We start from the raw sequence: 52,558 nt of genomic DNA on the forward strand, positions 1-52,558 counted from the left end.
ACACACTGAACTCTATAAGAGAAGTAGTTGGTGAACCAGGCGAGGCAGTCATTTGAGAAACCAAGGCTGTTGAGTCTGCCGATAAGAATGTGGTAATTGACAGAGTCAAAAGCCTTGGCCAGGTCGATGAAGACGGCTGCACAGTACTATTAGGGCTATTTATTGCCTTACCTCTCTAATCTTACTACATCTTATTACATTTGCACACACTGTACATATATTTTTCTATTATGTTGTTGACTGTACGCTTGTTTATCCCACGTGTAACTCTGTGTTGTTTTTTTTGTCGATTGCTTTGCTTTATCTTGGCCAGGTCGCAGTTGTAAATGAGAGCTTGTTCTCAACTGGCCTACCTGGGTAAATAAAGGTGAAATAAAAATAAATAAATAAAATGTGTAGGATGCCATTTTATGGATGGGACATTAAACGGTTGTCCTGACTCTGTGGTCACTGAAGATCCCATGGCACTTACTGTAAGAGTAGAGGTGTTAACCCCGGTGTCCTGGCAAAATTCCCAATCTGGCCCTCATACCATCATGGCCACCTAATCATCCCCAGCTTCCAATTGGCTCATTCACCCCCTCCCCTCCCCCCTGTAACTATTCCCCAGGTTGTTGCTGTGAGTGAGAATGTGTTCTCAGTCAATTTACCAAGTAAAATAATGGTTAATTAAATAAAATTGTATTGAATAAAAAGTCCCATGTAAAGTAAAGTAAAGTACAGTAAAGAGAGCCATATCAATGATAACTCTTAGGCTTTCCCTGTCAATTCTGCCGCAATAATCTCCCAGAATTATTTCCTTCAAATTCATATTTTTCTTATAGACAGCCATCTAGAGTTCAGGCATGGAGAAGGCATCTAGTCTCGTTATACATTGCTTTAGGAAAGACAGACCTAACCGGAGTCACTGGCAGTGTGGTATTCCTGTCTAGACTCAAGAGGTTGTGCCATAATGCGTTTTCTGATAATCACTTTTGGATTTGAAACAAGTTGGTGAAACAAAACGTGTCCTTAATTAATACCTGTGTCTTTACATGGTTGTTGGGCTGTAATTACAGTGTAGTATAGTATGTAGGTAATGCTAGGTAATAAACAGATTAACTTTGACTCTTGTCAACTGAACAGCTATTTCTGAAAAATTTACCACATTGGGACGTACTAGTTCAATACAAATATATAGTGGAATGATTGATGAAGGAAAAGACTCAGGACTTGCACAAGATTCAAAATAAGTCACATAAGATTAGTTATTGATTTTTACTTCAACAATTATTATTTTTTTAGTTAGAACACAGGAGTAGTACCTCATAGTTGTACAAAGAAATATTGGACACCATCCAGAAATTACAAAAGAAATCCCCCTAAAAAAGCAAAGTCAACAACATCCAAGGCATTTTTTTTGCTGTAAACATGCTGTGGACCTTAAACAACAGTGCAGTTTGAATAGTTGCCATTCACATGCCATTCTCCAATATTCCTGAGATTCTGGCCTTTAAATGTAGCTACTGTGGAAGTCCCACTTTTCATCATGTGGACTCCAGATAGAAATATATTGAAAAGTGGCACCTTACAAATCATTTCTAACAAGATAGATAAAATACATATTCACACAGACACGCATGCACGCACGCACACATGCACGCACGCACACACGCACGCACGCACGCACGATAGGGCAGAGGGAGTTTAAAAGTTAAGTGCACGAATAATCAAAACATGGATTGAGGAACGAGAGGTGTTGAGAAACAAGAGGTGTATCAGAATTCAGAGTAAGTCGTTTTAAAGGCTGTGAGAGAATGTGTGCAAACTGCAAGTCAGAGCATCAATTGACGAAGCATCAGATTCCCAAGAGAAACATTGTCAATACACCAATCAATTATTATTATCTCCTTATTCCCAAAGTCAGTCTCCCAAGACAAGGAAGTGCTAAAGCTAAAGCTACATTGACATGACATGATTTAACAACAGTAAACAGCAGTCTTAACCTTCCTAACATTGTAAGTTTATCTGGAAATAAAAATGCATGATTAATAAAGTAATACATGTAATAAATGACTCAAAATGTAAGTTAAAGTATACTAATAAATTACTCCTTTTTATGCACTTTTGTCTGTCTTCATGTCGTCCTGTTACTGTTTTTACTGCCAGTAGGTTTGGGTTCATATAGCTACTCAACAAAACGTGGTCTGCAGTGCGAAACAAGAACGAACTAAGATATTCACAACATAAACATTTTGCTTTTGTTTTGTTGACAGACTGGTTTCTGTTGAATAGACCTCTCGGTGTACTCTATTGTAATTCAGGTAGGAACAAATGACTTGCAGTGTATCGAAGGCTGATCCGATTGATGGCAGACAGTCTGTTGTTTCTTAACTAAGCATGAATACATTAATAATTGTCATTGCTATACATCCTATTCACAGGGGATATGTCCCTAAGATCTGTAGGAATATTATTATCATGTTCGTTATTTGGTTGTTGAAGAATTGGAATCCATTTTTAAGGATGAAACCAAGGAAACCATTGCGTTGGCTTATATACATGTCAAATTGAGTGTCTAGAACAGATTGAATTACCAGACGTGATGTGAATCACGAGACCATAGCAGAATAAATTGATTTTGTTTCTCAATAATTTTCTCTCTCAATGAACAATGAACACAAATGACAGAAATGTCTAAAAGCAATGTGACAATTGTTTGGCCTGATTCCATGGTTCTAATGACATATTATTTTTGGCCTCACATTTATTCACCTGTAAACCATGCACAATCTGTTTACAAGAAGGCTATGAGAAAGTTGTGTAGTCAAATTAAGCAAAGTTTAAGACAAGCCCACATTAGTGAGGGAAACCTGAATTTGTATTAAACAATATAAAACCGACTTTCCCTTTCCCGCTATATTTTTCCCTGTGTTGTTCGAACAACCATTTCAGCACAGTAACACAGTTTTACCACCACCACAGAAAAGTGCACAGATCGTTTTTCAGGTCTCTTTCTTCACAAAGGTCTCTGGAAACGCAAAACTGGTGGCACTAGAAGCACATTGTTGATCTGACTGAGGGAAAACTACAGTATCACTGGTCATTGGCCATCATCAGATAGATATTCTATACATATATACCTGTCTGCCATCACGTCTACAGTTAGGAACTGTACAAAAGTCAATGTCCCAAACGTAAACCGGTCCTTGAATGCTCTGGAGTAGAAGGGGCCTTTGTCATTGAGGATTGTTTAACTATCATTTAAATATTGTGATTGAAAAGGGATAGAATCGGATAGAATGAGTCTCAGATGTCACTCATTACACTCCTTCTCAACCACTAGCTACTTCTTCTTCAGACAGGAAGTGGAGGGCCTGCCCTTCAATCAGAGGCATAGGTGGAGGTTTCATAGTTGTGTTAAGACAACACTCCTTGAAGTTAAAAATCATTCCATTGAAATCAACAATGAGAAAATAATCGTTACCGATTTTCTACCAGATTCAGACATATGGGTTCTCAAGTATGTAGCGGTACAGCGGAAAGTTCTTTAATAGATATTTGGGTGCGTACATAGGCTCTTTAGGGTCTGTGGGTGGGTACTCCCCCACCGAGCCATCAAACCATCCCCCAGTCTGGATCAAGCCCTTGATGTAGTTCAGGTCTCGTTTTTCCACGTAGTCGCCCCAGCGGGGGAAGTCTCCATTCTGGGCAGAGATTAGTTTGTGGGAGATTCCCTCTGGTCTGAAGCACCAGGAACAGTGCCAGCCTGCGTAGTGGACGGGGCTCCCAATGGACCACTGCACCAGGATGTGTCCACTCTCCCTCTGATAGTTCCGGAAACCCGGCATGGAGTAGTAATCCCTACGCCTCAGTGATATCCCGTCTCCATCGTAGACGGCAAAAAGCATGGCAACAGTGCAGGCGGAGTGGACGTCCAGGGTCCCAGGCTGCCTCCAGAAGAAACCATAAAGGGACTTTCTCATGTGGATGGACACAGGTTCCGTCCAGCCATTGTAGAGTTTGAGGAAGAGGATGCCCTCGCGGGCCGGGATCTCATCTGCGTCGTTGATAAGGAAGACATCATCCGGCCTGGCACCTTGTACTCTGGACATCCCGTCATAGCTTAAAAACGTCCGCAGGTAGTCGTCAGCGATCCACCCGTTCTGCTGGCCACCTTTAGGGAAGTGATCAAGGAAGACATAGAGGATCTTGTGGCGCATGTAGTTGTAGGTCCCGTTAAGCAGGAGGCGTAGGAAGTGCAGCTGCTTGGAATTTCCATAGGCCGTGAAGTTTGACTCACACACCAGGAAGAGGTCAACAGTGTCGGCCAGCTCATGAAAGCGGGCGTGGAGGAGGTCAAACTCGTGGTTGATGTTAATGGCGTTGATGACCCTCCGTGGAACCATTCTGGGCATCAGACTTCCCTTAGTGGGCAGGTTGGAGTGTTGCACCATGGTGGGGATGCCACAGTGAGGGCCGTGCCAGCCTTGGCGACACATACACTTCACCAGCCTTTTCCCCTGGGCGTATTTCCCATGAGCTGACTTGGGTTCCTCTTGCTGTGCATGCAGTATCTTACGCTGGCCCTCTCGTGCTGCGTGGACCGTTTGTCCTGAGTCGTCTTTGAGAAAAGCCACTTCCGTCCCTTCTCGGAAGCAATATGCTCCAGACTTGGTGCGCGCAAAGAACGGGGTGGGGTCATCGCGAAGACGGAAGCTCCGTTTGTGAAGTTCCCCCCATGGTCCATTGGGGTCTGGGAGAGTGACCGTCATTCTGTTAACATTCCCTGAGTCAGGCTGCTCCTTACCCCACGGGTCCTGAGTGGGAGAGCAACAGGAGGAAAATCAAACATATCAATGACAATGTCATATAGACCCAAAACAATGTATAGGGAAAGTCATGTCATCTGCCCCCTCACCTCACCGCCATGCCCAATCCATCTCTCCACCTCTGCATTCCCTTGGTCCCCCCGGTCATCCCCTGGCTCCCACAGGCCCGTGTCGGAGGGTCGAGACCCAGGGAGAGGCTTCATCCCTGAGTGAACATTCCCTCTCCAGAGGAAGCCCAGGGCCTCGAGGTTGACGGAGGAGGTATACAGGTCTCTCAGCATAAGCATGTGGTGGAGGGCCTTGCAGTATTGCAGCAGGGAGAGGACACACAAGGCCAATGTGCCGAAGAGAAAGACCTTGTGTCGTCGCATCTTTGTCCTGAAAAACAGATACATTAACAAAACTCTTTAGCTAAATGGAAGTTGACAAACTCCTTAGTTACTTAACAGTTAGGCCCACATAATCACTCTGGTTGTTTTGGCATTGTATGCATGCTCATCAATAACTATTTACATAAAGTAAAACAACAACTTGGCATAAAGAAACTAAAAAGCATGACCTATAGTAGATTTGAACCCTTTTATCTCATCACCCATTGTTAATAAATGACACTGGTAAAAAAAACTAAACAGGAAATCAGAAGAACCTAACCAAGGAAAAAAGAAGAAAACCACCCACTACACTATCTGGGCAACAGAGCGTTGTGTATGTGAGCCCTGAACAAAAGTAGTAGAACTACATAGAAAATGACGCTCCAGCGCTGCATTTGCATAAAGTATGTAGCACCCTTAACAGTCCAGGAATAGCATACAAAACACAAAGGGGGTTTAGTTACCAATTTCTTATTCTTTGAGATCTCGTCCTGTATTGTTAACCTGTTTGGGTTTGCAATTAAAAGCCACCACTCACTGAAAGACTAGTGCTCCAACTGCCTTTTTGCTTGTGGTTTTCCTACATGGACTGCAGGCACTCTGGCTACGTTAGCTTTAACCCAGTTTTGCATACTGGGCATGGCGGTGTAGGGTTAATCTTGGGCATAGGCAAATCAGGTGTGAAGCTGGGATGGTTATTATCTGCTTATAAACTCAGCAAAAAAAGAAACGTTCCCTCACTGTCAACTGTGTTTATTTTCAGCAAACTTAACATGTGTAAATATTTGTAAGAACATAACAAGATTCTGAGACATAAACTGAACAAGTCCGGTGTGGCCACCAGCTGCATTAAGTACTGCGGTGCATCTCCTCCTCATGGACTGCACCAGATTTGTCAGTTCTTGCTGTGAGATGTTACCCCACTTTTCCACCAAGGCACCTGCAAATTCCCTGACATTTCTGGGAGGAATGGCCCTAGCCCTCACCCTCCGATCCAACAGGTCCCAGTTGTGCTCAATGGGATTCAGATCCAGGCTCTTCGCTGGCCATGGCAGGACACTGACATTCCTGTCTTGCGGGAAATCACGCACAGAACGAGCAGTATGGCTGGTGGCATTGTCATGCTGGAGGGTCATGTCAGGATAGGCTTACAGGAAGGGTACCACATGAGGGAGCATGCCTTCCCTGTAATGCACAGCGTTGAGATTGCCTGCAACGACAACAAGCTCAGTCTGATGATGCTGTGACACACCGCCCCAGAAAATGATGGACCCTCCACCTCCAAATCAATCCCGCTCCAGAGTACAGGCCTCGGTGTAACGCTCATTCCTTCGACGATAAACGCGAATCCGACCATCACCCCTGGTGAGACAAAACCGCGACTCGTCAGTGAAGAGCACTTTCTGCCAGTCCTGTCTGGTCCAGCGACGGTGGGTTTGTGCTCATAGACAACGTTGTTGCCGGTGATGTCTGGTGAGGACCTGTCTTACAACAGGCCTACAAGCCCTCAGTCCAGCCTCTCTCAGCCTATTGTGGACAGTCTGAGCACTGATGTAGGGATTGTGCGTTCCTGGTAACTCGGGCAGTTGTTGTTGCCATCCTGTACCTGTCAGGTGTGATGTTCGGATGTATCGATCCTGTGCAGGTGTTGTTACACAGGGTCTGCCACTGCAAGGACGATCAGCTGTCCGTCCTGTCTCCCCGTAACGCTGTCTTAACGCTGTCTTAGGCGTCTCAGAGTACGGACATTGCAATTTATTGCCCTGGTCACATCTGCAGTCCTCATGCCGCCTTGCAGCATGCCTAAGGCATTTTCACGCAGATGAGCAGGGACCCGGGACATTTTTTTTCTGGTGTTTTTCAGAGTCAGTAGAAAGAACTCTTTAGTGTCCTACATTTTCATAACTGTTACCTTAATTGCCTACCTTCTGTAAGCTGTTAGTGTCTTAAAGACCAACATCCACGGGTGCATGTTCATTCATTGTTTATGATTCAGTGAACAAGCGTTGGGAAACAGTGTTAAAACCCTTTACAATGAAAATCTGTGAAGTTATTTGGATTTTTATGAATTATCTTTGAAAGACAGGGTCCTGAAAAAGGGACGTTTCTTTTTTTTGCTGAGTTTAAATACCATGATGTTATTTTTAATCCAAAAAGAAATGGTCTATCAGAATGGAGACCTCTCCATTCCATTGTGAACCAAATCTCATAACGAAATATGTTGCTGTGAGACTCCCCCTCTATCCTGAAAATCTGAAAGGATGAGTGACAGTTTTGTATGATGTATGAATATTTACTAGTAGCCTACAGTAGATGTTTTTATTGTCTACATTTCATAACATTAGACTGTAGGCGAAACCCAAAGGTGACCAATGAATCTGTTCATTGAAATGAATCATCTCACGTTTCTTTAGTACTGTTGTTATATTGTTACATCATAATGCCTTTGGTGCTGGAGTATAATGTTGTTTCATCCACCAGCTTATGCCAGCAGTGCTGCTGGTCAGTGAAAGGTGAGTATGAAGACATTGAGGTTGTTCCAAGTTGTGGGAAGTACTGTCTTTGTAAGAGCTGACACCTAATGGTTGACATGGCTCCTGACACTACTTGTGCATAATCAGAAGTTGGTTTGAAGGACAGCCATTCTAAGCTGTGTTTGTGAAAAGGACTGTACACTGTACTGATGACTTATTATTGTTTTGGCTTTATCAAAGATACAGTTGAAGTCGGATGTTTACATAACACTTAGGTTGGAGTCATTAAAACTCGTTTTTCAACCCCTCCACAAATGTCTTGTTAACAAACTATAGTTTTGTCAGTTAGGTCAGTTAGGACATCTACTTTGTGCATGCACAAGTATTTTTTCCAACAATTGTATATAGACAGATTATTTCACTTATAATTCACGGTATCACAAATCCAGTGGGTCAGAAGTTTACATACACTAAGTTGACTGTGCCTTTAAACAGGGTGTGGTGGCAGCATCATGTTGTGGGGGTGCTTTGTTGCAGGAGGGACTGGTGCAATTCACAAAATAGACGGCAACATGAGGAAGGACAAATATGCGGATATATTGAAGCAACATCTCAAGATGTCGCAAATGCGTCTTCCCCCAAGCATACTTCCGACGCTGTGGCAAAATGGCTTAAGGACAACAAAGTCAAAGTATTGGAGTGGCCATCACAAAGCCCTGACCTCAATCCTATAGAAAATTTGTGGGCAGAACTGAACAAGTGTGTGCGAGCAAAGAGGCCTGCAAACCTGGCTCAGTTATGTAAACTTCTGACACACTGGGAATGTGATGAAAGAAATACAAGCTGAAATAAATAATTCTCTCTACTATTATTCTGAAATTTCACATTCTTAAAATAAAGTGGTGATCCTAAATGACTTAAAACAGGGAATTTTTACTAGGATTAAATGTCAGGAATTGTGAAAAACTGAGTTTAAATGTAATTGGCTAAGGTGTATGTAAACTTCCGACTTCAGCTGTATACGGTAACACTTTATTTTAAGGGTCCATAATAAACCATTTAATAGGACTTTATAAGGCATTTACAAACCATTTTCTCAACATCTATTAATCATTACTCCCACATTTGTACATTTTAGTAAGGTAGTTATTCACAGATGTACAGTGCCTTGCGAAAGTATTCGGCCCCCTTGAACTTTGCAACCTTTTGCCACATTTCAGGCTTCAAACATAAAGATATAAAACTGTATTTTTTTGTGAAGAATCAACAACAATTGGGACACAATCATGAAGTGGAACGACATTTATTGGATATTTCAAACTTTTTTAACAAATCAAAAACTGAAAAATTGGGCGTGCAAAATTATTCAGCCCCTTTACTTTCAGTGCAGCAAACTCTCTCCAGAAGTTCAGTGAGGATCTCTGAATGATCCAATGTTGACCTATATGACTAATGATGATAAATACAATCCACCTGTGTGTAATCAAGTCTCCGTATAAATGCACCTGCACTGTGATAGTCTCAGAGGTCCGTTAAAAGCGCAGAGAGCATCATGAAGAACAAGGAACACACCAGGCAGGTCCGAGATACTGTTGTGAAGAAGTTTAAAGCCGGATTTGGATACAAAAAGATTTCCCAAGCTTTAAACATCCCAAGGAACACTGTGCAAGCGATAATATTGAAATGGAAGGAGTATCAGACCACTGCAAATCTACCAAGACCTGGCCGTCCCTCTAAACTTTCAGCTTATACAAGGAGAAGACTGATCAGAGATGCAGCCAAGAGGCCCATGATCACTCTGGATGAACTGCAGAGATCTACAGCTGAGGTGGGAGACTCTGTCCATAGGACAACAATCAGTTGTTGCACAAATCTGGCCTTTATGGAAGAGTGGCAAGAAGAAAGCCATTTCTTAAAGATATCCATAAAAAGTGTAGTTTAAAGTTTGCCACAAGCCACCTGGGAGACACACCAAACATGTGGAAGAAGGTGCTCTGGTCAGATGAAACCAAAATTGAACTTTTTGGCAACAATGAAAAACGTTATATTTGGCGTAAAAGCAACACAGCTCATCACACTGAACACACCACCCCCACTGTCAAACATGGTGGTGGCAGCATCATGGTTTGGGCCTGCTTTTCTTCAGCAGGGACAGGGAAGATGGTTAAAATTGATGGGAAGATGGATGGAGCCAAATACAGGACCATTCTGGAAGAAAACCTGATGGAGTCTGTAAAAGACCTGAGACTGGGATGGAGATTTGTCTTCCAACAAGACAATGATCCAAAACATAAAGCAAAATCTACAATGGAATGGTTCAAAAATAAACATATCCAGGTGTTAGAATGGCCAAGTCAAAGTCCAGACCTGAATTCAATCGAGAATCTGTGGAAAGAACTGAAAACTGCTGTTCACAAATGCTCTCCATCCAACCTCACTGAGCTCGAGCTGTTTTGCAAGGAGGAATGGGAAAAAATGTCAGTCTCTCGATGTGCAAAACTGATAGAGACATACCCCAAGCGACTTACAGCTGTAATCGCAGCAAAAGGTGGCACTACAAAGTATTAACTTAAGGGGGCTGAATAATTTTGCACGCCCAATTTTTCAGTTTTTGATTTGTTAAAAAAGTTTGAAATATCCAATAAATGTCGTTCCACTTCATGATTGTGTCCCACTTGTTGTTGATTCTTCACAAGAAAATACAGTTTTATATCTTTATGTTTGAAGCCTGAAATGTGGCAAAAGGTCGCAAAGTTCAAGGGGGCCGAATACTTTCGCAAGGCACTGTATATATATATATTTCCTTAAACATCCTGTGTTGTGTGCTTATTCTATTACCAGGTACTGCAGGAATGTCTACCAATGGCATCACCATCTTTTTGTGAGAAATTGCACTTGTAACTCAAAACATTTCTAAAGTATTTCAAAAGTGAAAATAGCATCCACTTTAGATTAGGGAAAATAAATCAAAATCAAATCAAATGTTATTTGTCACATGCTTACGTACAAGCCCTTAACCAACAATGCAGTTTTAAGAAAAAAATAAGTGTTAAGAAAGTATTTACTAAATAAACTGAAGTAAACAATAAACAAATAAAAATAAAAATGAAAAAAATAAGAATAAAGAAAAATAAAAAAATATTAAAAACTGGGGGGAGGGGTTCAATGCAAATAACCCAGGTGGCATTTTGGTTAGCTGTTCAGGAGTCTTATGGCTTAGGGGTAGAAGCTGTTAAGAAGCCTTTTGGACCTAGACATGGCGCTCTGGTAATGCTTGTTGTGCGGTAGCAGACAGAACAGTCTATGACAAGGGTGGCTGGAGTCTTTGGCAATTTTTTGGACTTCCTCTGGTACCACCTGGTTTGGAGGTCCAGGATGGCAGGAAGATTGGACCTAGTGATGTACTATGGTGGTCTGCTTGAAACATGTTGGCATTACAGACTCGGTCAGGGACAAGTTGAAAATGTCACTGAAGACACTTGCCAGTTGGCCAGTGTATGCTTGGAGTACACGTTCTGGTAATCTGTCTGGCCCTGCAGCCTTGTGAATGTTGACCTGTTTAAAGGTCTTACTCACATTGGCTACGGAGAGCGTGATCACACAGTCGTCCGGAACAGCTCGTGGTCTCATATATGCTTCAGTGTTGCTTGCCTCGAAGCGTGCATTGAAGTAATTTAGCTAATCTGGTAGGTCAGGGCTGTGCTTCCCTTTGTAGTCCATAATAGTTAGCAAGCCCTGCCACATCCGACTAGCATCGGAGCTGGTGTATTACAATTCAATCTTAGCCCTGTATTGACACTTTGTCTGTTTGATGATTTGTCGGAGGGCATAGCGGGATTTCTTATAAGCTTCCGGGTTAGAGTCCCGCTCCTTGAAAGCGGCAGCGCTAGCCTTTAGCTCAGTGCGGATGATGCCTGTAATCCATGGCTTCTGGTTGCAGTATGAACAGTCACTGTGGGGATGATGTCATCGATGCACTTATTGATGAAGCCAGTGACTGATGTGGTGTACTCCTCAATGCCATCGGAAGAATCCCAGAACATATTTCAGTATGTGCTAGCAAAACATTCCCATAGCTTAGCATTTGCGTCATCTGACCACTTCCGCATTGAGCGAGTCACTGGTACTTCCTGCTTTAGGTTTTGCTTGTAAGCAGCAGGAATCAATAGGATATAAATGCCAAATGGAGGTCGAGGGAGAGCTTTGTACCCGTCTGTGTGTGGAGTAAAGGTGGTCTAGAGTGTTTTTCTCCTCTGGTTGCACATGTAACATGCTGGTAGAAATGAGGTAAAACAGATTTAAGTTTCCCTGAATTAAAGTCCCCGGCCACTAGGAGCACCGCCTCTGGATGATCATTTTCTTGTTTGCTTATGGCCTTATACAGCTCGTTGAGTGCGGTCTTAGTGCCAGCATCGGTTTAGGGTGGTATATAGACAGCAATGAAAAATATAGATGAAAACAGTCACCAACGCTCTGGATAACATGAAAACTGCCTAACCAGCTCTGCTAGGGGGAGTAAAATTGTCAGAGTGGGGTGTTCTCTCATCATGTGTCTGGAAGTAGCTAGCCAATGTTAGCCTGTTAGCTTGGTTGCTTGACTGTCGTTGTGAGGTTCGAGCTTTTGGAACAACCCTACTTATTGGCCAGAGAGTCCTGTGTGCTCTGAACGCGAAACACTCTGAATATACAAACGGACAATCTGACAGCACAGGTGCAGTCACCAACGCTCTGGATAACGTAACAGCCTAACCAGCTCTGCTAGGGTGAGTAATGTTCAGTGAGCTGTACTCTCTCCCTTAGATGTCTGGAAGTAGCTGGCAAGTTAGTACAGAACGCTTGGATCAACCCTAAAGAGATGGGTGGGGCTAAGGCTTAAGAGGGTGTGAACAATGCTGAATGGGTATATACAAAGAAGGGCTCTCCAATAGTAGTACCAAAACATTGAAAGACAGGTTGATCAACTTTCAAAGCAAAAGTAAATTACTTTCCCATTGTTTTCTCAAATGCAGTGTATGATATACCATTTTGTACAGAAATTCAAATGTAGCTGTAATGCGGTCTACAGTTTATCATGAGATACTCTACCTCAGGCGTGCAAAACCTAGAGACTTCATTAATATTTGATTTTGAGTACCAGCTGTTATTTACAAATAGAAACAGAGCGCCACCAATTGTCTTACCGGAGGAAGCTGTTCTATCTTGCCGATGCACGGAAAACCCAGCCAGCTGTATGTTATCCCATGTCGTTGGTCAGCCCCAACTCGGTGAAACATAAGATATTACAGTTTTAATGTCCAGTTGGTAGGATAGTTTTGATCGGAGCTCATCCAGTTTATCATCCAATGATTGCACGTTGGCTAGTAGGACTGATGGTAGAGGCGGGTTACACACTCACCGTCGGATTCTTACAAGGCACCCCGACCTACAACCCCTGTATCTCTGTCTCTTCTTCATGCGAAAGACAGGGATTTGGGCCTTGTCCGGTGTCTGATTCACCTCCGACTCGTTTAAGAAAAACTCTTTGTCCAGTACGAGGTGAGTAATTGCTGTTCTGCTATGCAGAAGCATCTTTTTGGTCATAAGAGACAGAAATATTATGTACAAAATAAGTTACAAATAAAGTGAAAAAAAATACAATAGCAGAATTGGTTAGGAGCCTGTAAAACGACAGCCATCTCCTCCGGCACCAATATAACTTTACTAATGATTGGTAAATGGTTTATACATGTGAGAGTAATGATTAACAAATGATGAAAACACAACTTATACATTCCTTAGAAATGATTTATTACAGACCCTTCAAATAAAGTGTACCATATATACTGTACACATCATGTAGATAGAAAGTAATACACAAGTTTAATATACAGTATCACTCTCTCAAACCCTTCATGCGGAGCATGTTTTTACTGTCACATAAATACAGCAGGCCCAAACTGTAATGCATGTCATCCCTTCAGTCACCCACCTTATTTGATACATCCTGACATGAAATGTCCCTTTACAACTTGCTAAAACAACAATAAAAAATGGTATGACCTGTTTCCATATCTCATTCACTCACTCTTTTATATGGAGCAAGGAGGTAGAATTTGGACAATAATAATGAAATCATCAAAGTGTATTGAAATGTATGATGAAATGTTAATGTCTGACAGACAGTGTCACGACTCCCACCGAAGGTGGCTCCCCTGCCTGTTCGGGCGGCGCTCGGCGGTCGTCGTCGCCGGTCTACTAGCCGGCACTGATCCCTTTTTCCTTTTCTGTTCGTTTGGTCTTATTAGTTGCACCTGTTCCTTTTTGTGTTTCTTGATATTTGTCTATTTAAGCCTGTTAGGCCCACCTAGGTTTGTGCGGGATTGCTATGCTGTTAGTTTGTTGATGGTTGTTTGTATCTTATTTTTCCGGACAGTTTTGGGTCCTGTGTATGGGCCGGTCAGTTAATGCGCCTTGTGTTTTTGGCGTGAACGTTTTTCCGGGAATAAAAAATATCCATTTATTCGAACCCTCTGCTCCCTGCGCCTGACTCCAAACCCACTGTTCTTGAAGAACTCTGACAGACAGGTAATAATGTCAAGAGTCAGGTCCTTTTTGTACAGTTTTTCTCCGATCTGTGTGTACACAGTCTACAATTTCCTGATGTACTTCCTGCTACTATTGTGAAACCTGGAATCAGGATCTGGGCGTCTACTCAACCTCATAGTGGTGCAAAAGTACCTAAAACCATTCTGGGATTTTATTTGACCGTATAAAGGAAAAAAATAGCTGTTGCATGTGAATGCAAGTTCAACTCAATTGCACCCAGATGTTTTGAAGGCGATGGGTAACTTAGTTGGGTTGTTTTCTTTGCAAACTGCTGGGTTATTGATGCTGGTTGCTGGGTTATTGATGCTAGGAAATTGAGATACGACCCAGCGGGCTTTCAGATAATTTTGGCCACCTGTGAGTGTAAATTCCGGTGAATCTGTTCTATTGAATTGTTATCACATTTTAAGGTTGAACACTGAAACTATTGAAGCTTTGATGAGGCTTACACTAGTGTAAGAGTTCCTCGAGCCTATGCATATCTCACTGTTGGGGTATGTAAATAATAAATGTTATGAATTTTATATGAGAATATGTAACGTGCAAAAATATTCAAGGAACGTTTTTATTTGCATTGTACATGATGAACAAGTGACAAATAATTTTCGAATAGGCCGCAATTTCTTAAAATAACCGATGGTTTACATGAAAAAAGACCCAGCTGCTGTGTCAACCCAACTGATGGTTAAAAAAAACAAAAACAACTGAAGGTTAAATTAACCCGTGTTTGGTTAATCCAAACAACCCAACATTTGGGTTATTCACGCAACCCAACTGGCTGAGTCAAAATAACCCAGCGTGTGTTCTGTCCAAAATTTACCCAGTGCTGGTTTACCAAATAATCCAAATTGAGTTGTTTTTAGCCAAGAATTTTGTTTGAGCGTAACCCTGCTGCTCTAGGAGCTTACTTAGACGTATAAAGATAAAGAAGGGCATGGGATACTGGGTACAATCTTCATTGCAGCACACACCTTAGGGTTGGGCACCTATTCAGAGCATTAGTGCTGGTAAATATGACTACGTATTCCTCCTTACTGATCTCCAGTGAGTGAAATTCTGCTGATTGGTCACACATGAAATTAGTGTACTGTAGGTGAGTGACTGATCGTGAAGATATTTGAGGGTGAATGTGGTGGCACATCACATGTTAATTCCTGGGTAATGTGAATGAGACCTTGGACTGTTTACAACTCTGCAGAAAGGCAGTGGAGGACATGTGATTGCTTACATAAAAGTCATAGAAGTTACACATTAAACATTAGTCTGTGACAAGGAAGTCTCAGCTTCATCCTCTGGAGAGAGAGCCAGCCCAGTGCCCTTTTGTACAATGAAAGCTATTCTCTCCCACTCACCATGCTCAAATGTCACCCTCTTTTCTCTGTTACTCTGTGCACAGTGCACTACAATACTTTCCTTCTCCAAACCTTCCCCCTCCTCCTGCCCCCCTTCCCTTACCCACATACCCTCCAACCTGCTGCTCTGCTCATTCCTTCTGGTCCTCTAGCTTAGGGTTACACACACACACCTGATCCTCCGGTGTGCTGCTTCCTTACAAAGGTTGGGGATAGGCTACCTGGACAGTCCCACAGTGCTAGTATTGTGTCTGGGAAAAATTATCATCATTACATAACATCCCTGCCCACACACGAATGCAGAGGCTACAGTGTTGCGCATTGTAAATAAGTACATTTGCTCTGACAATGTATTTGTCTAACAGCAACCATCAACAACACAAGCTTCCGTGAAAGTCAGAATGAATAACAGACCAAACTGGAAAGTCCCGGAAAAAATGGGAAAAGGGGAACAGACAATGTGTGCTATGGGCCCTGGTCAAAATTTGTACACTATAAAGGGAATAGGGTGCTATTTGGGATGCAACCTTAGAGGAAGTTCACAGCTACATAGACCTATAGTAGTTTTGTTATTTTATTAAGATCCCCATTAGCTGTTGCTAAAGCAGCAGCTACTCTTTCTGGGGTCCACATGAAACATAAATCATGACATAATAGAGAACATCAATAGACAAGAGCAGTTCAAGGACAGAACTACATACATTTTAAAATGGCAGACATAGCCTACATATCCTGACCGGTTGCATCACTGCCTGGTACTGCAATTGCTCGGCCTCCGACGGCAAGGCACTTCAGAGGGTAGTGGGTACAGCCCAGTACATCACTGGGGCAAAGCTGCCTGCCATCAAGGACCTCTACACCAGGCGGTGTCAGAGGAAGGCCCAGTCATAGACAGCCAACCCAGTCATGGGCTGTTTGCTCTACTACCGCATGGCAAGCCGTACCGGAGTGCCAAGTCTAGGACTAAAAGGCTTCTCAACAGTTTCTACCCCCAAGCCATAAGACTCCTGAACAGGTAACCAATGGTTACCCGGACAATTTGCATTGTGTGCCCCCCCCAACCCCTCTTTTACGCTGATGCTACTCTCTGTTTATCTTATATGCTTAGTCACTTTAACTATACATTCATGTACATACTACCTAAATTGGCCAGACCAACCAGTGCTCCCGCACATTGGCTAACCGGGCTATCTGCATTGTGTCCCGCCACCCGCCAACCCCTCTTTTTACTCTTCTGCTACTCTCTGTTTATCATATATGCACAGTCACTTTAACGATACTTACATGTACATACTACCTCAATAAGCCTGACTAACAGGTGTCTGTATATAGCCTTGCTACTCTTTTTTCAAATGTCTTTCTACTGTTGTTTTATTTATTTTACTTACCAACCTACCTACACACACACACACACACACACACACACATACCTTTTTTTGGCACCATTGGTTAGAGCCTGTAAGTAAGCATTTCACTGTAAGGTTTACACCTGTTGTATTTGGCGCACGTGACAAATAAACTTTTATTTGATTTGATTTATCAATACATACACACAACATATCTAGGTCAAATAGGGGAGAGGCGTTGTGCTGTGAGGTGGTATCTGTTTTTTTTTAGCAGGTTTGCTGTTAATTTGAGCAATATGAGATGGAAGGGAGTTCCATGCAATAATAGCCCAATAAAGTACAGTACGCTTTCTTTTGTATTTTTTTTTAATTTCACCTTTATTTAACCAGGTAGGCCAGTTGAGAACAAGTTCTCATTTACAACTGCGACCTGGCCAAGATAAAGCAAAGCAGTGCGACAAAAAACAACAACACAGAGTTACACATGGGATAAACAAAAGTACAGTCAATAACACAATAGAAAAATCTATATACAGTGTGTGCAAATGAAGTAAGGAGGTAAGGCAATAAATAGGCCATAGTAGCAAAATAATTACAATTTAGCAAATTAACACTGGAGTGATAGATGTGCAGATGATGATGTGCAAGTAGAAATACTGGTGTGCAAAATAGCAAAAAAGTAAATAAAAACAATATGGGGATGAGGTAGTTGGATGGGCTATTTACAGATGGGCTACGTACAGCTGCAGCGATCGGTAAGCTGCTCAGATAGCTGATGCTTAAAGTTAGTGAGGGAGATATGAGTCTCCAACTTCAGCGATTTTTGCAATTCGTTCCAGTCATTGGCAACAGAGAACTGGAAGGAAAGATGGCCGAAGGAGGATTTGGCTTTTGGGATGACCAGTGAGATATACCTGCGGAGCGCGTGCTATGGGTGGGTGTTGTTATGGTGACATGTGAGATGAGATAAGGCGGAGCTTTAACTAGCAAAGACTTATAGACGATCTGGAGCCAGTGGGTCTGGCGACGAATATGTAGAGAGGGCCAGCCGACGAGAGCATACAAGTCGCAGTGGTGGGTAGTATATGGGGCTTGGGTGACAAAACGGATGCCATTGTGATAGACTCCATCCAGCTTCCTGAGTAGAGTGTTGGAGTCTATTTTGTAAATTACAATGCCTAGGTTGAGGATCGGTAGGATAGTCAGTTTTACAAGGGTATGTTTGGTAGCGTGAGTGAAGGAGGCTTTGTTGCGAAATAGGAAGCCGATTCTAGATTTAATTTTGGATTGGAGATGCTTAATATGAGTCTGGAAGGAGAATTTACAGTCTAGCCAGACACCTAGGTATTTGTAGTTGTCCACATATTCTAAGTCAGAACCGTTCAGAGTAGTGATGCTAGTTGGGCGGGTGGGGGAAGCGATCGGTTGAAGAGCATGCATTTAGTTTTCCTAGCATTTAAGAGCATTTGGAGGCCACGGAAGGAGTGTTGTATGGCACTGAAGCTCGTTTGGAGTTTTGTTAACACAGCTGAGATGAGAAATCAATTTCCAATGATGATGATGAAGATTATCATCCACCTTCAGAGTTGGATGTTCCAGCACAAGTGGCAGCTAAGCCTATGGACACAACTCCAGACAACCTATCAAACAAGAAATCCAAGACTTCACCAATGGGTAAGCCATGTGGTCCCAAATACAAGAGCCAATGTACTCAGAATATTTCAGAGGGTAGGCAAAAGGAAATATGGGAAAAGTATTGGGAGATGAAGTATAAGGAGAAGAGGACATCTTCCACATGGTGGCACAGCAATCTAAGAAAGATATCACTGTTGGCGCTGACAGTCGACGCAGCAGGTCGTTTCTGTACCATCTACCAAACCAGAGCGGTTCTGCACAACAGGTGTGCAAAGTGTTTTTTCTGACAACATTGGGCTACCACCCCAAAAATGACAGGCTGATTGTCACGATGATGGGCATGTCAATCGCCACCAAACTGATTCCACCAAAGGATCAGAGGGGAAAGAAAGCTTCAGCGAGCAAATTGAACATGAATCCAATTCTGCAACACATTGCGTCCTTCCATCCCCAAATCAACCAGTACAGACAAGAGCATTCCCCACATCGCCTCTACCTCCCTAGTGATGTCAATATTCGGGTTCATGCATAATGACTACAAGGAGAAGAACAAAGATGCCAGCTGTGGTTACGAAACCTATCGCAAGGCGGTAAAGGGAAGGAACATCAGCTTTGTGAAGCTTGAAGAGGAGGAGTGCGAGCTCGGTTTGGTGCAGGGTCATCATCTGTAGATGGAGCACAGGGAGAATGAGGCCATGGAAACCCAAGCCTGCCAAGACAACAGCCATCCAGCACCTGAATTCACCTTCACCAACCCCGACTGCATGCAATGTATGAAATATGAGGAACATAAGTCTGCAAGGCAGAGCAGAAGCCATTACCAGGCTGATGCACAGAAAGATTGGCCTGAGGACTGGTCTGTGAGGAGCGTTGATATACAAAAAGTCATCATGCTCCCTCGCATGCCAGGTGTGAAAACAGGCAACGATTCTTCTTGTGAACAATGCTATCACGAGACATTCGCCACCATTGAAAATAAGTCTCAAAAGATGAAGAAGAAGAACCATCTCAGTGGTATGGCATGAAGTAACAGCTGGTTGGAAGGCAGAGGAGATTACTTAATCTTATGTAACAGCACTGGAGAGGGAGAGAGATGTCAAGCATGCAGTGTATTGGGTGGATAACTGCACTTCTCAAAACAAAAACTTGTGCCTCCTAACATCACTGGTGAGTGTTGTCAATGCTGACTCAACTTTGATGGATGAGATCACCCTCAAGTTCTTCGAGCCAGAGCACACCTTCATGAGTGCAGACAGTTTCCACCATGGTGTGGAACAATAAATGAAAGAACGACCAGGAAGTGTGGTGTACGACTTCGGGGACTGCCTCCATGTGGTCGCCACTTCCAATGCAGGCAAAGTGGAGGTGGTCGAAGTGAAAAAGGAAAACATCCTGGCATGGAAAGCTGGCTATTCCATCGTCAAGCTGAAGAAGGCAGCAGCACCAAAGCTGGCGGAGATGGCTGAGATCCAGTTGAGGCATGGATCCAGGATCCTCTACTGCAAAGTTTCCCATGAAGAAAAGGACTTCACAGAGCTTGACTTTATCAAGAAGAAAGTCACTCTAGAGACAACTTCGACACTACATACACAGGATAGAGGGATAGAAGAGTCCAAGAAGATGGACATAATCACCAAGATGTGTCCTCTGATGCCTGCAAATCGAAGGCAGTTCTGGAATGCCTTGGTTGTGAACAGCATTGCTGAGGATGTGGAGTGATATGGAAAAGCACTGAAGAAGTTTTACTTAAAAATGAAATGTTACTTAAAAATTAAATGTAACTAACTATTCAGCATTTTATCAATTGTAGCTAAATGTAATTTGTGTCCTCTTATGAATATGAACATGTAAATATATTTAAAATGTATTCTTAAAGTGTAATTTGATAAATACTAATACAATGTTTTTATTAGCAATCACAGGGTCATTGTTATAATTTATATTTCCCTATGTCATACTTCTATCATATTCCATAATTTTATATTACAAGACATGCAACCATTTCATTTTCACATTTATTCTTATAACAAGACATGGGCTACTTGTCAAACACAGTATGTAATGTGACTGATGCAGAACCTACATTTCTACGTAAATGCAACTGGTATCTTAGTGGAAGACACAAAGGATGCAATGAGAAGTATAGTAAACTAACAAATGAAAATGGCAGATACTGCTCTTTGCTTTGGTATTACCCTGAAATTTATAACATATCATGCCACGGAAGAAGGCAATAACTGCCGTTTAAGGGTCAAAGGGCATGTCAGAGATCAGGGTCAACATGAATAAAAACAATTACTCATACTAAGGCAACAGATCTCCAATGATCTCCCTAGAATTAATTTGGCTGGACAATTAAAAAACTTTGAAGCCATTTTTCTCAGTTCCACGCTATGAGCAGTTACTGCCTTTTTGCTTGGGAGGGCAGTACAGAGAGGGGTATGGTAGGGTGCGGATACAGTGGAGGTAAACCTAGGCATTGAGTGACAATAAGAGAGGTTGCATCTCTGGCGGCACTAGTTATGCTAGGTGAGGTCACCCCATGTGTGGGAGGTGGGACAAAAGAGGCATGTTGAGAGGGGCTATGGGCTCCGCAGTAAAATTAATCAATTATAGGGCAGGGTAGCCTATTGGTTAGAGTGTTGGACTAGTAACCGAAAGGTTGCAAGTTCAAATCCCCGAGCTGACAAGGTCACAAATCTGTCGTTCTGCTCCTGAACAGGCAGTTAACCCACTGTTCTTAGACCGTCATTGAAAATAAGATGTTGTTCTTAACTGACTTGCCTAGTTAAATAAAAGTAAAATAAATAACTACTAACAGTATACAAGGCATATTGATATAAAGAAAGGAATAAAGCAATCACAGGTGTTGATTGGGAGAGCTAGCTAAGACAGCAACAGCTAAATCAGCTAAGACAACAACAACAGGTAAAATAGCGAAGAATGGGCAGAGAGGGTCAGTTAACTACACACAGGGCTAGATGAAACAGGGAAGCCGTTACTACACTAGCAAGTGGGAGACATGGTGTCCATAAAGTTAGCAGGACGGGGCTAGCAGAAGTGTCTTCACAAATGTCCGAAAGAGGTTGGTTGAGGGGACATCGGCAGACCAGTCATGATGGATTGGCAGGGCTCTGTTACGGAGTCTAGTTGATAGGTAATCGACTAGCCGGACTGTTCCTCAGACTCCATGTGTAGGGATTTGTACAATGCACAAACAAGGCTATTGAACCTGACATTGGTGTCTGTCTTTATTCCTTTATCCAACATATCATACTGAAACATGGTATCAGAAGTGGCTCAGAAAACACACGTTTGTTATTTTATAGGCGCAGTTACGTTCCATATGCGAACACACGCCGTTTCCTACTCACAACACTGATCAACTCGTTGTTAGCTGACTAGCTAGCATCACTACCTACTTCGATGACTGAAGGCAAAGAAATCTCATATTCCATTGCTATGGCAGCGAACATTCCGCCACCAAATCCCATGGTTCTCACAGGGGACTGGAATACTAATTGGGACAACTTCAGGGATGAATTTGAGGACTATGCGCTGGCGACCGGTCTACATGAGAAACCCAACGAGGTACAAGCTGCAACTCTGAGGAGTTTAATGGGCAGCGAATGCAGGCATATCTACCGGCACAATCTCACCCTCACAGCACGACAACAGTGTGATGCAAAGGCTATATTCGATGCAGTGGAGAATTACTTCAAACCCGCCAGAAACGTAATTTACGAGCGGTTCGTTTTCGGAAGCTGCAAACAGGAAGAGGGTGAGTCAGTACACAACTTTGTAACCCGTTTGAGAGAGAAATCCGCCACTTGTGAATACGGGGGATTGAAAGATGAATTGATTTGTGACAAAATAGTGCTGGGAATTGCAAATGAGGATACACGCCGGCGTCTACTGAGAGAGAGAGACTTAACATTAGTAACTGCCATCGAAATGTGCCGCACTGCTGAAGTCACTGACATGAGAATGAGAGCAATGGAAATCGAAACCCCACGCTCCGACGTTGATATGTTCACGCTGTTGCTAGGCAGACATTCAAACTAAACCAATCGAGGCAGAGCAATTCACCACGAACGGTGAACACAGAGAGCCCCGAACGGTGAACACAGAGAGCCCCGTAGCATGTAAATACTGTGGGAATACACACACACGTGGCAAAGAGCACTGCCCTGCCTACGGAAAACCATGCAGAGCTTGTGGAACTAATAATCATTTTGCAAAAGTGTGTTTCAAAAGCAAAAGAAGGGTGAGTGAGGGCAAGATTCACTGTGTTGATGATGTCACTCAATGTTCAGAGCTGAACAGTGAAAGTGACATTTACATGCATTAATCCATTGGGGCTGTACACTCAAGAGGGAAGAAATGGTTTATGACACTACGATTACACAACAAGCAACAACAATGTCAACTGGATTCTGGTGCTACATGCAACGTAATGAGCTACAAAGACAAAATCAATCTGGCACCTGACACACATCTATTGCCCAGTGATACTAGACTAAAGCTGTACTCAGGAGAGCTAATGAGCTCTATGGGCACCTTTGAGACCGAATGTGTTATTCGGGGACGCAAACACAAGCTGGAGTTTGAGATTGTAAAAACCAGTCAACATCCTCTCCTCTCAGGCTCTACATGCGAACGCCTGGGACTGATGCAGTTCACTGTACCAAATGACCTGCAAATCAAATCAAATCAAATTTTATTTGTCACATACACATGGTTAGCAGATGTTAATGCGAGTGTAGCGAAATGTCCAGCATGGACCTCTGTCCAAAGAACAACTACTCAGCAGATATGACGATGTATTCAACATGCCCGTTGAATCTGTGGAGGTACACTTTGAAGTGGATGAGAGCATCACTCCAGTCCAGTGTGCTCCTCGCAATGTGTCGATTGCAATGAAAGTGGCTGTGAAGGCCCAGCTGGACAAGTATGAGGCCGATGGCCACATGACATCTGTGACTGAACCAACTGACTGGATCAGCAATATGGTCATAGTGAAAAAAACAGAGAAGCTGAGGGTCTGCATCGACCCAAAGCATCTGAACCAAGCACTGAAACGATCCCAATACATCATGCCGACACTAGAGGATGTCCTCTATAAGCTTCCCAAGGCCAGGATTTTCACTTTGGTGGATGCCCGAGATGCATTCCTTCAATGCAAGCTGGATGAAGAAAGCAGCCTGATGACTACCTTCTGGACCCCCTGGGGTCAGAAATGCTGTCTCTTTCTCCCGTTTGGTGTCTCTGTGGCGCCTGAGATATACCAACGTAAGCAGCACGAGTTACTGGCTGGGCTCAAGGGCATTGAACCCATCGCCGATGATGTCCTGATCGTAGGTTGTGGTGACACAGACGAAGAAGCAGAACGCGACCACGATGTGTAGCTCCTGGCACTGATGGAGCGCTGCTGATCAGTTAAGCTTCGCCTTGGCCTGAAGAAGCTGCAGTTCAAGGTGAAAGACGTCCACTTCCATGGCCACATTCTCTCGGCAAAAGGCCTGAGCCGGACCCAGACAAGGTCAGAGCGATCCTCGACATGCCAAACCCGTCTGATGCAAAAGGAGTACAGCGTCTCATCGGATTTGCAAACTATCTTGCAAAGTTCATGCCACACCTCAGCAGTCTGTGAGCCTCTGCGCCGGTTGCTGGACAAAGACACACCATGGCACTGGCTACCCAAGCACGAGGCCGCAGTGCAGGAGATGAAATCTCTCGCTTCATCCATGTCAGTGTTGCGCTACTATGACGTTATGAAGCCTGTCACAATCCAGAGCGACTCCAGCCAAAGGGGACTTGACTTGGCTGCCTTATGCAGGAAGGCCAGCCCGTTGCGTTTGCCTCGAGAGCGCTCACCACCACTGAACAAAACTATGCACAAATTGAGAAAGAGTGCCTCAGCATCGTCTTCTCCTGCCAGCGATTCCATCACTACTTATATGGGCGAGACCTGGTCACCGCTGAAACTGACCACAAACCACTCATTGCCATATTCAGTAAACCTCTCCTCAAAGCGCCCAAGAGGCTTCAAAGCATGCTCCTGACTCTGCAAAACTACAGCCTGAAGGTAATTTACAAGCCAGGACCAGAGATGTACATCAGCGACACACTGAGCAGGGCAACAACACAATGTACAGGCAGAGGCACTGTCTATCAGCGGCAGGCCATATGTTCGCTACAGCAGGAACAACAAGATGTTCAACAGATCAATCAGGCAGGCTACTTAAACGTCACAGATCACCGCCTAGCCCAGATAAGGCAACACACTGACAAGGACGAACACCTACAGTCACTGAAGTCCATGGCTCTTGCAGGTTGGCCATACCTGAAAGAGGAGACACCTTTCACAGTGAGAGAATACTGGACCTTTCGAGATGAGAGCAGCGTGCAAAATGGCGTCTTGTTCAGAGGTCAGAAGGTCATTATTCCCAAATCACTACGTCCAGAGATGCTTACCCGCATTCACTCCAGTCACGTTGGAGGTGACGCATGCTACCGCCAGGCTCGTGAAACATTATACTGGCCAAACATGCAAGCAGAAATTAAAGATTTTGTCAGCAACTGTACCACATGTAATGAGTACGCTCATGAACAGCAAAAGGAAACCATGATGTCACACGAACTGCCCACAAGGGCCTGTCAAATCGTCAGCATGGACTTATTCAGCCACAGACAAAAAGACTATCTTCTCATCGTTGATCACTACTCTGACTTTTGGGAAATTGAACTGCTCCCTGACTTGTCTGCAGAGACAGTCATAAAGCGCTGCAAGGCGCATTTTGCAAGGCAAGGTCAGCCTGACAAGGTAATCACGGACAATGGCCCACAATTCACTGCACAGTTCAAGCGTTTTGCCTCAGAATGGGAGTTTGACCATGTGACCTCCCCTCCAAGACACTCAAAAGCAAATGGCAAGGCAGAATCAGCTGTCAAGATTGCAAAAAAACCTGTTAAGCAGGGCCTTGCGCGACAGCAACGACCCATGGAAAGTGATCTTACAGTGGAGGAACACACCCACTGAAAACATGGACAGCAGCCCAGCACAACGCCTTCTGTCCAGACGTCTGAAGACTACCATCCCCGTAGCCAACAAGCTACTTGAGCCCTGCGTCATGGTTGGCGTCACGGACAAACTGCGTCACAGAAAGCAGCTCCCTAAGTGCTTCTACGACCGGACTGCTCGAGACCTACCAGAGCTGGAGGTGGGTGAAACGATAAGGATGAAACCGCTGCCGGGAGACCACACAGGACTTTGGAGGCTGGGCACCACGTTCTTACCTGGTGGATGTTGGTGGCTCCCTCTATCGTCGCAATCGGGTGGATCTGCACGTAGCAGAGCAGACAAACCAGAACACGCCATACACTCACCTAGATGAGCTGGATCACAGTCCAGGCCTAAGGGTAAGGGGCGCAGAATTGAGACATGGGCCAACTGAAGGTGAGGCTTCTACCCCACCAAGCTCTCCAGCTCGTGCCCCTAATCCTACCCCTGTCAGAGTCAATACTTACTCACGGGTGGGTCGGCTGTGCAAGCCACCGGACAGGCTTACTCTGTAAGCAAGGGACTGTTAACTTGCCCTCGGTTATATACATTTTATATTTTTTCTTAAATAATTAAATTAAAAAAGGAAGATGACAACTGAAGTAAAAAGAAAATGTAATGCTTTTTCTATTGTTATGACCTGACTGTTAAGAACTTAATGTTATGCCTTTATGTTTGCACTTTCTATTGAAAAGGATGATGTTATGGAGTCTAGTTGATAGGTAATCGACTAGCTGGACTGTTCCCCGGACTCCAGTTGTAGGGATTTGTACAATGCACAAACAAGGCTATTGAACCTGACATTGGTGTCTGTCTTTATTCCTTTATCCAACATATCATACTGAAACAGGCTCCGTGTTGACAAAGGGTCCAGGCCAATTGGCAAAAGAGGTATTGTAGCTGTAGTAATTTATTTTGCTAGCCGGGAGATGCGCCTGGCTCGAGGTGCTAGCTTCGGGACAAGGGGCTAGCTCGTTGCGATGATCCGATGCAAAGAGCCAGAGCTTACGGCAGGAATCCGGCGATGTAGTGGCTTCTAGTAGTGGTAGTGAAGAGTCCGGGAGGCATCAGCTGTGTAGCCGAGTGATCATAGGGTCCACTGAGCAGGCCGGGAGATGGGCCTGGCTCAAAGGCTAGCTTCGGGGCTGGGCCAATCGGTAGCAGCTAGCTAGCTGCGATGATCTGGAGTAATGGTCAGGTAATGGAGTAATCTGGAGTAATGGTGGAGAAAAGCAGTCAGAAAAGCAGTCAAAGCTCAGGGTTGATATCGCGTTGTGCAGACTGGCTGGTATTATCCAGGTTAAAAGCAGCTGATGTCTGAGCTAGAGGTAAAGGCAGTGGCTAACAATGACTAAATAGCTAGTAGCTAATTAGCTGGTTAGCATCTGACAGCTCGCCTCTGATGGAGGTTCTAGCTATAACGTCTAAAAATAGCAGATCCGTAAAACATTGGGTGAGGCAGGTTGCCGGAAGGTATATTTAATTTAAAAATGGAAAAAGAGATTGAAATATATTGAAATATATACAAAAAAAATATGAAAAATACCAAATTTACATGGGACAACAACAAACACATCCGCACTGCTACTCCATCTTGGTATAGGTTGGTTCTTGAATTTGTTCTGTTCTGGATTAGGGGACTGTTAAAAGACGCCTGGTAGCATGTCTGGTGGGGTAAGTGTGTGTGTCAGAGATGTGTGTAAGTTGACTTGCAAACAACTTGGAATTTTCAACACATTAACGTTTCTTATAAAAAAGAAGAAGTGATGTGGTCAGTCTCTCCTCAGCTCTTAGCCAAGATAGACTGGCATGTAATAGTTTTTATATTAGCCCTTTGAATACAATGAAGAGCAAGCACCTGACCACGTGACTGGATAACAATCAAGATAAGACAAAACTAGAGCCTGCAGGACTTGATTATTGGAGCGTGGTGCCAAAAAAGCAAAGCATCTCTCTATTATGGAAAGACCTCTCCCCATCTTTACAACCATTTGTTTTGATCATGACAGTTTATAATTTAAGGTAACACCAAGTAATTTGTCTCCTCAACTTAGTACATAAAAACAGATCGTATATATATGAACCCCACCTCCTGGACCACAATATACTGAGAGAATGACCCACAGACCTCATGAAATATCAAATCAAATGAAATGGTATTTGTCACATAAACATGGTTAGCAGATGTTAATGCGAGTGTAGCGAAATGCTTGTGCTTCTAATTCCGACCATGCAGTAATATCTAACAAGTAATCTAACCTAACAATTTCACAACAGCTACCTTATACACAAGTGTAAAGGAATGAATAAGAATATGTACATAAAAATATATGAATGAGCGATGGCCGAATGGCCATGCAGTGGATGGTATAGAGTACAGTATATACATATGAGATGAGTAATGTAGGGTATGTAAACATTATATAAAGTGGCATTGTTTAGCTAGCTAACCACACGTAGCTAGCCAAAAATATCCCCATGACAAATCACAAATCATGGTCTCACAGCCCGTGTTAATGTGGAAATGTGACAGAGTGCCTATCAGGGCTTGACTGTAAGGCTTTCCTTAAGAAAAGGGAAGCTGAACTGAGCAGTAGGGCCAGTTCAATCACCCACAACTCAATTTCCCCATGAGTACAGCTGTCATCATAGGGAGTCTATAGACTGTGCAGGTCTGTTTGTGCACTCTAAAAAATGCTGGGCTACAAACAACCCAATTTTGTTATTTGGTAACCCAGCTCTGGGTAAATATTGGACAGAACACATGCTGGGTCATTTTGACCAAGTTAGTTGAGTTAATTTAACCGTCAGTTGTTTTTTTATTTAAATTGTCAGTTGGGTTGACACAGCAGCAGTTCGGGTTGACCGCAATGGAGTTGACATGATAGAACAAACAGATGTGGGACCAGGAAGTCTAGGCTTTACACACCAATAGAAGATTGTACAACCAGTAACAAAGATGTCTATGATGTGATAAGGGAACCTGAATGCTAGATAAAACTGTTATGTTTTACTGTGTTAACACTGAAATATGCTGTTGTAATAAAGAGTATGTTGAAATACCCTTTAGCAAATGCAGCTTAAAGCTGTTGCACATGAGCACATGAAAGTAAAATATGAGAAAGGGAGAGAAAAACAGAAGTGTGAGACAGAGGGAGAGAAAGAGCAGGAGAGAAAGAGAGAATGTCATTAAACATACAGTACCTCCCTTGCCGGTAAAGTCTAACCATGCTGGTTTGTTGGCAAGTGTTATTTCCGATTTAGAACTCCCTCTTCTCTTTTCAACATCTCCAATACTTGCACTACTCTGTTACGCTACATTGTTTGAACTATTTGGTAGAGCTTCCATACAGCGGCAGGTGGCCTCAACAATGAATGACATGACAACAACCACCAGGCTACCAAACTGAATTTACAACAATGCACACACAGAGAGAGAGAGAGAGAGAGAGAGAGAGAGAGAGAGAGAGAGAGAGAGAGAGAGAGAGAGAGAGAGAGAGAGAGAGAGAGAGAGAGAGAGAGAGAGAGAGAGAGAGAGAGAGAGAGAGAGAGAGAGAGAGAGAGAGAGAGAGAGAGAGAGAGAGAGAGAGAGAGAGAGAGAGAGAGAGAGAGAGAGAGAGAGAGAGAGAGAGAGAGAGAGAGAGAGAGAGAGAGAGAGAGAGAGAGAGAGAGAGAGAGAGAGAGAGAGAGAGAGAGAGAGAGAGAGAGAGAGAGAGAGAGAGAGAGAGAGAGAGAGAGAGAGAGAGAGAGAGAGAGAGAGAGAGAGAGATAGAGAGAGAAAGAGATAGAGAAAGAGAAAGAGAGAGAGAGAGAGAGAGAGAGAAAAGCAGGGGAGGCTCATGACACAAAACGGTTGCTTGACCCAGATTATTATTATTTGTTTTTTAGGAACTCAGTCGGGTTTTCAACTTACTGTTGAGAGTTAGTATAGCAGAATACTTATGTAAATAATTTATTTCAGTGTTTTTATTTTTAATACATTTGCTAAAAAAAATCTAAAAACCTGTTTTTGCTTTGTCATTATGGGATATTGTGTGTGGATTGATGAGGATAAACATTTTTTTTTTAAATACATTTTTGAATAAGGCTGTAATGTAACAAAATGTGGAAAAAGTGAAGGGGTCCGAATACTTTCTGAATGCAGTGTATATTTAATTATGGAATCAACGCTAGATAACACTGGCCAATTTGCTGTGGAGGCAGGCAATCACACACACATACGCACACACGCACATGCTCAACTTCTCCCTTATGCAGCACACTGAGCTTGGACCTGTAACAATGTGCGCTAAGAGTCGGGAAGCAAGTTTAGGGAGTGAGTGTTTTAATAAATAAACACAACATAATACAAAATAAGAAACACGGACAACGCAGACATGACGCAGGAATAGAAACAATGACGCATGGGGAAGGAACCAAAGGGAATGACATATGTAGGGAAGGTAATCAGGGAAGTGGTGGAGTCCAGTTGAGTCTGACGACACGCAGGTGCGTGTAACGACAGGTGTGCGCCATAATGAGCAGCCTGGTGACCTAGAGGCTGGAGACGGAGCACACGTGACAGGACCCAGCTCCACAAGGAGGCAAGGGGGCTTAGGCCCCTCAGTTGAAACTTGTGCCCCCTCAGTTTTAGTTTTACAGTGCCTTGCGAAAGTATTCGCCCCCCTTGAACTTTGCGACCTTTTGCCACATTTCAGGCTTCAAACATAAAGATATAAAACTGTATTTTTTTTGTGAAGAATCAACAACAAGTGGGACACAATCATGAAGTGGAACGACATTTATTGGATATTTCAAACTTTTTTAACAAATCAAAAACTGACAAATTGGGCGTGCAAAATTATTCAGCCCCCTTAAGTTAATACTTTGTAGCGCCACCTTTTGCTGCGATTACAGCTGTAAGTCGCTTGGGGTATGTCTCTATCAGTTTTGCACATCGAGAGACTGACATTTTTTCCCATTCCTCCTTGCAAAACAGCTCGAGCTCAGTGAGGTTGGATGGAGAGCATTTGTGAACAGCAGTTTTCAGTTCTTTCCACAGATTCTCGATTGGATTCAGGTCTGGACTTTGACTTGGCCATTCTAACACCTGGATGTTTATTTTTGAACCATTCTATTGTAGATTTTGCTTTATGTTTTGGATCATTGTCTTGTTGGAAGACAAATCTCCGTCCCAGTCTCAGGTCTTTTGCAGACTCCATCAGGTTCTCTTCCAGAATGGTCCTGTATTTGGCTCCATCCATCTTCCCATCAATTTTAACCATCTTCCCTGTCCCTGCTGAAGAAAAGCAGGCCCAAACCATGATGCTGCCACCACCATGTTTGACAGTGGGGATGGTGTGTTCAGCTGTGTTGCTTTTACGCCAAACATAACATTTTGCATTGTTGCCAAAAAGTTCAATTTTGGTTTCATCTGAACCGAGCACCTTCTTCCACATGTTTGGTGTGTCTCCCAGGTGGCTTGTGGCAAACTTTAAACAACACTTTTTATGGATATCTTTAAGAAATGGCTTTCTTCTTGCCACTCTTCCATAAAGGCCAGATTTGTGCAATATACGACTGATTGTGGAGAGTCTCCCACCTCAGCTGTAGATCTCTGCAGTTCATCCAGAGTGATCATGGGCCTCTTGGCTGCATCTCTGATCAGTCTTCTCCTTGTATGAGCTGAAAGTTTAGAGGGACGGCCAGGTCTTGGTAGATTTGCAGTGGTCTGATACTCCTTCCATTTCAATATTATCGCTTGCACAGTGCTCCTTGGGATGTTTAAAGCTTGGGAAATCTTTTTGTATCCAAATCCGGCTTTAAACTTCTTCACAACAGTATCTCGGACCTGCCTGGTGTGTTCCTTGTTCTTCATGATGCTCTCTGCGCTTTTAACGGACCTCTGAGACTATCACAGTGCAGGTGCATTTATACGGAGACTTGATTACACACAGGTGGATTGTATTTATCATCATTAGTCATTTAGGTCAACATTGGATCATTCAGAGATCCTCACTGAACTTCTGGAGAGAGTTTGCTGCACTGAAAGTAAAGGGGTTGAATAATTTTGCACACCCAAATTTTCAGTTTTTGATTTGTTAAAAAAGTTTGAAATATCCAATAAATGTCGTTCCACTTCATGATTGTGTCCCACTTGTTGTTGATTCTTCACAAAAAAATACAGTTTTATATCTTTATGTTTGAAGCCTGAAATGTGGCAAAAGGTCGCAAAGTTCAAGGGGGCCGAATACTTTCGCAAGGCACTGTATGTCCCTATATAAAAATAGGAAATGGGTTAAAATAATTGAGTGGCAGGTTTTCGCAATATCTGTATCTCCGCTGCGCTGTGTCAGCACAATGGACAGAGCGCACCGTAGTGTGTGTAGAGGGGCTATGGAAAGCCACTGTGGCGGTTAGGTATGACTCCTTGAGTTTCCATAAAAAGCGGGGAAAAACAAGCTTCACTTAGTAGTAGTTCACGCAATGTTGTCTGAGAATGTGCTGGAGGACTTTCTTAATGTCTGTGACTCACTACAAATTATTAACCAACAGTGGCTGCCGTGTACACTGCAGAAACCTTAAAAAGGCTCCTGGATCAAAGATGGACCGGACACCTGGCTACTGTATCAATGGGTGTTAAAAGTTTTGTGATGTGATGATGTCACAGAAGTTCCTCTGACATCATATCACAACACATAAGTAAGATTGGAGGCTACAGGGCTGTTGAAGGCGTTGACAGACCCTGAATTTAGGTTTACAGCCAGAATCCTCAGTCTTTTCGATCCTCCAAACAAATGACTCCAGGCAAAAGCAACAGATCTTTACACTAGAGTCAAAGTGGTCCACAGTGCGTTGGAGTGCATTGAGAAGCTGAGGTGTAACATCGAGTTCAAAGCAATTTGGGCATAGTGCAGTGCCTGTGGTACTGACGCACAAACAGCCCCAAGAAAATGACAACATTATGTAAGTATTAATATCCAGCAATACGTGGTGGACAGTACAGTAGGCCGACAGACAGAGGAGTAAAGACTGAGTGTAAAACACTGTTCTTCAGCACGTTGGATGCTGTCATTGGTGAAATGTCAGAACGATTCAATGAACGCAACAGCCAACTGGTAGAGGCCCAGAGAGCCGACTTTCTAGATGTGAAAAAGATTAAACTATTCGTCTTTTATTTACTGCATTCGTTTACTGTTAATGTAACTAGCCTAAATATAGATTGTGCCATGACTTTATCGATCTGATATTTTGTTTACCTGGCCTACTACGAGATACCACTGTTTTGTTGGTATTCGTTTGCATTTGCAGTTGTGTTGATATTGTAAGCCAAAGTGCTATTCAGTATGTTTGTTTGCATGCATGAATAACTAGGCTACTACTTTCAACATTTAGTTTGCATTATTTTGGTAAGACAGCTGTGTGCATGCCTACATTCACATAGGGTAATTCACCTATTACAAGCAGCCTATCTATCTTATAGCCTATATTCATTACCAAAATGGCCTTACGCTGTTCATTGTGCTGATACAGCACAGCGGAGATAGGCAAAGGATTTCACACCAACCTGTCACTTCAAAAGCGCTCAATGATCTCGGAGTCTCCGCATTTGAACTTTATGTTTATTGTGGTATAGCGTGATATAAGCAGAATTCAATATAATTCCAAAGCAAGAACGCAACAAAAATTGTGCCCCCTCGTCAATTTCAGCTGCCCCCTTAGTCACTCCAGGTCTGATTGTGCTCTGTTGTATTCTAACTGTGGTAGAGAAAGTAGACGAGAACCCAGATGGATATGAAAGCACACATTCTGTACATTCACATGTATCATACATGAACATCCATCAAGCTGAAATCTGTATTAAATAATCTCTCCCAAGGGTTATAATCCTATGATCATCCTATCAACAACACCAACAACAAAGCATGAATGGCACGAATGTTTGACACCTCTGAGTAGCTTAAATGACTTGCCTGACCAGTAACAATTGCTGAAATTTAGAGCACAAGCACTCATGACAATGTGTTGCCACTTGCCAGGGCAGGTGTTAGCCAATAGGGGGCCCAGGACAAATTTAAACAATTAAGGGGCCTAGCCCTTCTAAAAAATATGTACAACAGACCATGCATTAATATCAACCTTAAATGACTGGTCTATGGTTTGGTCACATTACTTGGTTAAGTCTAATGTGCTTGTGAGTGTTTGCTAGCACACTCCAACTTCATAGATGACCTTTACCCTACCTTACCCAACCTTTTATGAGCTGACTGAGCCTTGACATGCTTAGGCACAGACAAACAGACCAAAAGCACACTGTAAAACATTTGCTATAATTTTTACAGTAAATTACAGACAGTACAGTAGCCAGTAGGTATCTGCAAATGTACAGTAAAATAATGGCAGCACAGAAGCCAGTAAATGACTGTAGATTTACAGGACCTTTACTGACACACAAATGTAAGCGATATATTACTGTAACACCTGACTACACCAACATGTTGTATTTCTAGACTTGACAGTGCATTAGTGGAAGCACAGTGGTTAATACGCCGTTGTAGATTTACAGTGTAGGTAACTAGTGCCAACTACGTGCACTATTTCTGTTAAAAGCATTTGATATAGGTATTTCAATACCTACTCTGTCATTTGTATTTCACTGGCCTACCGTACAATTAATCTATTTTGTGACAGTTTTTTTTTATATATGTATTTTGTGTTTTCTAACAAATTTGCAAATAGCCCACTTAACTTTAACATTCTCAGTAATGGTAAAAAAAAAAAAAAACGTTTACTTGCTATGACTGTGATATGTTCTTGTTGATCATTTTTACATTTCAATTTTGGTCATTTAGCAGACACTCTCCAAAGTCACAGCAAGTAAAACGTTTCTGTATCCGTTACTGAGAATGTTTTTGTATTGAAGGATACATTGGTCTTCGAAGTATTTTGTATTTGTGTCAAGATACCTTTTGATGTATTTTTTGCCCATCTCTGACTAGTGCAAAGTATGACACGGTAATAGTCACAGTAATTTACCACTAACTTTCTCTAATTTACTGTAATATCATAGCAACAATACAGAACAATACTGTAAAATTAGCTTACTATACTTTAAGTAATTGCTACTGTTATTGTAGTATTGGTATTTTACTGTAATTACATGGGATTGGTGCAAGCAGGTTGGCTGCTAGGTGTTTGTATATTACAGCATATTTATGAATATTTGGTATTTTATATCACTTGCACTTCTAGGACTAACACAAAGGCTTCCAAATTGGCCGTGATTACAGGGAAAAACATACAAAAATGGCTTGGCAAAACACTTGCTGCCACTCTGATCTGTCCCCTATATACATTAACTTGACAGGGAACTACTACCACATTTCAGTTAAATTAGTGCAGCACTCTTTAAAAAAAAATTTTGTCACCTTTATTTAACCATGTAGGTCAGTTGAGAACAAATTCTCATTTACAACTGCGACCTGGCCAAGATAAAGCAAAGCAGTGCGACACAAAAATCAACACAGAGGAATGGAATAAACAAACATACAGTCAATAACATAAAAAGAAAAGTCTATATACAGTGTGTGTAAATGAGGCGAAGTAAGGCAATAAATAGGCCATAGTAGCGAAATAATTACAATTTAGCAATTAAACACTGGAGTGACAGATGTGCAGAAGATGAATGTGCAAGTAGGGATACTGGGGTGAAAAGGAGAAAAGTAAAATAACAGTATGGGGATGAGGTAGTTGGATGGGTTATTTACAGATAGGCTATGTACAGGTGCAGTGATCTGTGAGCTGCTCTGACAGCTGGTGCTTAAAGTTAGAGGGGGAGATAAGAGTCTTCAGCTTCAGTGATTTTTGCAATTCGTTCCAGTCATTGGCAGCAGGGAACTGGAGGGAAAGGCAGCCAAAGGAGGAATTGGCTTTGGGGGTGACCAGTGAAATATACCTGCTGCAGCGCGTGCTATGGGTGAGTGCTGCTATGGTGACCAGTGAGCTGAGATAAGGCGGGGCTTTACCTAGCAAAGACTTATAGATGACCTGGGGCCAGTGGGTTTGGCGACGAATATGAAGCGAGGGCCAGCCAACGAGAGCATACAGGTCGCAGTGGTGAGTAGTTTATTGGGCTTTGGTGACAAAACGGATGGCACTGTGATAGACTGCATCCAATTTGCTGAGTAGAGTGTTGGAGACTATTTTGTAAATGACATCGCCGAAGTCAAGGATCGGTAGGGTAGTCAGTTTGACGAGGGTATGTTTGACAGCATGAGTGAAGGATGTTTTGTTGCGAAATAGGAAGCCAATTCTATATTTAATTGTGGATTGGAGATGCTTAATGTGAGTCTGGAAGGAGATTTTACAATCTAACCAGAAACCTAGGTATTTGTAGTTGTCCACATATTCTAAGTCAGAATCATCCAGAGTAGTAATGTTGGACGGGCGGGCAGGTGCGGGTAGCGAACGGTTGGAGAGCATGTATTTAGTTTTACTTGCATTTAAGAGCAGTTGGAGGCCACGGAAGGAGAGTTGTATGGCATTGAAGCTCGTCTGGAGGTTAGTTAACACAGTGTCCAAAGAAGGGCCAGAAGTATACAGAATAGTGTCGTCTGCGTAGAGGTGGATCAGGGAATCACCAGCAGCAAGAGCGACATCATTGATGTATACAGAGAAAAGAGTCGGCCCGAGAATTGAACCTTGTGGCACCCACATAGAGGCCCTCCGATTTGACACACTGAACTCTATCAGAGAAGTAGTTGGTGAACCAGGCGAGGCAATCATTTGAGAAACCAAGGCTATCGAGTCTGCCGATGAGAATGTGGTGATTGACAGAGTCGAAAGCCTTGGCCAGGTCAATGAGTAAGGCTGCACAGTATTGTTTCTTATCAATGTCGGTTAAGATATCGTTCAGGACCTTGAGCGTGGCTGAGGTGCACCTATGACCAGCTCTGAAACCAGATTGCATAGCGGAGAAGGTGCGGTGGGATTCAAAATGGTCAGTAATCGGTTTGTTGACTTGGCTTTCGAAGACCTTAGAAATGCAGGGTAGGATAGATATAGGTCTGTAGCAGTTTGGGTCAAGAGTGTCCCCTGTCTTTGAAGAGGGGGATGAACCCGGGTGCTTTCCAATCTTTGGGAATCTCAGATGACACGAAAGAGAGGTTTAATAGGCTAGTAATAGGGGTTGCAACAATTTCGGCAGATCATTTTAGAAAGAGAGGGTCCAGATTGTCTAGCCCGGCTGATTTGCTGACTGGATTTGGGAGAAGGAGAAATGGAGAAGGCTTGGGCGAGTTGCTGTGGGGGGTACAGTGCAGTTGACCGGGGTAGTGGTAGCCAGGTGGAAAGCATGGCCAGTCGTAGAAAAATGCTTATTGAAATTCTCAATTATAGTGGATTTATTGGAGGTGACAACATTTCCTATCCCCAGTGCAGCGGGCAGCTGGGAGGAGGTGTTCTTATTCTCCATGGACTTTACAGTGTCCCAGAACTTTTTTGAGTTTGTGTTGCAGGAAGCAAATTTCTGTTTGAAAAAGCTAGCCTTGGCTTTTCTAACTGCCTGTGTATATTGGTTTCTCTCTTCCCTGAAAAGTTGCATATCGCAGGGGCTGTTCGATGCTAATGCAGAACGCCATAGAATGTTTTTGTGTTGGTTAAGGGCAGTCAGGACTGGAGACAACCAAGGGCTATATCTGTTCCTGGTTCTAAATTTCTTGAATGGGGCATGCTTATTTAAGATGGTGAGGAAGGCATTTAAAAAAAATACAGGCATCCTCTACTGACGGGATGAGGTCAATATCCTTCCAGAATATTCCAGCCCCGGGCAGGTCGAATAGAAGTGTTTCAAGGACCGTTTGACAGTGATGAGTGGAGGTCGCTTGACCGCTGACCCATTACGGATGCAGGCAATGAGGCAGTGATCGCTGAGATCTTGGTTGAAAACAGCAGAGTTGTATTTGGAGGGCAGGTTGGTTAGGATGATATCTATGAGGGTGCCCGTGTTTACGGATTTGGGGTTGTATCTGGTAGGTTCATTGATAATTTGTGTAAGATTGGGGGCATCTAGTTCAGACACGGCTAGGACACCAGGGTTGGCAGAGTGTGCTAAAGCAGTGAATAAAACAAACTTAGGGAGGAGGCTTCTAATGTTAACATGCATGAAACCAAGGCTTTTACGGTTGTAGAAGTCAACTGTTACAAAAGTCACTAACGTGTGAAACAAATATAGCCACTTACAAGGCACGTCTCAAAATATGTTAATGAGCCCAAAACAACAATAGCATGCACCCACTAGTGTTTAAAAGGATTTTTGCCCTCCCCCTAAAATAAATCTGGTACTGTATTCTGTGGGGTGGTACTGAATTACAGTAAATTACTAGCAGCATAGTAGCCAGTAAATTACTTTAGATTTACAGGAAAAAAAGATTTTAGACTAAAAATATATGGTATGGTACTGCATTCTATGTGGTACAGCATTCTCACTAAGGGGTGCAACAAATATAGCCACTTACAAGGCCCCCCTCAAAATATGTTAATGAGTCAGAGATTCTTTCCTCGCTCACAACATTTTCCCACAATGCACCATAATCCACAGAATTATACTACTTTACTGTAAAATGTTATTGTAAATTGGAATGCCAGTGAGCCAACATAATGCATTGCTCTTTACAGTACTGTACTGTAATATAGAATTACAGTATCTAACTGTAAAAAAATACTTTAAATGTACAGCAATTTGTTACATTGTAAGGTGTAAGATCCATACAGTCAGAAAGGAGAACAAGAGACTACAAGCTACTTTGTCAACCTTGGCTAGTTCCTTCCTAAGCAACCAGCGTGGTAACAAGGCACTGTTTCTGTAACACAATCAATGGGCAAGATAGGGTCTATGAAAACTGTATATTGATGCAAATTACAACACTACATACTTGTCATCTACAAAAAACCCTTTCTCAGGAAGAGAGATGGAAATAGTTACTTGTTCCTGTAAGGAAATGTGATACAGTATTTTAAAATGATGTCACAGGTGTTTAAAGTTCAGATGAAGCATGTTCTTGAGCTGGTGGTCAATTTTAAGTTAGTGGTAACTCAGTGGACTATGAGTTAGCCTTTGATGAAAATCATGTAGACAATCTTACACATAATCTTACAACAAATAGGCTGAGCAAAACAACAATCAAGGTATATTAAGGAATATTAAGTGTAAAGTGCACATATAATAACTGCATATTCAAGTATATTCCTGGATTGATCATTTGACCATAAACTATCATATTGACAAATGTTATATTTCCAATTTCCCTCTGACATTAGCATTATATTTAGGGATACTAAACAACTGTGGACAGAGAATAAGCTTCGAGAATAAGCTTCAATGGGTGATGGAAGGTCTAAGGTTCTGTATTTATTTTCTTAGTCAACCTTGTGTTCTGTTTCGTTGTGTGCCTTCGTGAGGTATTGTTCGTGTTGACTCTACTAAGCCTTTTCCTAGCTCGTTTGTGAGAACCAGTTATAGTTTTCAGTCCTCGTTTGGATTCACCTGCCTATTTGCCTACCTGTGTATGACGACCATTGACTGCCTGTGACCACGATTCCTGACTTCCGAGAACGCGAAATAAACACCTGCCACAATCTGTGCGTGAATCTACACCTTTTTCTCCCCGAGTATTCATTACAGAAGGACGATTTCTCTAGTGTGCAGATGTGCTCGGGTCTAATTTATAAACGTTGTTTATACACAAAATATGTCCCAAAAAATGCGAGTCTAGTTTCACGCAAAGGTTGGCATTTATAAAAACTGAACTTGATTTGAGAATGTACTTATTCCCCGAAAAACTTTAGACCATGCGTAAACTACACACAATTTCTAGTGGTCAAAGTATTGCATTGCAAGAAGGAAAAAGTAGCCTAGTAGTCTTGTGCAGGAATATAAAATAACTCTTATTCATAACAACAAAACATAGGTAGCTAAATGTAATAACAAGATGCAATCATTTGCTGTTATCCGAAGCACAGTTTAATGGTAAAAACAGACGGTTAACATGGTAAAAACAGACGGTTAACCTTTTCCATTGACGTTTTTAGGCTAGTGCATCTGAATACTGTAACGTCAAATTCTCGAGTAGACACTTTAATGTATAAACATAATGCATACACACTATCATAACCATTGCAAAATAAATTCCTCACCTTTTCTGGCCATGATGAGTTCGTATTCCCAAAGTAGACGTACAACAAATTACCATGCGCATCTTTAATTGTGCATACTAGATATTATAATGTTATGTTTTGTAACGAAAGGGAGCGCGGTTTATAGGCAAACATACAGTAGAATTTAACAGGTGAAAGGAAAGTTGATCTTTTACATTGAAGTGTGTAGGCTACAACTGTAAGTGGGCCTACTGTAGACTAGTCTTTTTTTTATCGAGTAGACAAGGTTTCAGAATTCACAGGCAGCGCAACATATTTAATATCGGGAAAAAGTAAACGCAAAACACTATTGAATTCAAACGATCTTTTTACAGGTCCCCCAAAAATGTGCGGTTGTTGTCGTTCAGAAACGGTCAGATATCGCAAGTGTCACTGCAAAATAAAACATTCTCCTCCAGAAACATTTGATCGAGTTCGCAATTGCTATTTCATTTTGGCAGGCTTACTGTCTTGGCCTAACGCCTCGATCACACCGATATGGTTATCGTTGATAGAAATGCAAAACAGAACTCAGACTCAGAATCTACACAGAGCGCTGTATTGTTGTGTATTCTGTTCTCCAAAAAAGTGGTTATTCTAAGGCAAATCGAAAAAAGTATTTATTTGAATCCATGTTTCTCTGTAGACAATGTTAAGTTAATGTTAAGTTAATGTTAAGTTAATGTTAAGTTAATGTTAAGTTATACATATCCTTAGAGGGTGGAGATGGACCTGATAGACAGATCACCTGCAGAGATGGAGCACGTTATGTACTCACCTATGGTTATAACTGGTTATAACTAGGTATGACATTGTACAAAATAAAAGTTACCTTAGATGTATACTTAGTTGAAGTCAAAACAGCTCATAAAAGTCTTGTCAGTGGAACGCATACTTGGTAGGAGTGTAATAGAGAAATAAACTACCCTCTGAATGTACACATAGAGCTGTATTGGTGTGTATTCTCCGAAAAATAGATATTCTACGGAAAATGGTATATAAATACAATAATTCCAATAATATCCCAGAATATTCTATATGTACATCTTGTTATGGTATTTTGGTTGCTATAACATTTGGTTTGAAGTGACTTTGAGGATTTGTGCATGCTTTTTGACACATCCTGCTATAGGCCCTAACACTCCCATTGTTTCACTAGCAGCTACAGTTGGCTGTGGAGTAAGTAAATAAAGACAATTAAGCCATTTTTTTGGTCATTGTCTCTCAGGATCAATGGATGAATCACTTTTTTTCAATAAAATTAAGTATATTTTAAATGATGGTGTACTGCCCCTTTAAATGGCAGTTGTTTTCACCACAAAAATATGACAAAATGTATATTTTCCTCAAACTCCTAAAAACTAAACGATACTGCAATCAAATGATAGTAAATCAGCTTTTCAGTACTAATGTGGATTGTACTGGAAAAAAAGTTGCACATTATATAAGGGAACTTTATATTTTCATTTGACAGAATATGCTAACTTACTATAGGATTAATTTTGCAAAAAGAACAGTCTTTTTGTGATCTATTTCTTTCAGCTAAAAATGATTTACATGTCAAATTATGTTTTGATAAGAATAAAGTGGATATTTTGTCAAAATACACGCAACACATTGTTTCACACAACTTAAACTTTGAGCATCGGTTAGACAGCCATATGCTAGTGTACTAATCACAATCACATGGGATAATAATAATGACTGGGCTGACAGATGGTTGATTGAGTCGCTGCAACTACACTGTAAAACAGACAACTTAACCAATTGCTTAATCAGCTCTTTTCTGTGAGTTGGGTGGACTTTAGAAGGACAATAAATGTAGCTAACGTGTACATGTGTGTTAACTCAACAAACTTTGCTAACAGTGAGCTGAATGTATAAAAACTTGAGTCAAAATACAAATTCATGTTTGCCTTCACTGTAAAATAAACAACATAAACATGGTTTAATTAGTGTTATTCTGTGAGTGGGGTGGACTTCAGAAAGACAAGACATTTAGCTATAGTATGAATGTTTGTTCACTCAACAAACTTTGCTGGAAGTGAGCTGAATTTGAAAAAGCTTGTTCAATAAAATTACAAATTCATGTTTGGCTTTGGAAGGCAACACTGTGGCCTTCTCCAAAATCTGCCTTGCCTACTATTGACTTAAACTGCATACTGCGTACTAATCGTACTATATACTATTTAGAATGTACTGTTTAGTAAACTGTTATGCACGTGAGTGAGGACCCAAAAGCGGTTTAACAAAAACAGAGTCCTTTAATGTCAAAACACAGGTAAGACATAGATCCTCTTCAAATGTATGATGGCAAAATAAACAACCCGCAGAGAGGGCGACAAATGAAACATAAAGTCCTTCTGAATATCACAGAAGAGTTCCCCTTCTAGCAGCAGAGGAGAATAGCTGGGTTAGAATCCCCTTCTAGCAGCAGAGGAGAATAGCTGGGTTGTAGAGGACAGAGGTACCTGATCACACGTAGCATCAGATGAACAGGCAGATTCCGACAGGACAGGACAAGGCTGAAGCAAACGAGACAATAGTTTGGTTCTGGCATGAGAAACTCAAACGAGAATCTGACAAAGACAGAAGCAGGAACAGAGAGAGAAATAGAGACCTAATCAGAGGGAAAAAAGGGAACAGGTGGGAAAAGGGTGAACGAGGTAGTTAGAGAAGATGAGGAGCAGCTGGGGGAAGGAGAGGAAGAGAAGGTAACCTAATACGACCAGCAGAGGGAGACGGAGTGAAGAGAAAGAACAGGAACAAGACATAATATGACAATACATGACATAAACACTTATAAAGTAAGCAACAAATATCAACATACTACTCATCCATGCTGAGAAGGCATCATCCAATGTGCAATCACGCTTGTTCCCCACTTGGAACGAAACATAAGGATTTTGGGCACTGGACAGTTGAGCTAGTAGACCACCATTCTTACTAGCCCAGCTGCCCTGGTGCAAAGTCTGTGCCCTGAGATATTAGATAAGACAAAATGTCACTAGCCAGCAGGCTAGTTAAACACATTTTCAACTAGCCCGGTCTGGAAACTAATATCCTCAGTAAAAATGTTGTCCACCCGCTAATACAAGACTACTATAAGGTCCAGTGCACTACTTTTGAGAATAAAACATTAACAAATTAAATTTAAAATAATTTTAATTTTCACAAATATTTTTTTTTGTTGATATTTTCAAGTGGTGCTGCAATACCCTCAGCCCCCCTACTTCCCACGGCTATGATTGGGTGAACTCGTGCACATTTTTATAATGGTCCTAATGGTAAAGGTGTAATTTAATGGATGAATTAGCTTTTATTATCTGATTGTCAAACAAACCACTTCAAAAAGTAGGGTGCCTGTATATTCATCCACTCCAAAATAATGCCAAAATCCGAACTTGAACTTCAAATTGGCCTACTGGTAGCCAGTAATGTAGCCTAGTGTGGTAAAATAAATAGGTGTGTAAACTCCGATTAAATGTTTTTATTTTTTTTATTATTTAACTAGGCAAGTTAGTTATGAACAAATACTTATTTACAATAATGGCCTAGGAACAGTGAACTTAGAGCATTGAACTTAAACCCAATAGGAATGCTGGATCATGGAGATCTGGATCATGGATCATGGAGAAATGCACTGTAAGTGTAACTATGCCTACTTAACATTTCATTATGTTTCGCAGCGCAGTAAATACCGTTATCTCGGCACACAAATCTGCCATTGCAAAATCGAATGCTTCTAACCGAAAGAGTCAACTATATTTAGGCCTCGGCTACTGTCATGGCTTATAGCCTACTTGTTAGATGGATTGGATGTGTATTGGTGTCTAGCTGAAGGCTAGCTGTCTAGTGATATTGTCGATCATCATCAGGTGATCCAGGAAAGAACACAATTATTGATAAAAAATAATAAAGCTAAATAAATGGTCTACTTCTTGTGGCCACGGACGACACGGAGAATATCAATGCCAGTGCACACCTGAAAAACAAAGCAATGAGCACTCTAAACAGCTGACAGACAAAAGCAACATACTGCCCATACAGTATGTTGCTTATTTTTGGTCACTGGGGAATAGCTTAAAAAATTAACTCTGCAAATAGTACTTCTGAGTGACTTGAAAAGCCATCGTCATTCATAGCTAGCCAGCTAGGTGTGTCAACACACACTATGAGTAACGCGAGTTCCTTTTCAATGTAGCTAAACACTAATTTATTAGTGTTAGCGCAGATAGAACAATCAATCAATCAATCAAATGTATTTATAAAGTCCTTCATCAGCTGATGTCACAAAGTGCTGTACAGAAACCCAGCCTAAAATTCCAAACAGCAAGCAATGTAGGTGTAGAAGCATGGTGGTAGGAAAAACTCCCTAGAAAGGCCAGAACCTAGGAAAAAACCTAGAGAGGAACCAGGCTATGAGGGGTGGCCAGTCCTCTTCTGGCTGTCCTTTCGTGGAGATTATAACAGAACATGGCCAAGTTGTTCAAATGTTCATAGATGACCAGCAGGGTCAAATAATAATAATAATCACAGTGGTTGTAGAGGGTGCAACAGGTCAGCACCTCAGGAGTAAATGTCATTTGGCTTTTCATAGCCGATCATTCAGAGTATCTCTACCACTCCTGCTGTCTCTAGAGAGTTGAAAACAGCAGGTCTGGGACAAGTAGCATGTCCGGTGAACAGGTCAGGGTTCCATAGGAACAGGCAGAACAGTTGACACTGGAACAGCAGCACAACCAGGTGGACTATGGACAGCAAGGAGTCATCAGGCCAGGTTGTCCTGAGGCATGGTCCTAGGGCTCAGATCCTCCGAGAGAGGGAAATAAAGAAATAAAGGAGAGAAAGAAAGAAAGAAAGAGAGAAAGAAAGAGAGAGAAAAAGAGAGCTAATTAGAGAGCATACTTAAATTCCCACAAGACACCGCATAAGACAGGAGAAATACTCCAGATATAACAGACTGACCCTAGCCCCCCGACACATGAACTATTGCAGCATACATACTGGAGGCTGAGACAGGAGGGGTCAGGAGACACTGTGGCCCCATTCGACGATACCCCCAGACAGGGCCAAACAGGCAGGATATAACCCCACCCACTTTGCCAAAGCACAGCCCCCACACCACAAGAGGGATATCTTCAACCACCAACTTACCATCCTGAGACAAGGCCGAGTATAGCCCACGAAGATCTCCCCCATGGCACAAACCCAAAGGGTGGCGCCAACCCGGACAGGAAGATCACGAGTGACTCAGCCCTCTTAGGGACGGCATGGAAGAGCACCAGTAAGCCACAATGGCCCAGCTGTTTCACCGGAAGTATAAATGTGAAGCATCCGGTTGGAGTTTCCTCTCCCAGACAAATATGGTGGGGATAGGAAGCTCAGTAGCTGGCAGTGGGAGATAAGGAGCGAGTTGGAACTGGACATTCTGCTGATTAAACAGTCAATCTCAATACAGTTTTCTGTTCCCAAGACTACAATATGTTACAAACAGACTCAGTGGACTAAGTTTAGTAGACTTTACACTTTGCCAAAGTTTTAAAAAATGGTGTTGTTAAGAAGGGCAAATTGAGTCATTGCCCACGCACACTACACAGAGTAGGCGTTCCCTAACATAATATGCAGGATAACACAAGAACTAGCTAGGTAGCTTGTTTGGCCTCTCTAGCTATAGGCCTAAACTATTGAACACATGATGATGATAACTAGCATAGGGTAACGTAGTGTCTAATGCTAAATTGTCATACATTCTTCTTCTCTACCGCAGATTTTCACATGGTCGCAGACTCTAGGACAAGAAAGAAACAAAGGAAGACAGAGACAGAGTTGTTGATTTCCATTGTTTCTTGTAATATAAAAAAGAGGAGAAAAAGACAATCCAATTTTTCTAAATTAGCTATCTTGCTACTCACGATTCTATAGGCTACATATTTGATTCACCACTAGAATAGTTATTTTGATGTTATATCTTGGTTTAATCTAATTAATCAAATCATTAATCTAACAATAAAAATGTAACAAACAATAACACTTTTTTTTTTCAAGAAATGTTAGGTATTTTTTACATGTTGCAATAACGTTGACTAAAGAAGAAGCTCATCTATTGTTTGTATGTATTTTCACTTGGTAATGAGGAGTAGGCCTAAGTAATTATAGAAAAGGCCATATCCTGTGTAATTCATTGTAATGACATTGTACTTATGCTGATATTACATGTACTCTGTGGTGTACTAGTGTGTTTATTTGGCAGTTGGATGGCCCTTCCAGAAAGTAAAAAAATGAGGGCCAGGTTGTCAGGACGGGTAATGTACTGTATAAGTACACATGAGTTACAAGTAAGTACCCCACAAGATACACTTTATTTTAACTAGCTAAATCCTGTGTAAAAACAAGTAATTAGTGTCTTATTCCTCATCTGGATCTGTTTTTGTAAACTCAACCAAGTTAATCCCGATGGTATGCTTTATTTTGGGGGCAAGTGCTACAAGGTTGACTGGAGATATATTTTGAACAGTGCATATTCATGGGTGGTAAGTAATTAGAGCCTATTGAACATAGGCTATAATCTCTCAGACACCCAGGGCATCCACAAAGGATCCCAACCTTTGTCACAGTTGCTAATGAATCGGAGCCATCTGAGAAGAAGTAAAACAATACATTGGTGAATTTAGTAGAAACCTGCACACTTGTAACAAGCATGGTAACAAGCATTCATTGTTACACTTCTGTAATTACAGAACACAATTACACTGTAACTATGAGGTGATACAGTTAACTACAATACTTGTTACAGTATAATTACGCATGTAATTACAATGCAACAAGGACCCCTTTAAAGGAAGTGTTACCGTAAATGTATTCAGTTGTTGTTGTTTTTTTCGTTGAAGTATGTAATTATTTAGATCAGACAGAACATGTGATATAAATCTAGTATGAGCGCCACCTGCAAATTCACTTCAAAGCTTTGCCTCCATCTAGTGGAGATAAGGGAATATTTGAGTAGTGAATCATGAGAAACTAAACTGAACGTGTTTTGACTTGATGGTAGGTGATTGATTTCCATAATGGGCTCACACCGATAAAGCTACTCACATCAATGCGAACGCACGGGACCGCCACTTGGGTTTTGACCAGTGACGTCACAAAGGCAATTGCCATAGAAATATAATTCTAGTGAAATACAATTCTAAAGTTCTAGTGACATGAACTGTATTCTAAAATAGGTTTATCGATCACTTTTCTCACATACGCAGATCTTGTTTTCTGTAGGCTGTTGTGGATTCGTATAGTTTAAGTATATTTTTAGGTCCTTGGATCAACAACTGGAGAAATTCAAGAGATCCCATGAGTAATAATTATAAATTATGAGATTAAGATGATGTTCTCTTGTTTTTAGCTTTTCTCGCAAATTACTTTTCTTTTTAAAAATCCAGTTGCCTATATGACTGATACAAACCCTCAAGTCCCAGGGATGGAGGACCAGCATAGCACTGTAAGTAGCCCACAATGTTTCATTGTTGTAACAGCAGATGCATGGTTTTGTAATCTGCCTATCTATCAGGTAATTGACAGCACTTGATCTCTCTTATCACTTTACTCAAGTACAACTGGCAGTTTTCTGACATTTTGCCCATTAATGTAAGTGTTGGGCTGCTTGACTGGAATGAGAAATGTAATTTATATACACTGAAAATAGTTTTTTCATAAGTCACACGTTTTGTCTAAAATGGCACGCTATCCACTATGTAGTACACTGCTTTTGACTAGGGCCTGACTATTTTTGAACAGGCCTAGTCAAAAGGAGTGCACTATATAGTGAATAAGGTGCCACTTGGAATGCACGCATGAATGATGATACTGTCCACCTCCAGTCTTCCTCCAGTTCCTCTGGCTGTAGGGAGACAAGTCAGGCTGTAGTGGCCTCTGGATCCAGAGTCAGTGGAGAGCAGCGTCCTCAGAAACCAAGCAAACAGCGCTCCCAACAGGGCTTCAGTGTACTACAGAAACTGTCTGCGGAGTAAGTTCAGTTACAGTGTATGTAAACTGATGTTTTTTTATATGTGTCGTTTTTTATTGTGTATAACCACTCCACAAAAGAAGTTCCCTAAAAAAAAATAACATTTGTTTTATTTTAATTAAATGTAATATAATAAGAAGCCTAATGTGAAATATGTTACAAATGAACGAAGTGCAGGTAATTATAACTACATAATCTCCCTGTTGACAATCTCAGAGAACAGAGGATCGCGAATGAATGTCTACATGGTGTGGTGAGTCTAACCATTATGTAGAGTTAAAGGGGCAATCAGTCGGTGCGATATCGATTTTTGAACTTATAAATTAATTATATATTCTTCAAGAATCAATGGGTACATAAGTTATAAATGCCTCATGAGCTTAGTTTGACTGCCGTACCCCATCAGAACCCAAAATATAAGCTTGTTTGTATTTATTTGTAAGCAAAGTAAATGTAAACAAGCCCAAAACATGGCTCAAAACAAGATCAAAACAAAAGTCTTGATATCATGGATGTTCAATCCTTGGCATCCTCTATTTATGAATTTGAAAGTGGTTACATTTCTCCAAACCCATCCCTCAGATTTTTATTGAAACAGGGGCATTCTGTTTTGTTACTTTTTCTACTGCTGATTGCCCCTTTAAGGTATTAGTTATTAATATAAAATATTAGTTAAGAGATTTCAGTAACTATCCTTTCAGTCACATTGAAAAAGGTTCCCATGTATCTCATTGCCGACTAAAGCGTTATGAATTGATTCAACGTCTCAACAACACATTGGTTAAAAAGGAACCTCCACTGAAATGTTTTTATTTGCTCCTTTCTTCAAAATTCAGATTAGTTTGGAGGACCTGAGTCACGCCTCGGATGGCATCATCGACTGGGTGTTGACCGTCACCACTGAAGTTCTCCTCCCTTCCATCTCCCTGTGCAAAGCTCTGAGAAGCAGATCCACCTCCAGATCCTCTAGGACCTCCTCCAGCACTAAGCAGGATCCACAGAGAAGGACCCCATCAGAGGCCTCGCTGCTACAGGCCCCATCAACATCAACATCATCAACACCTCCACACTCTGGTGCCTCCCCAGAGAGACTGAGAATCATCCGCAAAATGTCCAGCTTCCTCACAGGCCAGGGTGAAGCTACTGGTCGCCTTCTGGGGAGACAGCCCCTTGGATCCCTTTTAGGTGGAGAGGTGAGGACGGATGCTGAGTTAGAACACATGGCCAGCAGGGTATTGGCTGTGGTTCTACAGGGGGTATGGACTATGACATCAGAAGACACCAGCGACCCTGAGATGGGGGCTCTTCTCTCAGGCATTCTCAAGAACATCCCCATGGTGTTGAATTCTGCTGTAGCTGCAGCTAGAGAAAGCTCTGAAAGTCAGAGTCTCTTGGAGATGGTTGACATTGGACAGAGAATCAACCCAGGGTCTTTCCTCTCAGATGAGCACATCAGCCGTATTTGCTCAGACATGGTGACCAGCGCGTACAGCACCGCCAGGTTCTCTGTGTTGGAGGACAAATCTCTAGGCTTCACTGATGACAGAACCCTGTCTCCTCCATCACCGCTGTGTCAGAAGTCCCAGTGCTGCCTGGCGGCTGGGGAAGAGACAGGCAGGGCTCCCTCTCTCTCATGTTCCTCACACTGCAGCCAGACGTCAGGGCAAAGTACTTCCTCCTCCTCCTCTGGTCGTCAGAGTCCAGACGAGTTCTTCACTCCTGAGGTGAAGCAGAGGATTATCATGGCTGTGGAGGGCATCATCACAGAGGGCAGTGAGGACGAAGCCTCTGGATCCACTGAGCTGTGTGAAGCTGTGTCACTAGGCTCTCGCCGCACCACTCCCACTACCAGCCTGGCAGCCAGCAACATTTTGTCTGTTGTTCTGCACAGCCTAAAGGACACTATCGGTGCTGTTCTGTCCAAAGAGGTCGCCAGGCCAGAGTTGGAAAAGGCTATCAGCCAAAGCCTGGTCAACTCTGTGATGGTGACCCTGAAGAGTCTGCTGATGCTAGATGCCCAGTTTCCTGTGGTGCAGGGGGACAACTCAACCCTGAAGACCACAGAGCAGATCTCACATGGAACCATGGAGACCCCAGAGCTGATCCCAGCTATAACCATGGAGAGCTCAGAGCTGATCCCAGCTGTAACCAGGGAGACCTCAGAGCTGATCCCAGACAGAACAATGGAGACTCCAGGGTGTTCCTCAGACATAGCTGTGGATAAGAACCACATCTCCATCCAAGATGAGGACATGGCTTATGAGGCCAACATCACTGCCAACTCTATCTTTTCCTCCATCGTGGATCTGGGGAATCCCAAAATGGACAGAGGGTCCACCTCATCCAGGGGGGGCTCTCAGTATACATGCCCCATGCGTGCCTTCCTGGACTCCAAGGACCTAGCAGGGTTCCTTCGGAGCCCTAACCTCCGCCACTTCTCTCAGCAACTGATCCGGCACGTGGCGCAACTGATCCTGGAGTCTAAAATGGCGAAGACGAAGTCTGTGAGAAAGTCTTTTTCATGCACGGCAGTTGACAACCGGAGTGGAGGCCTTAACTTGTCCACAGAGTTCTGTAATGAGCTCCTCTACAGCTTTGTGGAGGGGGCGGTCAAGAACCTTCTGGAGACCTTCCTGAGTGTTCCACACAGCCCTCCTGTGGAATCCTTCATGGAGGATTACAGCTGCATGGAAGAGAGGAACTGGGTGGTCTCTCCCACCCTCTCTCGAAGCAGTAGTGCATGCCTGGAGAGTAATAATGACTCCACAATCACACAACAGTCAGGTGAAGTGGGCATCATCAAGCCCAGCTCTAGGAAAACCATCAATGCTCTTATATCTGACATGCTCATTGACAGTGTCAGAGAACTTCTCCAAGAGGGTTGTGATGAGGGTGAGCTTGATCAGACTGCTGCCAGAGTGGACGAACGTCTCCAAGAGGCTTGTGATGATGACAAGGTTGAACGTACTTCAAACAACGGTAAGGTATCTGTACAAGCATATTTGGTTTGATCAACATAGGCCTGTCCATAAAGTGTCCATAAGATGATTAGTAAGTCAGATATTTCTGTACTGGAGAAAAAAAATCTCACTTTAACAACATGGTATTTATATGGTGCACGACCATAGCACTGTCACATTTCTTTAAGATATGTGCATGTATAGAGTATTGATGGTATCAACATGACATAAGGACACAATTGTCTTTGTGATGTAACTGTTGTGCATCTCCAGCTTGCATGATGCCGGCCATGATGTCAGAGACTTCGTCTAAGTATTGTCTTGAAGCTGAGGCCACTAATAGTGATGTCACTGGCTGTGAGAAGAACCCTGACTCCCTTTGGATGACAGGGGTACTGGACGAGTGCAGAGCTGAATCAGTGGACTCAGCCGACACAGAGCACAGCACCTCATCCTTCAGGCAGTCAATTCCCAGCCAGGCTTCCTTCAAGGCATCAGATGCCACCTCACTGGCCTCACTGGAGACGGTGGGAAACCTCAGCTCTGCTAACAAAGCTGCATTAACAGCTGACCGTCAGAACATGACCGTAACTCAGAGCAGGACAGGGGCAGCAGGTCACAAAGGCTGGTACTGCATCCCCTGCTGCCACACTGCTGAGGGGACTCCCATTGAGGTAACAACACTGTTATCACTATATCTCACAGACTATTATACATTCAAATCCATTGAAATGAAGTATCTTCATTTCAATTAATTGATTAGAAAACTACATTATGGCAAACAAATGAATGTCAAGTCAATGTCACGTTGTACTTCTGCTGTTAACAACAGCCTAAGGTGCCTACAACTCTATCGAAGACAGCGAAGTTTCAGAACAAACGCCAGAAGAAATCATCCAAGACTTGTAAAGGAAAGAAATTCAATAATTCAGTGGCACCCCTGCATGGTAATTTTTCCTAACATAACAAATGCTCACATTGCAGGTTACCTTTTAATTTTGTGTGGAAATCAGCTAAATCCATTGTGGGGAATTGTGTTAATCTGTGTACCATTTAAATACAGGTGACAGCAGCTATTACAGGCCTGTCAGAGTACTGATCTCTTGTTGATCTGTAGTTTCAGCTGCTGCAGAGAAACCCAAGAAACCCTCGTTTGGCTCCCGCTTGTCCGCTGCCTTCGTCAGGTTATTTTTTGGATGCTGCGGTATCAAGAAGAAGCTCAGACAGTAGAGAATCATATCAGCCACAAAGGTTAACACCAGACATATTTCAACGCTGGGTTTAAATAGCAAAACCCACATAAATAAATAAACAAACATAATTGCACTCAAAAGTTCAAACATACCACAGCTTTTCCTTTATTGATCGTCTCCCGACAAAGTCCACCACATCTACATCAGGTCTTTCACAAACAAGCAACAAACAGGAAATAATTATGTACATTTATCCCTAATTAATTATCTGATTAATTTAATCAAAAATCATTACATCAAAAGCATTACAACTATTTTTTTTTCCAACTCTGTAGTAGCACACAAAGACCACATAGTTTTTACACAATGTCTATATAATTGGTAGTTTTGTCCTGTTATCCCAGTTTATCTTTATAATTGTTGGTCACACTTTATTTTTTATAGCCCCATATAGATGAACTACAGATGGTTCTAGTATCAACTAAGTAGCTGTTGATAAGCAAATGTCTGCTAAGGTTACGGTTAGGGTTAGGATTATGGTTAATGTTAGGGTTAGTGAATAGTTAGTTGAAATGT

The 52,558-nt window shown here is 42.3% G+C and overlaps 1 protein-coding gene across 3 annotated transcripts; it reads right to left on the bottom strand.

Annotated features, from left to right (window-relative positions):
* Nucleotides 1-1,227: 1,227 nt before the first annotated feature.
* LOC110538028 (beta-1,4-mannosyl-glycoprotein 4-beta-N-acetylglucosaminyltransferase) lies at nucleotides 1,228-40,303 on the bottom strand. 3 transcript variants are annotated; one of them, XM_021624564.2, is made up of 3 exons: nucleotides 39,810-40,303; nucleotides 4,901-5,189; nucleotides 1,228-4,799 (listed from the first exon to the last, which is right to left on the bottom strand). In XM_021624564.2, exons 1-3 carry the CDS (start codon nucleotides 39,869-39,871, stop codon nucleotides 3,483-3,485), a joined length of 1,668 nt encoding a protein of 555 aa, XP_021480239.1. In that variant the 5' UTR covers nucleotides 39,872-40,303; the 3' UTR covers nucleotides 1,228-3,482. The 3 variants fall into 3 exon arrangements, with proteins under 3 accessions (XP_021480239.1, XP_036793977.1, XP_021480240.1); XM_036938082.1 differs by lacking the exon at nucleotides 39,810-40,303 and adding an exon at nucleotides 39,176-39,391; XM_021624565.2 differs by lacking the exon at nucleotides 39,810-40,303 and adding an exon at nucleotides 28,842-29,055 and having other exon boundaries at nucleotides 1,229-4,799.
* Nucleotides 40,304-52,558: the final 12,255 nt, after the last annotated feature.

Source organism: Oncorhynchus mykiss, chromosome 12 (genome assembly GCF_013265735.2).
Source record: "Oncorhynchus mykiss isolate Arlee chromosome 12, USDA_OmykA_1.1, whole genome shotgun sequence".
NCBI classification, from domain to species: domain Eukaryota; kingdom Metazoa; phylum Chordata; class Actinopteri; order Salmoniformes; family Salmonidae; genus Oncorhynchus; species Oncorhynchus mykiss.

Coding starts and splice junctions, on each gene's coding strand:
- LOC110538028 (XM_021624564.2), bottom strand. CDS start 39,871: ATGCGCATGGTAATTTGTTGTACGTCTACTTTGGGAATACGAACTCAT. Junction 5,190..39,809: donor ACTCATCATGGCCAGAAAAG/GTGAGGAATTTA, acceptor TCTGTTTTTCAG/GACAAAGATGCGACGACACA. Junction 4,800..4,900: donor GGATTGGGCATGGCGGTGAG/GTGAGGGGGCAG, acceptor TCTCCCACTCAG/GACCCGTGGGGTAAGGAGCA.